This window comes from Dromiciops gliroides, chromosome 6, assembly GCF_019393635.1.
Source record: "Dromiciops gliroides isolate mDroGli1 chromosome 6, mDroGli1.pri, whole genome shotgun sequence".
In the NCBI taxonomy this organism is placed as follows: Eukaryota; Metazoa; Chordata; class Mammalia; order Microbiotheria; family Microbiotheriidae; genus Dromiciops; species Dromiciops gliroides.
The window spans coordinates 52,064,658-52,136,746 of record NC_057866.1 but is presented as its reverse complement, the minus strand read 5'-3'; the positions used below and the strand labels follow the sequence as shown (position 1 = coordinate 52,136,746).

At 40.0% G+C, this 72,089-nt stretch overlaps 1 pseudogene; it reads right to left on the bottom strand.

Annotated features, from left to right (window-relative positions):
* Nucleotides 1-14,662: 14,662 nt before the first annotated feature.
* Nucleotides 14,663-69,575, bottom strand: LOC122731982 (annotated as a pseudogene).
* Between the last annotated feature and the right edge of the window lie 2,514 nt (nucleotides 69,576-72,089).

The following is a 72,089-nucleotide window of genomic DNA, read 5'->3' as shown; positions in this document are numbered from 1 at the left end:
TTTCAATTAGACTCAACAAACTTTTTTTTTTTTTTGGTGGAACAATGAGGTTTAGTGACTTGCCCAGGGTCACACAGCTGGTGTCAAGCATCTGAGGCTGGATTTGAACTTAGGTCCTCCTGAATCAGGGCTGGTGATTTATCCACTGTGCCACCTAGCTGTCCCCTCAATGAACATTTTTAAGCACCCTACTATGTGCCAGGCACTGGGGTAGATTTCGGGGTGTGAAAAACAAAACAAAACAAAACCCAGCCCTGGCCTGGTTTGGGCTTTTAACAAGAGAGGTTCAGGTTATCAAAGAAAGGGTAACAAAAATAATAGTGATAATAATACTTAATAACCCCTTGCATTTATACAGTACCTTTTCCAAGAACTAGAAACTCCACCCAGATGCTGCTATATAATTCTTCTGAGCAGCCTTGGGAGGTCTCTGAGAAATGGGGAGATTACAGGAAATTTTTGGAGTCAGGGAAACTGAAGCTCAGCAGGAGCAGACAACATCTCTCATGAACATATGCTGATATAGTGATGCACTCAGCCTCTCTAGCCCCGTGCCCTCTACTTTGCCTGCCAAAGGAGCCAGCTTCTTGCTTGTGTCCTACTCAAGTAGGTAGCCTGTGCTTCTAAAAGATATCCCTTGCCAGTTTCATGCAAGCTCACTCAAATGTATGATATATGCTTCGGAATAGGATTGGATTGAAGTAAACATGTCTCAATTAGGCAAAGGGTAAAGAGGACAGAGGCAGGATCCAGGCCATAAATTTTTTTGGAAGTGTGAGCTTCACTTAAACAGGAGTAAGAAGTAAAGAGAAAAGCACACCTGGGAAGGGTAAGTACAGGTGAGATATCAAAGGGGGAACTCTATATTGACCTGAAGTGCTTTTATGTAATGTGTATCAGATTAATCTATTCTAATGGCTATTAATTAAACTGTCTGTAGATGATCCCGAGGAAAATGCACTTGTCTAAACGTTGCAGAACATGACATGTGCATGTTAAGATCTTCAGCATTTAAAAAGACATATTTTGCTGCATCCCAAATAGCCGTTTCAAAAGGAAAAGAAAAAGCACCATCTGGGGTTCTAGACTGTCATTTAATGGTCATTTGCATTATTCATGGCCTCTCCTGGGGATCTTCAAAAGAGAGGCACATGTTTTGGGGTTCCGTTTTTGCTCCTCTTAACCCTTCTCTAGGAAGTCTATGGATGTGGGGCTGGAAGGGACCTCAGAACATATTCTTCAACCCCTCATTTTCTAGGTAAAGAAACTAAGGTTGAAAAGAAGGTAAATGACTATCCAAGGTCACACTGTCATTCTGAAGTACTCCTTCCACTGTGCCATGCTGCCTCTCTCATGTTCTTCCTGGGCAATGTTCCCCTTCTTCCTGGAGGGCAGAGACTGGAAGAGGAGTAGGTTTTCCTAGGACCCTAGAATTTCAGAGTTAATAATAAAAACTAGCATTTTTTATGATTGCTTTAAGGTTTGCAAAGCAGTTTTACATTATTAATTCAGTTGATCCTTAAAAAACAACCCTAGGAGGTAAATATAATTATTAGTCTAATTTTACAGATAAGGAAACTGACTTGTTCAGGGTCATCTCAGCTATTAAGGATCTGAGGCATGATTTGAACTCAGGTCTTCCTGACTCCAGGCCCAGCATTCTTTCCACTCCTATTCATTCTAGCTGATTTTGAGCTGGAAAAAAGACCTCAAAAGCCCTTGAGTCTAACCCAATTATTTTATAGACTGGGTAACTGAAGGGGTGAGGGAGGTTATGTAACTTCCAGAATCCACAGATAGTGAGTGTGTGAGGCCACATTTGAATTCAGGTCTTCTTAACTAAGCCTAGCGCTCAATCCACTTTATCTCCTAAGTACATTCTGCTCTTTATTTTAGAAATTCTCAAGGGGACATCCCAGCCCACCGAAGTGACCATGCATATTCTGATTGTTTTAATCTATTGCATGATTGGGGTTGGAGCTTCTTCTAGCTCTTGTATTAATATGGTCCACTTCTGAGATACTGCCCTTGGCTTTCTCTAGGGTATAGATTTGGACAGGGGAAAACTTCAGAAAAGCCTGTTGTTCTTTGAACCTCCCTAAAAAGGTCATACTCAGCCCACTAACCAGTTGTTGTTTTTCTTTATTCTCTTACCTATTCTAAGAGTAGCTGAGGGAAGAGACCGAATGAGTTAGTAGGACTAATATGAATGGTCAATGGGAAGAATTCTAATATCTAATGGTCCCTGACATTTTGAAATTAGATCTCTACTTGATTGTGTCCAAAATAACAAGATATTTAACTTAGAGTGAAATTTGCGGATTTCCTCTAGATTTTAATGATTCTTTACCTTTCTGTCCTATTCCCTAGATAGGTGCACTAGCAGTAATGGGAATAATCATAATGATCAGGTATGAAGCAAATCAAACCCGTTATCCTCTAGCACTGATTTTATATATATATAGATATATATATATATATATATATATATATGTATATTGTTAAGGGCTAAAATTCTAGCTAGTCTGTCTAAAATATCTAATGAGTGGTCGCCAATAAATTATAAGCTTTAGCAAGAGTTAGGTTTTTAAGCATTTATTAAGGAGAATAAGAATTTGGTAAGAGAGAGAGAAAGGCCTAGATTCCTATCTATTAAAGGGAGAGCACATTTCTAGCTCCCTTCTCCGCCAGTGTCCTCAGAAAAAGAGTGAGACCGAGCGCCAGTCTCTTCCTTCCTCCTCCCACTAGCCCGCGTCAGGAAGTGACGCCAAAGAAAAGACTCCTGGTCTTGCCCTCAAAGACCTTCGCTTCATGGGCAGAACTCTTCTACAGTTAGTATCCAGCAGGTGGCGTTATTCCAATCGTTACAATATATATATATACACACACATACAAATTACATACATACATACACACACATACACATATATATACGATGCAAGAGAAAGCATATGGGGATGTTATTTAATGAAAATGATTTAGAAATCTCAAATCCCATCTACTCAATGGAAAAATGTACATCTATCTGGAAGTAGATGTCCTAATGATCATTGTAAGGAAAGAACAATTATCAATCTCTAAATTATTCTTCCTTTTCATCTTCTACAACAACAAATGCTTATTAGATTCCTACTATATGCTGAGCACTTTGTTAGACTCTAGTGAGATCCAAAGTTTAGATGAGATATGGTCTCTTCCTCAAAGTGACCTTCATCTTGTAGGAAGATGATAACAAAGATAGCTCTAATACACAATATTGCATGGCAAATGATAACAGAATTTGAACAGAAAGTGCTATGAGAGATCAGAGGGCTAAAGTCATTGCCAACTGTGTTGGCAGGCAAGTGTGGGATGCATTGCTAAGGCAGCCTTCATGGAAGGAGTGGCTTTTAATTTGTGCTTTTAAAAAGAATAAGAAAATAAGAATTTCAATAAATAGAGAGGATGGAGGACAATGTGAGTAAAATCTATGGATTAATTGTTAGTCTAAAGGAGAGCTTGAGATATTTTATTTTCTTTGCTTTGCTTTACTTTTAGCTCTTTATGAAAATGAAAAAAAAAACCCCACCCATATTTTGTATTTTCCCGAGCTTTGAATTCACACTGAAGAACCAGGCTTAACAAATATATTTTCATGCACTAAGAACTCTATTCAAGGCAAAAGCCTTCACTTAAATCTGCAATTAGCTTAGAGTTTAGAAGCTTAAACACCTGGCATAAATGCCTAGGATAATACTTATAGCCAGTGCATAACATAGTTATTGATTTGCTTATTAGTTTGCTAACTATTCTTCTTTTACTTCGGGACATTAGCCCTGCTACTTGATCTATTAGTTGTGAAGTCTATATGCTCTCCCAACAAACACATGCGCTTTTAAACCCTGAACCAATTAGAACACCATGGAGCCCAGATCCAACTATAAATGACAAAGAAAAAAGCACTGTGCTCAGGGAAAGTGTTATGTAAATGGTGAGAATGCACGAGAAGCTGCTGTGTCATCACAACTGATTTACACTAGAAATTCGACTGTTGACCTGAAAGACGAGGAGAACTCCCTTGTTTGCCTCACCTAGGTGCTGGTGTTGATAGACCTGCATGCTAGAGTTGCACCACTCTTAATCTATGCTCTTTTAAACCTTTCTTAATTGCTACACTCCAGCGCAGACCTGCAAGTTTCTACATCAAACCACTTATCCTACACCCACAGTGGGTTTTTTAAAAAATGCACAGGGTACCTCCCAGCTTAAAAAAAAAAAGTCTGAGTTACTCTTCATCTTGAACAAAGCTCTGTTAGATTTGTTGGCAGGAAAAACAGAGTGGAATTTGCCATTAAATTGTAGTCAAGTAATCATCAAACGTAAACGAACAAATCAAACACTTTTTTTGGTTGGGAGGCAGGGCAATGAGGGTTAAGTGACTTGCCCAGAGTCAACACAGCTAGTAAGTGTCAAGTGCTGAGCTGGATTTGAACTTAGTCCTCTTTAATCCAGGGCTGGTGCTTTATCACTATGCCACCTAGCTTTCCCCTATCAAACACTTTTTAATGTTAGTTTCCAATAGAAGTCTACATTGCCTATGAAAGTGCCAAATTACATAGGCTACTATGGTGTAAGGGTAGCATTCAAACTGTATTGAATTTCATTTCAGTCTCCATAGATCTGGAACAGTCAGGTCATGTGATTTTTGATTTAGAGCTGGGAGGAACTTTAGAGGCCATCTATTCTAAGCCCTGAGTTTGACAGATAAGGAAAGTGAGGTCCAAAATGGTGACTGGACTGGACCAAGATCCCACAGGTCATAAAGGGCAATTTGACATTCAAACTCAGATCTCCCCAACTCCAAGTACAGTTTTCATTTCTCCCTATGTTAAAATTCTGCTCAGGCATCCTTTTATGAATAAATTCTATGCCTGCATACACTCCTTGTCTGTTGTTGTTGTTCTTCTTCCTCTTCTTTTTCTTCCTCCTCTTCTTCTCCTTCTTCTTCCTCTCTTCTTCTTCTTCTTTGTCAGGAGGGAATGGACAAAAGTTTATAGGATGAGGTCTGTATAGCTGGGAGAGACCACAGAAATTCTCTTGTCCAATAATGCCATTTTACAGGAGGGGAACTGAGGTTCAGAGCAGATGAAGTGATTTAAACAAAATCACACAAATTATAAGTGGCAGATCCAGGAAGCTATTGATTAGTGCCAGAAATCAGAATACAATTCCTCTCTCTCTCCCTCACCCTCAAAAGTTTGGTTGTTCCATTATAACAATAAATGCAATGAGTGTGACAGCCAGTGGAGCTGGTCCTTTGGACCACCCATTTCTGTGCCATACTTTAAGAGTCACAGCTGATAATGCTTCTCATAAAAACACTCAACCAGAATGTTACAGGGCCCCCAAGTGAATTGTTGGCGTCCTATGGACCAGGTTCTTGTGCCAAAGTTCTGTAAAGTCTTCAAATAAAAAAAAGAAAGAAAGAAAAAGAAAAGAAAAGAAAGCGACTGTGTGAACCAATAGAAGGCATAGTTGTGCAATGGGAATGGCTGCTGGGCTTGTTCCAACACCTGTCAGTCAAGAGGGAACATTCCCACCTTGTTTGTTCATGGCCCGGATCCAGCTGTAAGAGGCCCAGTCTTCTGATCACCCCACCTGTGGGGAAGGCCCTGACCCCTGCTGCGGACTCAGGATGAACTCTCCTTCCCCAAGAAGGAGACTCCTGGGGCTGTGGGTGGGGGTGCGAGGAGAGGCCGCCCCAATCCTTGTGCCTCCTCTGTCAACAAGCAAGAATCCCTGTGTCATTTGTTGTTCCTGTCTCCAAGGCTGCTACGTGAAGAGACTGAAATTCAGGAGGGATGAAAGGGGGGAGAGGGGCGGGTGCAGGCAAGAATCTGTCCAAACTCCAGAGCTTGCTGGGAAACCTTTCCAACGCTGAGGGATTTTGGAAATGGAATGTTGTTTCTCACCCCTGAGAGCTCTGTAGGGCTCACGAGAAAGCTCAGCAAGGAAGCCTTTCCTGGCCTTAAGCCCTACCTGGACAGGTGTGATACAGTGGGAGTGGTGAGGAGTCTGGAGTCACCAGGCAGAATTCGATGAGCTCTGATATTTACTACTCATGTGACCTCGGACATGTCATTTGCCTGGGATTGGCCTCCATTTTCTTAGTCATAAAAGAAGAGGGCTGGGGGAGATGATGTCAACTGTCCCTTCCAGTTCTAGATGGATGGTCCTATGATTGATTGGGAAAACTGGCTCTTCTTGGTCTTCTGACCCTCAAGTTCCATTTGGGAGTCTGGGATGCTCACACTGCTTGTTTCAAATAATGATTTTCCTGGAGATGTTTCTGAAATGGGACACTCCAAGAAGACAATAGAGGTGATGTAATCCCCCCAATCCCAAGCATGCTGGGTACAGGGACTAGAGGCAAAACCTTCCCCAATGCAAGCAGGAAGCACAAGATGGCCTTGAGAAGAGCCTTGTCTTGTGCAAGGCACTTGAAAAGCCCATAAAAGCTGAGTTGACACTGTTCTAAAATCCTAATTCCACTAATCAGCATGGATTTGGGTCTCTCAACATAGCTTCATTCAGAGCTGAAACACTGGATGAAGGGTACAAAACAAAATTCTAACCAATGGAGTAGAGCCCAAGACCCCTTTGGTCCTTTGCATACCAGTTTTCATTAGCATTTCAAGTCTGGAACACAAAAGAAAAAACTTCAAATCCACCCCTCCACACCTTGGGAAACCTCCAATTCCTACTGGGGGAGACCAGGAAATCTCTTGGCTGCCAAGGATTTCCTGGGGACCAGATTTGTACAGTGTTCCAAGGATGCTGATTTCCCAGGAGCTGATCTCCCTCTGCTCTTTAGTTTCACAGGTCTTTCTGGCTGTGAACCTACAATGAGAAAATAATTAGCTGGGAAATTGTGGGTTCCAGTGCAGAGTAGAGAGTATGGACAACACTCCCAGAGTCTTGGGTTCTAAAACCCCAACCACTTGCAAGCTGTATAGTTTTGGGCAAATCAAGTAAATAACTTCCTAGATCTCAGTAAAATGGGATAGGGAGGACCTTGGGCTACATGGCCTTTGAGATTTCTTCCAACTCTAAAACTATGACCCCATGAACCTACTTCAAATTTCTGAATCTGTTTCCTCATTAACAAGACAAGGAAACTACTACTTGGATCTTCTATGTTATCTTCTATCTTAAAAAGTCCTTTGTAATCCGTAAACGAGTTCTAAAATGTTTGCCCTTGTAACCTGCCTCTCCGGGAATGTTGGGAGCCATTGGAAAACTGAAGCCTTTAAAAATGGAAACCATTATTAACTGCTTATAGAAGTGATGATTGAGGAGCCAAAAGATTTATAGATTCAGAGCCTAAGGTGTTTGGCACATAGTAGGTGCTTAATCAGTTCTTGACTTAGTGATTGAAATGAGATCATATGTACAAAGTGCCAAATAACTGGGAGCTATTAAGAACAGGACATTAATGAATGTTTCAATATCCTTTTTCCCAGAATAACATTTCAGGGAGCAGTTTTGCTTTCAGGACTACTAGGTCACCAATTCAATGGAAAGTCTCCAGAAGGGACCTAGGGCTTGGGATTCTGAGTTCCATAGAATTCTTAGATTCATAGAGTTTCCTTTGGGTTTCTTATTGTGGGTTTTTGTTTGTTTGTTTTTGCAGGGCAATGAGGATAAGTGACTTGCCAGGATCACACAGCTAGTGTCAAGTGTCTGAGGCCAGATTTGAACTCAGGTTCTTCTGAATCCAGGGCCAGTGCTTTATCCACTGTGTCACCTAGCTGCCTCCTGGATTTGTTTTTTAAGACTCAGGAGTAAGACAGAACTAGGTTCAAATCAGCCTCTGACCATGGATTAAGCAAGTCACCAAACCTCTCAGGGCCCTAGGCAACTCTTTAAGACTAGAATTGCATAGCAGGGCAGATCAGCATTGGCAGAGAGAAGTTTCTTCATTTGGGAATTCCCTGTAATAATGAAATACTAATGCTAGACCTCCCCAAAGTGATTTCTTTCTTTTTTTTTTTAAACTAGGAAATAAAATCCACTTTAAACTAGGAAATGCAAATCCATTTTCACATCTGAGAAATCATTCAAATTGCTTTCTATTCTAAATAATGTCTGGGGCCAGGCCTGTTAGGAAATGCAGCTGACTGTAGAGCTGTCAGCTACATTTCACCGAGTTAAATTACTTCCAAACTGATCTCTGCCATTTGATACACTGAAGAAAGCCTTAAGTTGATTTCATCGTGTGATTTTGTTGGAGAGAGACAGCGAGACATTGAGTCAGGCCTGCGTTCCTACAATTGAGAAGAAGCTCTAGGTTAGGAAATTGCTAGGGAATGGGGGTGGAGGGAGAGGCTGGTATGCAGAAAGGAAATACAGTTAGAAGAAGGGTACTTCATTAGTAGCCACCTACCATCAATAACCTCTGGTCTAGGTGTGGAAAACTTTGCAAGGATATAGTTTGCATATCACTTGTATGAGATGGCAGATAGATAATGAAATGGAAAGCCAGTCTCTAAGACAGAAAAGTCTGACCTTGGGCAATCACTCAACCTCCACCATCCTTGGTTTTTTTATACTGTTAAGTGAAGGATTTGGGGGCAGCTAGGTGGTACAGTGGATAGAGTGCTGTCAGGAGGATCTGAGTTCAAATCTGAATCAGACACTTCCTAGATGTGTGACCTTGGAATGTAACTTAATCCTGATTGTTTCCAAAAAAATGGAGGAGGAGGTGGAGGAGGAGGAGGAGGAGGAAGAGGAGGAGGAGGAGAAGGAGGAGAAGAAGGAGGAGGAGGAGAAGAAGAAGAAGAAGAAGAAGAAGAAGAAGGAAGAAGGAAGAAGAAGAAAGGAAGGAAGGAGGAAGGAAGGGAGGGAGGGAGGAAGAAGAAGAAGAAAGAAGAAGAAGAAGAAGGAGAAGAAGAAGAAGAAGAAGAAGAAGAAGAGAAGAAGAAGAGAAGAAGAAGAAGAAGAAGAAGAAGAAGAAGACGGGATTGGAGGCAAACTATTAAACCTCTGGTATTTGAGGAAACTCCTAAGAGTTCACTGGGATTTCCTTACTTTGTGGCCTGGTATTCTCTACAATCAGTCAACAAATATTTATTACAAGCTAATATGGGAATTTTTCCATGACTACTTATGTTAACTTATTTTGAATTTCTTGGGTTCTTGTGGTGGGGTGTGGGAATGGAGGGAGGAAGAGAAGTTGGAACACAAAGTTTTAAAAAATTGATGTTAAAATTTGTTTTTTCCATATATTTTGGAAATAAATTCTATTCAAAGCAGAAAAAAGCTTACTAGTGTGCTAAGAGTTCGATATACAAAAACCATCTGTGATGAAATAATGGGATTTAGCAGATACTCAAAGACCACCTGGAGATTAATCTATACTGATTGAATCAAGTGAGATTGATTGACTGCTGATTAAGCCTACTTCAAGTTAATTGGATTATAAATCACACCTGGCTATCCCTTAAGAAGGTATTGTTCTCAGAAACTAGGACTGTGAACTCAACTTGAGAACACCTTCAAGCCACTGGATTTGGATGACACCAACCATCACCTGAAGCAGTGTGTAAGGACCACCTCTGTTCCAGATCTATAAAAAGCTTCCGCAAACAGCTTGCTAGAGAGTCCTGATTAAAGCAGGCTTGTGGAGGAAGACTTCAGGAAGAACCCAACCAGGCTGGAACTCTAGGCTAGGTAGGACTTCTTTTTTCTTAACTCCTTGTGGAATACCTCTATGCTTTAATAAATGTTTAATGCTTAAAGACTGGTGCTAAACGCTGATGATTTAAGGCGACCACAATTTAGATTTTAAACATCACACATCCCTGCCCTTAAAGAGCTAACGTTTGAATGGAGAGACAAAATATAAATAAATAACTGAGCACATTCAAGAGGTAGAGTGTCTAGAAGTCTGGTTTGAAGCCAGGAAGACCTGGGTTCCAGTTCTGCTTCTCAAGAATACTGACTGTATGACAGGTCAGGCCTGTCTTTTTGCTCTTTTGGTATTATCCCTAGGGCTTAGCACAATTCCAGGGGTTTTCTTGGGAGATACTGAAGTGGTTTGCTTTTTCCTTTATTAGTGTATGCATTTTGTAAGGCAATCAGAGGTTAAGTCAACTTGCCCAGGGTCACACAGTTAGGAAGTGTCTAAGGCTGGATTTGAACTCAGTCTTGACTCTAGGCACATAATAGGTGCTTAATAAATGGTTTATTGATGATTTATAATACTCAAGATAAGAGATGAATTACTGATCTGCATCATGGTAGGAGGGAATTTCCATACCAGAAGTCCCCTCACTGATGAAATTACAAGACAAAACAGTCTGTCCCTCACTCATTTCTCCCCTACCCAGGAAAAATGCTTAGAACTGCCCACAACTGGACATTTCCTTTTTATTTGAAGTAGCCATTTCTTGACTCCTCTCTCTTCCCTCTCCTCTTTTCATAGTCCCTAATTGCCATCCCTCACACCAGAGAGAGGGGCTCAATGAATGATGGGACATGGAAGAGTGGGCCTGCAGGAAAGCCTGGGAGATTTAGAAACTTCAAGGCTTGTTGTTTTTCCCTTCTTGGGACTAGACAGGGTAACTGACAAGGTGTTACCAGGTGAGAGGAAAGTAGAAAAGGTGATTAGCCTAATTAGGTCAATCATCACACAATGGAGTGGCTGAGGTTCAAGTTGCTGCTCTGTCTTTGTCTGAGCCCTGGGGCTTCTACACATGGAGTTAGAGGGAATGTCTAAGAGAAGTGTGAAAGTGGGAGTATCCCAGCCATGCTTTTTCCATTAATGCCATGGCTCTTGGGGAACACCAGGGGCTCTGGATTCTATTAACTGGGGATCCAAAGGGCAGTGGATAGTTTGACAGTGGGTGTGAGCAGGCATGTTACCAATAAGAATCATTAAAGGCAAACCCAATGGGAAATGGAATGGCAGTGGGGAATAGGAGAAAGAATGGCAAATCTGGAGTCAGAGGATCTGGTCACTCCCCTTCCTCTCCACCCCCTCCCCCAGCCAAAGGGGTTAGAATAGGTGATACACTGATTTCCCTTTCAATTCTGAATTCTTGACATTATGAAGAAAAAAGAAAGACAAACAACAGATTGACAATCTTAATAGCTACTTTGGTAGGCCTATGATATTAAAGGGTCCACTGGAAGGCTGCTCTTGTGGGTTGGTTGGATTTTTTTTTTTGTCAGGGCTGTAAGGGGCTAAAATTCTAGCTAGTCTGTCTAAAATATCTAATGAGTGGTCGCCAATATATTATAAGCTTTAGCAAGAGTTAAACTTCTAAGCATTTATTAAGGAGAATAAGAATTTGGTGAAAAGAGAAAGAGGCCTAGATTCATCTATCTATCAAAGGGAGCTTGCATTTTAGCTGCACTCACCATGAGAGTCCTGATGAAAGAGAGAGAACCGCCCCTTCTTCATCCCACAAGCCTCCTGTGAAACTGGGAACATGCCATCCACACGGACACACATCTCCAAGCTAATTGGCTGGTAGCCTTGATTGACAGTACCTACGAGCAAACATCACTTCCTGATGCCAAGGAAAGCTGCATGGCTTGCCCTCAGATGCCTTCTCCTCATGACAGAGCTTTCCTACAGTAACTCTCCAGCAAGTGGCATCATTCCAATCATTGCAGGGCAATGAGCGTTAAGTGACTTGCCCAGTATCACACAGCTAGTAAGTATTAAGTGTCTGAGGTCAGATTTGAACTCAGGTCCTCCTGAATCCAGGGCTGGTGCTTTATCCACTAGCCATCTAGCTGCCACTGGTTGGTTGGATTTTTAATGGAGGATTCATGGAAGGGCATGCACCTGAATCCCATTGGATAAGGGATGAGTTGGGATGGGAACATTGATGAAATCAGGAATCAAGCACCTTGCTTGAATGTACAACTCATAAGTTTATCATGGATCGTCCTACCAAAGACCCTTTTTTTCCTAAGTGACATAGGCTCTATTCTCTTTCCTTCTTCCATCAGTCAATTTTGTAGGATCTACTATCTTTTCAGGGCAAGGAGCTCCTGGTGAGGACAGTCCCTCAGCCAGTGTAGCTCAGCACCTTTCCTGCAACTTAGGTCTTAGAGAATTGCCCATGGTTATTGGGAGATGAAGAGACATAGGCACACAGGATCACGTTTGTCATAGGCTAGACTTGAACCCAAATCTTCCTGAGAATGAGTCCAGCTCTCTATCCACCACAGGTTTATTAATCAATCTTCCCACCCCCCCACTCCATTCTTAAATCTAACTCATAATTTAGATAAGGGCAAGGATGTTAATTCACATCAATGACCACTTATGAAATAGCTACTAACACTCATACATGAAACAATAACTAGTTTACCAAAACATTGGTTCTGAAGTCAAAAGATTTGGGTTCAAATAATACTGCTTACTGCCTGATTGGGCCAATCACTAACCTCCTTGGGCCTCAGTGTCCTTGACTGTAAAATGAGGGTGTGGGGCTACATAGCCTCTGAAGTCCCTTCCAGCTCAACATTCAGGAACAAATATAAAATCAGGAGACCTTGATTTAAGTCCCGACAGCTCCCTATATATGACTATAATAGGTACTGCACAGTGAGGGCTGGAGGTGCTTCTCTCATCTTTCCCCCCACCAGAAGGGTTAAGGATTAGGGGGTAGACTTACTCTAGTCCCCTTCTGCACCAGCAAATCAAAGACAGGAAGCAACCACCCTCCAAAACAGGAGATCCTGGCATACTGCCCTAGGTTCTGCCTCAGCCTACTGTGATGCCAGTGAGGGAGCTGGCATATTTCAGAGAACAGGGACCACAGTTCAAAAGATTGCTGGTATGCCTGGTAGACGTGTTACCTCTTTCAAGCCAAGAGAAACTTGATAAACGAGTTTTTTCTCGCCCTCTGAAAGGAAAATGCCAACATAAGGGGAATAGCTGGGGATTGTGGTATTTGCAACTGTTTTGAAGGAGCTGTTTAAATGACCAGACTGATATTTGTGCGTGTGCCCTTGTCAGAGTAAACATGAACAGGGTAGCCAGGGTTGGGGGAGAAAGGGACAATGGATCAGAGTGCTATCTATCCTGTGACTATTCGTTGATGGCTTGTAGGGTGGGCAGAGATGTTGCCACTGGCCATGGCTCCTCTCTCTGCTAGGCAGGTGTCCTTCACCATAAGGCACTAAACAAAGGCTACAAGCAATCTGTCCAGTGGCTGAATTCCCCTTCTTCCCTGCTAGGGAAACACAGTATAGGAGAGCAGGGCTCAGGGGCTCTGGAAGATTGCACTGAGCATTTCATTTTTAATGGGAGAGAACTATTTCTAAATCATTTCACTGGCCTTATTTGAAGGGGTAGAAAGAGGCTTTCTGTTTGGAGGACAATCAGCAAGCTTTGCTGGCACAGTTCCATATTGACACAGGCCAGGGATTCCATTTCATCAGCCAGAGGAACTTTCCCCATATTGTTTCTAAGCCTTCTCTGGGGAATCAAGAATTCTAGCTCCTGTTTCCTTGTAACTGTCAGTGATTCTGGGCAATCCAGCCCGATCTTCTCTTCAGTAAAGTGAATGGCACCAAATTCAAGCCACTCAAATAAAACAAAATCAATAAATCAATCAAGTGCATTTATTAAGCAGAGCCTCCGTGCTAGACAATATTAGATGCTGGGGAATAAAAAGACAGGTGAAATAATCTCTGCCCTTAAGAAACTGACATTCTGTTAGGACAATTACACATATAATTATATGCTGGCTGTGTATGTGTGTATATCCATATATATGCATATGTATGTGGATATAGATACATGATAGGCGTATATATATGATGTCTATCATATAGAAGATAAATACAAGGAGGTTAGGGAGTAATGGCACTAGCAATCGGGGGAATAAGGAAATGCTGCATGTAAAAGGTGACATTTGAGCTATTTCTTAAAGGAGGTAAAGGATTGTTATGAGGCAGTGAGGAGGTGTACTTCAGGTGTGGGGTATGGCAAGTGCAAAGAGACTTAAAGAGAGTTTTATGTATAAGAAACAGAGGACAGCTTGGCTAGGTTGTAGCATGTGGGAAGGGGAGTAATATATGAGACTGGAAAGATATTAACAAATATCATTGATAAACATTAAGTGCTTATTATTTGTAGATGACCCACTGTGCTAAGCACTAGGGATACACAGAAAGAAAATAACTTTTTTTCTTTACTCTCAAAGAAGTTTACATTCTTTTTACATTCAAAGAATGTACATTCTATCCAGGAAATACAATTTTTTTTTCCTGATTCCAATACAGTTTATTTTATTTTACGTGAGGCAATTGGGGTTAAGTGACTTGCCTAGGGTCACACAGCTAGTAAGTGTAAAGTGTCTGAGGGTGGATTTGAACATTCTATCCAGGAAATGCAATTTTTTTCCGATTCCAATACAGTTTATTTTATTTTAGGTGAGGCAATTGGGGTTAAGTGACTTGCCTAGGGTCACACAGCTAGTAAGTGTAAAGTGTCTGAGGGCGGATTTGAACTCAGGTTCTCCTGAATCCAGGGCTGGTGCTTTATCCACTGTGCCACCTAGCTTCCCCCCCTCCCCCCCCCCAATACAGTTTATTTTAACATGATTCAGATCTCCCAGCACAGGGCCAAAGATCACATTCCTCCCACTCTGAAGGAAGAAGGGATCCAGCCCCAGGCATCAGGGTGGGGATGAGGGAGGAAGAGAAAGTGGCTCAGATCTTCCCAGGGAAGGTATCTTCTGCAATGCGATCATCCCAAGAATTCACCCAGGACACGGGACAGAGCACAGACACACTTGTACCACTCGCAGACAGATGCATCACCGCCTCTCTCGTTCATGGCCTTCTCACAACTGTGAAAATCCAAGTAGTTCTGCCAGCAGTTGCGAGTCTGGTTCTGGTTGGGGAAGCAGCTGTCAAAGAATGTCGTGCAGTAGTTTCGGATCTTGGACTTGATGTCTTCAGATATGGTGGCTCCTGGACTGTGGTTGCTTCCGACGCTGTCCTGTCGCTTTCTCCGCAGCTCCTCCGGCCATCGCAGACTCAATGTGCCAGGGAATACAATTAACCACCAGTGAGCTATGTGAAAAGTGACTTCTGAAAAGATAGCAAGTCAATATCCCTGCCTTCTAGTAATACATAGCGCTTCTACATCAGAATATCCTTCCCAGAAACAATCAGTGAAGATCCTGTGTTATATTTTGGCAAAGAACATATTTCAAGTGTTCGCTAGGTGTGGAGAAGCCCTGCACAACTCACTTACTGTGACATGAAGCCTGTTTGGATTGTATGCGGCCTTGGTCATGCCCTGTGTAGCCTATATGAAGTTGTACAGCTAGATTTTGAATAGGTGGTGGTCCAGGAAGAGCTCACGTAGACTCTGGAGACCCTTATCCCAACTCCCTCCTTCACTGACAAGTTGGATCCCCATACAAAGCTGCGGAATCTCTCCTCAGGGTTCTAGGGGCTTATTCTGAGGAGTTTTCAGGGAATTTTTCTAATACTATAGCTCCCAAGCCCCGACTAGTGTGCTTCTCCTCATCATAATCAGCTGATATTTAGTCAGCCGGGCATAGTTAGCTTTTAGTAAGGGGGCATTTACTCAGGTGTAGTAGGAAAAGGTGTTACAAAACATCCAGCTCAAGTCAGTGGCACACTGTCCCATCAGAGTCTAAGGCAAAGAGGCTCCATCTTAGCAAACACATGGGGCAAAGTGATAGCTCAGCTCTTTGGAGTCCCTTTGCTGGAAAACGAAAGGTATAGCAACATAAAAGAGCAAACAATAAAAGAACTATACTGGGTAGGCCCACATATAGAATATTAAGGGTATATTTCATGCATTGTAAAACATTAGACTTATTAGTGGAAGCCTCATTTTTTCCATAGAATCTTAGAGGGAGCTTTAAGATGCTCTTGTTCAGGGACAGTGAATAGAGCACTGGCCCTGGATTCAGAAGGACCTGAGTTCAAATGTAGCCCCAGACACTTGACACTAGCTGTGTGACCCTGGGCAAGTCACTTAGCCCTCATTTCCCTGAAAAAAAAATGAATGAAAGATGCTCTTGTTCAATCTAATCTAATCCAACAAGAATATGTCAAGGTCCCACTATGCACGAAGCTCTGTGCTGGATGCTGAGGATAAAGAGACCAAGCAAAAGACCATTCCCTCAGTTCATATTACACTCTAACCCCTTCATTTTACAGAAATGGAAACTCAGGCCCAGGGCCAGGGGCATATACTTGCCAGAGGACACATTGTTGTTGTTTGTCCTTTTTATCTTATTTTATTTTTTGCTGGGCAATGAGGATTAAGTGACTTGCCCAGGGTCACACAGCTAGTTAAGTGTCAAGTGTCTGAGGCTGGATTTGAACTCAGGTCCTCCTGAATCCAAGGCTAGTGCTTTATCCACTGTACCACCTAGCTGCCCCCTTGTCCTTTGTTTTTGAAGAGGACCAATGATACCATGGAGTGATGTTTTGACTTGAACTTGAATTGGATTTAAATGAAGCAGTGTTGCACAAAGACACGGACAGTTTTGAGGCCTGTCCATAACTCTCAACCTGGTTTAGCCTGTCTGCCCAGACAGTTCTGCTGGGGTGTGGCCGCTGCACATGCTACAGCTTTTTGGAACCACAGGTGAGAATTGGGTGACCAGCTGGACACCAAAGGTGGATGAGCAGACCTGAAAAGGTCTCAGCAAGCCCTCATATCATAGATGCTAGCCCTCCAAGGCACATGAGGTATTAGGAGGAAGATTGAGACAAGAATCTGGGTCTTCTCCCACCCACCTCAGTGGGCTTTTTTCCTTTGTACCAAGTTACTTCCTTCACATTTCAAAGACTTGTGTATAAGGTTGCTTCACCATGTTCTTCCTTCCCTGTTTTTCCTACAAAATCTTTAATGTGAATCAAACAGATTTTCTCTACCTCACAGTGGTAGAAACCTGCGGAACCACTTTTTCTGAATGTTTGGATACTTTAACACCACATCTAAGGGTGGAGACCCCTGCCCCAGCCCAGGGCTCTGTACTACACTGCACTGAAGCTCTGTGACTTTAATTTATGTGATTCACAACCACAAAGTTTCATTGAAGAGAGATCTGTGTTCCTAAGAAGCTGTGTGTTCCTAACATCCATAACAGGGCCCACACACTCCACAGGAAATGATGAAAGAACAACATGAGACTAACACAACATCCTCAGATGGTATCATACGCTAATTAGGTTTAAGTTAACTAGAGGGAGGAGGTGGGGAGTGAAGAGCAGATTCACTTAAAGCTAGGAAAGCTTTTCATCAGAAAATCTTTATGAGATACAACCTGAGCCTGCCTAAGCAACTCTGTCTATCTGATCCAAGTTCAAGAGCAGACTGAGGGCCCATCAATCCATGGATCAAGAAGATGAGAGCTTGGGCATCCTCTATCACATCATTAAAGGAGTTGGCTCTGCATGTGGGTTTCATACTTTGAACTCTAGAAAGTCCAGCCCCCTGGGATTTCAGAAAACCCAGACCCGGTGAACCCAAACACAAAAGCAAGCTGCCTAGGCAACATATATATAGCTCCCTGTTTGATCTTCTATAGAAGTCTGGAAACCAAAATGTACTTTCTAATGTTGACATAGCTGAGACTGGAAATATTTCAGCAAATGTGACGAAATGCGAAAGCCCTAAGGTAATTTGCTTCCATTGGCTTTCTGGAAACTTCTCCACTAAAAGTCAAAGGATAAAATTCTAGCCTTTTATCATAGTTCTAGAGCTAAAAGGGACCTTAGAAACCATTTAACACAAGGCCCTCCTTTTACAGTTAAGGAAACTGAGATTTAATTATTATTATTTTTTTTTTGGCAAGTCAATTAGGGTTAAGTGACTTGCCCAGGGTCATACAGCTAGTAAATGTCAAGTGTCTGAGGTCAAATTTGAACTCAGGTCCTCCTGATCCCAGAGCCAGTAGGAAACTGAAATTTAACCAAGATTACACAAGTAGTAGTGTCAAAATCAGGATTTGAACCCAGGTTCTCTGACTCCAGAGCCAGTACTTTTTCCACTGAATCACACTGCCTCCATATTTCCCCTTCTCTTTTATCTATTCATATCTAACCCACCTTTTTGAGATCCTGGGAGATCCTGTCACTTGGGAGTCCTTGATAACTAGGCCCCAGGATCTTTCCCTCCCCCACTGCCCTGTTATATGGGATACAATCAGTACCTTGATCAATGTTGTCCTCTAAAACTCTTGCTACAGAATTTCCCACTTTATCTTAAATTTTTCTATTTCACCAATTGTTTCCCAAATCCTGGGTCTGCCATTTGCCACCTATATGACCACGAACAAGTCACTTCACTTGTGGAGCCTCCGTTTCTTCATCAATAAGATGATGGAGTCGAACAAAATTGTTGTTAAGGTCTTTTTGAACTTTAAATAGAATATCCTGCTGTGTCATTTGATACATATAATAACCTTTTGAGAAAGACACTATGGTTACTGTTATTATCCCCATTTTACAGATGAAACTGAGGCTCAGAAAGATTAAATAACTGGCCCATGGTCACAGAACTGGGAATAACCAGAGGTAAGATTGGAATTCAGGTCTCAGTTTTGAGTAAACATCTAGGGCTATTTCTACTACATCACACCAGCCTCCCTGTAATTAATATTATATGAAGTGATATATTTATTATATGACATCATATCATATAACACGACTTAATAGATCAGAGCATAACAACATAATATATCATAATATCATATACTATAATATATGATGTGGATAATATGTATATGTGTGTTGATGTACATATATACATGAAAATGTATATATGTATATGTGTATATATACATACACATGCATACATATACATATGTCATGTTCTAGGAGTATGGAGCCCAATACTTCCAGTTTATTCTTCTATTAAGATTTTCTTCCATTTCCAAAGCCAGAGTCTCTTTTCAGAAAGGGAATTGAACATTGTTCTTGTGGTACCACAGGAGTCAAAAACCCATTAGGAAGATGTGTTCTCATTAAGGCAGGGTCAGCTCCCCTGTCCTGGTCCAGGCCTGGACATCATTCATGATGACACCTCCATTCACCGAGAGACTATGTTAGTACAAGCTTCCTCTCCTCTTAGAGTTTCCAGTGCACATAAAGAAATACCCATTCAAAGGCACAGATATAGAGATGCTTACAGAAACCAATATCTTACACCATTTACCAAAATAAGATCAAAATGGATACATGACATATATAAGGAGAAGGTTCACAAGAAAATTTGAAGAACATGGAATATATTATTTAGGCTTATAGATGGGTGAAGAATTTATGAATGAATTTCCAATGAAGAAATCAAAACAATTTTTAGTCCTATAAAAATGTTTTAAATCATTATTGATTAGAGAAATGCAAATTTAAACAACCATAAGATATTTTACAACAATCAGACTGGCTAAAATGATAGAAGGGGAGAGCAACAAATATTGGAGGGGATGTGGAAAAATTGGGACATTAATTCTTCACTGGTGGAACTGTGAACTGATCCAACAGTTTTGGAGAGCAATCTAGAATTAAATCCAAAGTGTTATTCAACTGCTTATACCCTTTGAACCAACAATACCACTACCAGGTCTATTTCCAAAAATGATTAGGGAAAAAGAAAAAGAACCTATATGTTCTAAAATATTTACAGCAGCTCTCTTTATAATGGTAAAGAACTGGAAATTGTGGGAATACTTTTCAACTGGGGAATGGCTGAACAAGTTGTGGCATATGATTGTGATTGAATACTATTGTACTATAAGAAATGATGAGCTCGATCTTAGACAAACATGGTTAGACTTGCACAAAATAATCAAGGGTGAAATGAACAGAACCAAGAGAACAGTGTATACAGTAATAGCAGTATTGTTTTAAGAACAACGTTGAGTGACTAAGTCATTTTGACTATTATAAATACTCTAACTAGAAAGGACATATGAAAGAGGATACTATCAACATCTAGAGAAAAAACTGATAAATATAAGTACGTATATAATTATTATATACATGTACATATATACACACGTATACATATTTGTGTCTAATGGTAACTATCTTGGGTAGGAAGGAAGGAAAAAGGAAAAAAGAAAAAGGAACTCAACATAATCTTATTACATATTTAAAAGGTATAGCAAGCTCTGCATAATAGATTTGCAGTTTCATGTGCAATCTTTTTTTTATTATACTATGTTATGGAAATGTTTGTTTTGTTTCATAAATTAAAAATAAAACAAATTAAAACATTTTTAAAAGGGAAAAGTGACAGAAACTGAGAACATGAACCAGACAGAAAGATACCTTCTCATGAAGTTATATTGACCTTGGATAGATGCCACCTTTTGACCATGCTCCTGGTGACTCCTTGTCGCTTGTCCATTGTATAGGACAGTGCAGGACAGGGCTCCTTTTGCACAAGAGTTCTGTATTGTACTGACCCAACCCAGTCAGTCACTCAACAGGCATTCATTAAGTGTTTACTATGTTCTAGGCACTGTGATAAGGGCTGTGGATACAAAGAAAGGCAAAATTCAGAAGGCACCTGCTTCCCTCTTCTCTGGGTAAAGTACTGCCTCTTTAGTCTTTGAGCAATTCCCTTGTTGAAAAGGGTAGACAATAAACTTTAGGGGTAAACAGAATTAAGTCATCTGGTCTATCTAGTATGTCACAATTTGGTTGCAAAAGGGGCAGAAAAAACTTATTTTATGAAAAACATAAAAATTCAAGTGTGAAGAAAGTTTTCATATAATAATAATGGTTAACATATCTAGAACTTTATGATTTTTAAGGAACTTTGAAAATATTATCTCATTTGATCCTCATGACAACACTGTTTTGTTATGTAGGTGCTGTTATGAGCCCATTTTATAGATGAGGACACTGAGGTAGACAGATGTTGATTTGCACAGAGTCACACAGCTAGTAAGTGTCTGAGGTTATATTTAAACTCAGGTCTTCCTTATTCAGGTTCAGTGCTTTATCTACTACAGTGGACTAGCTTCCTGAAATAAAATGTTACCTCTCTGAAAACAGCTGCACAAAATACTTAAAGCTTGGGACAGTACACCCTCAACCCTGGAAGAAGAGCCCTACTTTAATTTTTATTTATTTATTTATTTAAGTTTTCAACCTTTGTTTAGATAAGATTTCCAATTTCAAATTTTTTCTCCCTCCCTCCCCTCCCTGCCCCCTTCCCCTAGACAGCAGGTAATCTGATATATAACATTAAACATATTTCTGCATTAGTCATATTATACAAGAAGAATCAGAACAAGAAGGAAAAACCTCAAAAAAGAAAAAGAACAGCACCAAAACCAAAAGGGATAGTATGGTCCAATCAGCGTCCATATTCCACAATTTCTTTTTTTTTTTAATCTGGATTTGGAGAGCCTTTTCCATCATGAGTCCTTTGGAACTTTCTTGTACTATTGGTTGATGAGAAGAATCTAGTCTATCACAGTTGATCAACACACAATATTGATGATACTGTGCACAATGTTCTCCTGGTTCTGCTCATCTCATTCATCATCAGCCCATGCAAGAGCCTCCAGGTTTCTCTGAATTCCTCCTGCTCATTGTTTCTTACATCCCAATAGTATTCCATCACAGTCATATACCACAACTTGTCCAGCCATTCCCCAATTGATGGGCATCCCCTCAACTTCCAATTCCTTGCCACCATAAAAAGAGCAGCTATAAATATTTTTGTACATGTGGGTCCTTTTCCCTTTTCCATGATCTCTTTGGGAAAAAAGACCCAAAAGTGGTATTTCTGGGTCAAAGGGTATGCACAGCTTTATAGCCCTTTAGGCATAATTCCAAATTGCAGAGCCCTACTTTAACAAAGAGTTAAAAGTCAAGAAATAGCCTGTGAAAATGAGCATAAAACAGAAAAAAATTGTGACCATAGAAAGTTACCACGGTGACAAGGGAGATCAAAGTACACCCTTAGAAGATGATAACAAAGTCAAAGCTCCTACATCCAAAGTCTCCAAGAAAAAATGTGAATTGGTGTCAGACCATTGAAGGGCTCAAAAAGGACTTTGAAAATAAAGTAAGAGAAGCGGAAAAATTGGGAAGAGAAATGAGAATGATGCAAGAAAATCATGAAAAAATAGTCAACAACTTGGTAAAGGAAACACACAAAAAATACTGAAGAAAATAACACCTTAAAAACAGACTGGGTGGGGCAGCTAGGTGGTGCAGTGGATAAAGCACTGGCCTTGGATTCAGGAGGACCTGAGTTCAAATCCAGCCTCAGACACTTGACACTTAACTAGCTGTGTGACCCTGGGCAAGTCATGCAGATGACCTCCAAATCTATATCATTACCTCCTACCTTTTCCTGGAGCTCTACTCCCATATTTCTAAATGCCTACTGCACATCTTCATCTGGATGCTTTAAGAACTTTTAATTCAGTATGCCCCAAACTGAACTCAGCACCTTCCCACTAACTTCTCTGTTTCTCTTGGTGGCATCATCATCTTCCAGTCATGCAAACTTACACCCTCAGAGTAATCTCTCATTCCACCAATATGTTCAGGGAAGATATATTCTGAAGTGAAGGTGATGTCAAAACAAAAAGCATTTAAAAATCAAACTTTTTTTAAAAAATTGCAGATGACATAAAGTTTGAATTAATACCCAACATTTTGACTGGTAGAGGCAGCATCTTAAAAGATTTCAAGAAATTAGGATGTTGGTCTAAATCTAATAAGGATAAATGTGAAATACTACCCTTTTAAAAAAAAATCCCTTCATAGAAACTAGATGGGAGAAAGTATACTTAGAGAATAGTTTGTAAGAAAAATATCCAGAATGGACCACAAACTCAAAATGAATTAGTAGTGTGATATGACAGCACCAAATTTTGAATTAACCTCATATTTCAATAACAGAAGAATAATGTTTAAAACAAGGGAGGTGATGGTACCACCTGCTTTGATCACATCTGGAGCATTCATTTCTGGGAGACACATATTAGGAAGGGCATGGATAAATTGTAGTGTGTCACTAAGATGATTGGAGGCCTGAACACCATGCAACACACAAAAAGAACTAGGGATGTTTAGTTCGAAGATGAAACTTGGGGAGGACAAGGAGATCTCTCTTCGAATATTTAAAAGTCTGGCAAGTGGAAGATTTGACTTGCTTTGCTTGGTCTCAGAAGGGAGAACTAACTGGCACCACAGTGCTATTTTTCCAGATTCTCCAGCCCCTTTCAAGGTTTGTAGAGAGAAATCTGAAAACAATGATTTCTGAGATGCAGCCCTCATCTGTTTCAGAAAGAATTTCTCATCACAGACTGCCTACTACTGGAAGATTGATGTCAGCTAATGGGTTGATCCCGAGTGCAGTCATAATATTCTAGATGCCCAGGTGGGAGTAGAATCCAATTGCCTTCCCAAAGACTGGCATTTGGGAGGGACATACAGTAACATCCAAAGGTAAAGTCTGAAGGTAAATCCTGTAATATGACCACATTTTCCCTAAAATCGGAGAGGTTCTCCAACATCTGAACTAGAGCCCTACTGCAGAGCTCTCCAATATAATTTCCTGTTAGAAGTTATTATGGTACTCTGGACAGGATGGTAACAAAACTTCATGAAAAAAAATCCATAATAACTACAAGAACTCAAATGAACTTTTAAGTCATTGTGATAACATTAAATTCTGACTATGCCAAACAAAGCATTCCTACTAAGACAAATACCTTCTGGATGATTTGGTCATATCATGTATGTTATGTTAAGTACTTGGTTTTCAAAGCCCCCTTCCAATACATAGAAATGTCCAGCTTTAAGCAGTCTGCCAGGGAACCCCACTCTTCCCCTGCCTCATACACCATGCTATGTGCTGTCCTTGCATTCCTATGATAGCCACAGAAATGTGCCTCAGCTGAAGACAATTATGGGCTACTCCCTTTAAAGGCTTATGGTCTCTCTCCTGCTTTTATCCCAAGTACTGACATGTTGGGAAAATACAAGAGGCATATATCAACTTGATAAAGGAGAAACTTTCTAAGACTTAGAGCTATGCAAAATTCCAATGTGCTGCCTTGAAAGGTTGTGAGTTCCCCATCTCTGAAAATCTTTAGAGACTGAGTGACCACTTGTGGGTGATTACTGCTCAGGTATGGAATGGACAAGGTGATCTTTGACTTTCTGCGATTCCACATTCTCTGGCCCTCTTCTAGAATAGATGGAGCTTGGTTACTCAGTGAGAATTCCTGTCTGCCTGACCATACTCTGGCCCTAAGACTACTTGCTCCCATTAACTAAACAGTTCATCTTACTCCCCAGGTGGGGCTGGCACTTGCTCAGGACAGAACTTTTTGAAGGTGAAACTCACTCAAGCTCACTTGAGATGGGGGGTGGTTAGTCACTGCCCAAAAGAATTTAATTTCAGCCTCCCCAAATCCAGTCATTTTAAACTCACTCCTATATCACTGAGATTATATCTGTACTGGTGTCTTTAAAGCCACTGCCCTGAAGCTCTTAAAGATAAAAATCACAATAAAATTTATGACTTTATTTATTCATCTTTTGACATTCTCAACTTTGGAATGAAAAAATGAATTGCATTATCTTTTAAGGCTTCACACATTTTTCTACTCTCCTTTTATCCCTCTTCTGCTCTCCTTTTGCCCTGACACTAAACATCCCTTGAACAATGGAGAGAGGTGCGGCACCAAATTTTTAACAGTGAGAGTAGGAAAAAAAAGGTGGCTGAGGGGAAGATCATATAGTCTATTTGTCATTTTGTGGCTATATATAACAAAGATCAGTTGTAAGAAATATAAAACTTCTAAACACCAGTCAAGCATTTCTGAAGCCACTAGGGGGTCTACAGGTCTAGTGAATGGGTAGTCTTTGAATACAGGTTATCTCAAGGATAGGTTTCATTGTTAAGAATACAAATACAAGATGGTAGGGGTGTGGTAAGACAGCAGTTTCTCTGACAAAGATCTGGGAGTTTTAGAGGAGGACAAACTCAATATGAGCCAACTGTATGATAAGCCAGCCAAGGAAGCTAATTCAATCTTTGACTGGATTAAGAGGGGCCTAGAGTACAGGACAGAGTTCCTGGTCAGACCACGTATAGGCTATTATGTCTAGTTTTGGGTATCACACATTTTAGAAAGGACTTTGATAAGCTGGAAAACATCCAAAGGAAAGTAGTCACAAGAGCAAATATGCCATATAAAAATTAGCTCAATTCATTTTATTCTATTATTCATTTAATTTTGGGGAGTTATCCATTACAATCATGTTAAACATATTTCCACATTAGTCATGTTATAAGGGAAGAATCAGAACAAAAGAAAAAAAAACACAAGAAAGAAGAAACAACAACAAAAAAGCAACAACAAAAGTAAAAATAGTATGCTTTTCCAAAAAAACATACTACAGAGAAAGAAGAGAGCTCCTGAAAGAAGCATGGTGACTGAAAGGATTGTAGTGATCTTTGTTGTTGTTTTTTGTTTTGTTTTTGTTTTGTTTCTTTGTTTGTATTTTAGTGAGGCAATTGGGGTTAAGTGACTTGCCCAGAGTCACACAGCTAGTAAGTGTTAAGTGTCTGAGGCTGGATTTGAACTCAGGTACTCCTGACTCCAGGGCCAGTGCTCTATCCACTGAGCCACCTAGCTGCCCCCAAAATAGTATGCTTTTCAATCTGCATTTAGACTGCCTTGGGATGGAGTGGTTTCCACTTCATTTGAGTGCCTTCAACAAAAACTTGATATCTATTTATCAGATATGTTGTCAAGGGATTTCTCATTCAAGTATGGGTTTGATTAGATGGTCACCAAGGTCCCTTTCAATTCTGATTTTTGCATTCTATATGTGCTTGAATACTTTTACAAAGATTCATGGTTTCATCAATGTGGGCATGCCTCTTCAAAGCTACAGATTATAACCCATTCATCCCACCACCTCCTTTTCATCCAGGTCCTTTCATAAATGCTCTAAAGAATATCTGCCCGACATACCATCCAACCTTCCTCTGGGCTTTTCATAATTTATGGATACCAGGGCAACACTACAACTGTCTACCAGGTATCCTTTATTCTTTTATTGCATGACTGACCAACCCACCTCACTGTCTAATAAAAAATGTCACTGATGATATCTTAGCTCACTTCTCCAACTCCTCTGTTTGGCATTTGGAGGTGACTTTAACCTATGCATTCAGACTTATAATGGTTACTCCCTTTCATGAACACTATGGTCCAGGCCAGGGGTCAGCAAATTATGGCCCAAGGGATGAACCCCCTGCACCCCACAATACCTGCTTTTGTATGACTGGTGAGCTAAGAATTGTTTTTACATTTCAAAATACAATAACACTTTATTTCAATATGTAACAAAACATTCTTAGCTCTTGCAGCAGCAGGCTGGATCTAGCCCTCCCCAACTCTTGGTCTAGTTAGACTGTCCTTTTTAATGTCCCCCATGCACAACATTTTATCCTCCACAGTCATGCCTTTTATTAGCCTTCTCCCATGCACTCCCATCTTACCTCCATCTCTTAGAAACCCCAGTTTAATTCAAGATTCTGTTTAAGCATCACCTCTTACATGAGATCTTACTTATTTTCCTCCTCCACCTCTTCCTACCCCCACTCCCCAATTACTTTGTATCTACTTTCCATGCACACACACATATATCTATACACACACATATATATATGTGTATATATGTACATATATATACAATTTGTCTTACCATAATATAAGCTCCTTGAGGATAGTGACTGCTCCTTAAAAGACACATACACACACAAATATATATATATATATATACCTAGCATAGTGCCTGATATTGTGAGAGTTGGAATACTGCCCCCTGCTGGGAGGAACATTTTGCGAGCTCTGGCCTGAGGACAAGCCAGGTGGCCTTGGAGTCAGGAAGTGATGTTTGCTCGTGGGTACTGTCGATCAAAGCTACCAGCCAATTAGCTTGGAGCTGTGTGTGTGTGTGTGTGTGTGTGTGTGTGTACATGGCCCTGTTTCCATTTTGGGGGGAGGCTTTTGGGACAAAGAAGGGGTGAGGGCTCTTTTTCACCTGGGTTCTCATTCTGAATGGAGCTGAGATGCTGGCTCCCTGAGATAGATAGATGAAGGAAGGTTGGCCTCTTTCTCTCTCCTCACCAAATTCTTATGCTCCTTAATAAATACTTAAAAGTCTAAACTCTTGCTAAAGCTTATAATTTATGGCAACCACTCAATAGATTTTTAGACAGTTTAGCTAGAATTTTAGCCACTGTACAGGTAGCAACTTTACAATATATAGTTGCCTACTTAAAAGCACCATACATCTCTCCATTACTCAAAATTTTGTCTGTTTTGACAGTGTAGCATTCCATAGTTTCCAGTCATAGATCCTTAGTAGTAGAATGCATATGTAAGCAACAATAACAGTAGGGGGGAAAACCCCCTACCAGCAAACAAATATGTGCTTTAGCAACATCAGTCACCTAGGGATCTTTAAAAGTGCCATGGAATTTCTGAAATTTTCTCCAACTGCCTCTTCTTCTATTATGCAGTTTTTTACTCCACTCAATGTCCCTTTCTAATATCTATCCAAGACACAAATATCGGCAGACATAAACAGTGGGCTATCCATTTAATTGACATGTGGACAATTTGCATTCTTCATCCACTTGGTTTCTCCTCTGACAATTTTTGGGCTAATCTCTTATCAGGTATTGATCTCAAATATACTTAAAAAAAATTCAAATACTCTTTAAAACCTCCTCCCCCTCCTCACTGTGGTCATAGGATCGGGGATTGTGCATCATATATCTCTGCTAGAGTCCTCAGAGGCTATCTAGTTCAGCCACTTCATTTTACAGATGAGGAAATGAGGCCTGGCAAGGTGTAGTGACTTTCCCATGACTACACTGATGGGAAGTGTCATAAGAGGGATTTCCTAAAGTCCTCTAACCACAGATCCAATGTCCTTGCCACTACACTATGCTGCTACTCATGAAACATCCCTAACCTGCTTCAATAAGCTGATTTTGAAAAATGGGAAATGGATAAATAGGAAGACACTGATTATTTACATTTCTTAGGGGAGTTTAACGAGAACAATGGCTGCTATGAGGAGACCAAGAAAGCCCAGAAACCATCCCAACCCACAAGCTTGAGCTCTGCCAATTGGAGAGGTGTGGCAGCCAAGGGCAACATCAATTTAGGACACATGCTCATTTGCAAAACAACAGGAAGGAGGAGGATAGAAAGAAGATTATAAACAGTATCACATCATGAAACAGTAAAAAACAGTGGCAAGGTAATGAGCCTACCGAGTATGTGGCCTGATTAGGTATAGTTTAGACCCAATGAAGTTCTTAGTCTGTCCTGATTTCATTCTGCCATGACCTACCAGTCCATTAGTGTACCCCATTCCCTATGCTTGGAATCTCTAGAATCTCTGTCTTTTAAAACCCTCATCTCTCACTATTGAAATTCCTCTTTGGAGGAAATTCTGCTTGCCTATACCTTTCAGAAGCCTGTGCATGGGCTGTGTAGTGAGGTGCCATCAGCCGGTATGCACTGAGAATTGGGAGGTATCTTTGTTGGATGTGTAATTTGAAGGGCTGTCCTTTTGAACATGTAGTTTAAAGGGATGTTGGAGTCTTGCAAGACCATTTGATGCAGATGGTAGATATGAGGAAAACAATGGTAACCCTATCTAGAACATGGCAGGGTTAGCACATCCATTAAAAGGAACTGCAGCGCTAAGAGGGATCAGCATATCTTAGACAATTTCTGAAAAAACAGTGAGATGGAAATGCAAGTAATTAAGCAGAGTTTGATATCCTGCTAGCCTCTAACACCTTTTTACCTGTCCATGAATGATCCTAGGTCTGTTTACTCCAACCCAATGGGATTGGTGAGCAATCCAGGCCAGGCAATAAGACGGTAAGGCAAAGATTTGGACCCACATCCTCTGACTTCTGGAGCTAGTGTTCTTTCCACTGCATCATAGTGTAGCTTCAAATCTACCATCCTTCCATTGACATTTTTCATATCATCCTATTCCTTTCTAGCACCTGGCTAGATCATTCCTATAACTTAATAATGCAAAGTAGACACCAATCTAACTCTGTTCCACTTGAGTCGATCCATTTAAAGGTGAACAATGATAGCAGAAATTGAAAGCTTTCCCCGGCACTTGGATTATTTAATGTCATCCTAGGGACTCCAGGGAAGGGAGCACTTCAAAGGAATTAATCAGTTTCTATTTCAGGGAGCCTCTAAACAACCTTTAGAGATTCTTTCTCCTCCTGATTGATGGGGCAGTCATGTTCTCCTCATCAGCACCATTAAGTTTGGTGGTTAAGGAACATGATAGAAGAAACTGAGTTGAACAGTGTATCGTCTGCTCACTATTGTGTGGACCTTAGGTATGTCACAGCTACCTAGGGCTTAGCTTCTTCATCTGTAAGATAAGCCTATTGGATTACATGGTCTCCAAGCTCCTTTCCATCTCTCACTCTCTGATCAAAATTTGATTTTTCCCCCCTTAGTATCCCATCTAGATACTAAGAAATGTTTTTCCTTTTGAGGTACAATAGGATCTACCTATTCAACAAAGACAAAATGGAGTAGGGCTATTCTCCCAGCTCATGATCACATTCCCACCCAGCATACAAAGAGACATGTTATATATATTCTTTCCACACATTGTTCAATACTAACCCTGGGCCAATGATATGAAAAGAGGGAGTGAGGGAGAGATTATGCAATAGGGTTGGGGGAAATCTCTAAAGGATTTTAAAAAGGAATGACCACTAATATTTTAAACATATTTATCTACCAGCCTATTCCTTTTCCCCAATAAAGTCATGCCCCAAGAAAAAATAAGGACCACACTCAGTTAAGAAAAGAAAGCCCAAAGGGTCAGGAAACTCAGAGCTTAGCTTCAAACTTAATTAAGGGACAGAAGAGAGGGGTTACCTCATTTAATCAGGTAGGGAAAGGGCCAAGCAAAGGTTCCTGGTACAATTCTTTAAGTCTCTCCTTCCCATGGAGTCTTTGGGGGAAAAATGATCTCCATAGGAATAAGCTGACAAAACAGGGAATTTCTAATCTATTTCCTCTTCTCTTGAATCCTCCCAAATAAAGCCCTTCCCAGCAGCTGATCCATTGATGATACCTCTGGAAACTTATAATCTGCTAAATCACTGCTTAGCAATGATTAGGATGCTTTGGCTAGCTTAATTCCTGTGGGGCTTTGGGATTTATCTGTAACATAATGTAATGAAATGAATCCTGGGTTTGGAGACAGGGGACCTGGGCTCGAGTCCCAGTTATTTTACTATTGCTGCTGATCTGGGCAAATCACTCTTTGGACCCTCAGTTTCCTTACCTGTAGAACAAGAGAGTTGAACTAGATCAATAATTCTTTTTTTTAAATTATCTTTTATTTATTTATTTATTTATTATTGTTTTGTGAGGCACTTGGGGTTTAAGTGACTTGCCTAGGGTCACACAGCTAGTAAGTGTCTGAGGCCAGATTTGAACTCAGGTCCTCCTGACTCCAGGGCTGGTGCTCTATCCACTGCGCCACCTAGCTGCCCCTAGATCAATAATCTTAACCTGGGTCCCATGCGCTTTTATAAAAAAATTTTAATGCTTGTATTTTGATATAATTGCTTCTTTTATAATCCTATGCATTTAAAATATTATTCTGAAAAGGGGTCCATTGGGCTTGATATGACTGACTACGGTGTCATGACATCAAAACATTTAGATAACCCCTGGAGTAGATGGTCTCGAAGTTCCCCTCCAACTTTACACCCCCGGGAACTATTTGTAGCTATGCATAAGATTGGGCGAACTAGGACAGCCTCAGGCAAGGAGATAAGTGCGACCCCCTCACCTCCAAATGAAACTTCATGGGATAGAACTCATGACTAGAATATGGCTCTGGAAGGGTAGACGTTATTGAAAATGAATAGGGTGGGGGAAGGGAGGGAGAGAATTTGGAACTCAAATTTTTTAAAATGAATTTACAAATTGCTTCTACATGTAAGTGGAAGAAAAAAAAACATTTAAAAACAAAATGAGCAGGATAGGAATTACATTGCACTTTGGAAAGGTATTCTTTCTATGAGGAAACCCAGGAATAAGCAGAGAGAGGGAAGCATGGTTGAAAGCATTTGAAGGAATATTAACAGAGCCAGTGATACTATAATCTGAGCATATATTTGGATAGGGAGATATAGATGGGGACTTTGGGAAACCTGATCATAAAACTAAGACAAATTATAAATTATATATATAATATATCATATTAGTTTTTAATTATATAGCATTATGTTACAATGTTATAATGTATAATATGCCAGTATATTTACTTATATCCATGTTATATAAACATAATTATATCAAATAAGATTCATAATTTGTGTATACAACATTAACTATAATATGGTGTATTGTATAGATAATATGTTATATGTGATCATATTATAGAATTATTCATAATCCATTTTAGTTTTTGATCAGTTTGAATATGCATGCATTTATGCATGCATACATGGTATGTATGTATATGTATGTAGGTAAGTATGATGTCTTTACCAGCCATCTAGTAGATTCTCCCTTTATATCAACAGCAGAGCAGCTAATAATATTTTGACCTTGCCTTATTGATAATTTCATCCTTTAAAATATTAGGAAAGCAATGAGGGAATTGCTTCTTTTTAATCTGATTCTGACTCACAAAGAATAACTAATTGCTGGAGTGGAATTGATATATACCTTAGCAGGAAGTAACCATGTCCATCTTTGAATTTATGATCAAGAAAGAGAAGAATGCTGGGTATAACCTGATAGGCACCCTAGATTTGGAGAGTGGATTTTAAAGAGAAAGGCAAGGTAGAGTCTCATGACCTAAAATTCTATAGGGTAAGTATAAGGAAGGATTGGAAGTTCTGAAGAATGAAATTCAGAAGATACAAAGAAAAAAATTCCAATAAAAAACAAAAGAGGGGTTTTTTTATATATATACATGGGGAGCTAACTAATTTACTTAGATTTCTAGTATATGGGCTGCCAAAGCAAGCACTCTACTTAGACTTCTAAAAGATATGGAGAGAATATAGAAGGACAATAGTGGATACTTAATGCAAAAAACATGTTATCACCCTATAAAAATAGGACTAGGAGAGCTAAGTCTCAGAATTAGCTGAAGCTTGCAAGAGTGTGGCTTTTTTGTTTTGTTTTGTTTTTCTGGTTGGGCAATGAGGGTTAAGTGACTTGCCAGGGTCATACAGCTTGTGTCAAGTGTATGAGGCTGGATTTGAACTCAGGTCCTCCTGAGCTGGTTCTCTATCCACTTCGCCACCTAGCTGCCCTGAGAGTGTGGCTTTTAAAATGCAATCTTAGTTAAAAAAAAAAAAAAAGGAGATTCAAAAAAGGACAGGGCTGCTGCTCAGGGTGAATGGGATGATGATAATGGATTACACTAAAGGGAAAGCAGAACTACTCAACTCTTATTTTTCATCTCTTTTCTCTATGGAAGTATACTCTTTAAATCAAAGCATCTTAAAATGTGGGTCGTGACCCCATGTGTAACTTAATGTGGGGGTTGTGAAAAATTTGCAGTAAATGTTTGATTTGTAAACCTATTTTATTACATATTTACTGGGGGGTCATGTAAAATATATTGGGCAAAAAGGAGTCACTGGAGGAAAAAGTTTCTGAAGCTTTCTGTAAATAAAAATGGACAGAACCAAAGGGAAGTTGAACTCAAATAGTGATAAGTAAGGAAAACATTCAGCTATTTTGATTGGTTCAAATCACCGGACCCAGACAAACTACATTCCAAGATACTTAGAAGAACTGGGATTGCCTATCTACTGCCACTGATCTATGAAAAAAATAATGGAGAATAGGAAGTGTGTCACAAGGCTAGAGGAGTGCAAATGTTCTGATTTTCAAGAAAGGGAAGGAATCTGCAAACTAAGGCCAATGAACTTGACTTTAATTCCTGGGAAAATTCTAGGAGGCATTATCAAAGGGATAGTTGATGAGCATGTGGAAAAGGAAAACAGCCTTCACAAAACATTAGTACAGTCCATCAAGGACAGGTCATTCCAGATTAACCTCATTTCTTTTCTGACAGAGTTACTGGATTGTTTGATTGGGTGGTGCTTTAGATATAATTTATCTAGATCTTAGCAAAGCATTTGACAGGGCATCTTTTAGACAATAAAGAGATGTGGGCTAGATAAGAGTATAGTTAGGAAGGAGGATTCAGAACTGATTGAATAGCTCATCCTAAAAAGTAGTCATCGGTTGTTATATATCAGCTTGGAAAGAGATCTCAAAGATCTGTGCTATATACAACTTTTTATCAGTGACTTGGATAAAGGCATAGATAGTATGCTTATCAAATTAGTGAATGATGCAAAGCTAGAGGGAATAGCTAACATCTCTGATGACAGAGTAAGGACTCAAAAAAGATCTGAATAGGCTAGAATTTAAGGCCAAATCTAATAGGATGAAATTTAATAGGGATAAATGTCAAATCTTTTTTGTTTGTTTGTTTTTAGTTTTGTTTTTGTGTGGGGCAGTGAGGATTAAGTTCTTGCCCAGGGTCACACAGCTAGTAAGTGTCAAGTGTCTGAGGCTGGATCTAAACTCAGGTCCTCCTGAATCCAGGGCCAGTGCTCTATCCACTGCACCACCTAGCTGCCTCAATGTCAAGTCTTATAGTCAGATTAAAAAAATCAATTTCATAAACAAAAGACAGGGGATGCATGTCTATATAACAATTCATCTAAAAACAGACCTTGGAGACTTAGTGGACAGCAAGATCAATTTGTGTCACCATTGTAATATGGATTCCAAAAAAATATAATATAGTCTGAGGCTAAATTAAGAAAATACAGTATTCAGAGTTAAGGAGATACCAGTCCCATCATATTCTTCCTTAGTCAAACCATATCTGGAGTATTGTGTTCTTCTCTGGGTGTCACATTTTATAAGGGACATTGAAAATTGGAGAATGCCCAGATAAAAGACAACTAGGATGGTGAAAAGTTTTGAGATTTTGTCATATAATTGACTGGAGAACATGGGGCTCTTCCGTTTGTTAAGAGAATTCCTGGGGCAGCTAGGTGGCGCAGTGGATAGAGCACTGGCCCTGGAGTCAGGAGGACCTGAGTTCAAATATGGCCTCAGACACTTTACACTTACTAGCTGTGTGAGCCTAGGCAAGTCACTTAACCCCAATTGCCTCACCAAAAAAAGAAAAGAAAAAAAAAAAAGAATACCAAAGAGATCCAGACACACAAAAAGGGAAATACCTTTGGGTTAAAAGAGAATTCCTGTTCAGGTATGAGTTGACCATGTAATGTCCTCTGAATTTCTTTTCAATTGTGAGGTTCTGTGAGTCCATTCTTCTACAAATTATAAAGCATATAACCCAGAGTTGAATAGCCCTTAAATAATTCCAACAAACTATAAACAGTGCTTATATACTTCCAAATTACTGAATCATAGATTTATGGCTAGAAGGAAACTTCAGAGGGCTTTGAAGCAGCATGGCACAGAAGAATGAGCAAAGGATTTAGAGATCAGAAGCCCTTAGTTCAAATATTGGCACTTATAATGTTTATTTAACTTTCAGAAAGTCTCTTAGCCTCTCTGGGCCTAATTTCTCATCTGTAAAAAGTAGGGCAGGTGAGCTAATGGTTTTTTATAAAGTCCTTCTGCTCTAAAGCTATCATTCTATGCAAATCATGTTTTTAGAGAGCTTTTTATGTATGCAGACAATTATTTGACAATGCATAAATTGATCAAACGAGTTATATTTGTTGTATGTGACTTTAGAGTCTAATGATATAATTATTTTTTATTTTATGTGTTATGTGGTTCCATCACTGTTGACCTTTGCCAGTTTCAAATTGAAATCCATCCATGCCTCCTCATTCTGTGAAATTCTTACCAATGGTCTTCCAAAAAAAGCCTCTACAGAGGATCTGCCCAGGGTGCTGAAGGTCTTCCACTACCATAGGTCTTTCTTACATTTTGTTAATACCAAGGGAAGCCTCTGTCTATCCAGCTGTTATCCTTTACTTTCTCCACAGGACTAACCTGTTATCTTCTTTGGATCACAATTTTCTCAGTGGGTATCCCTTGTGCCATTTCTTTTGAGTGGATTACCATTGGATTTGTGGAACCTTCTATATACTATGTACTTATATATCTACTTTTTATATGCTATGTTTTCCTTTCATACTCCTCTTTTTTATATTACAACTAATCTACAAAACTATTATTAGATTATTTATTTTTACAGGTTCTTTATTTAATTTAATGATCAGCTTTTTGAAAATGTCTTTTTCATTTTATATGTATGGTCATATTTTGAAAACTTATGGACCTGTGATATCATCAGTATAGGAAGCTCTCAGTAAGGAAAACCCTTCTACCAATAGAGATTAGTGACTAGCAGTCTTTGAGAATTGTCTTGGGGCATTGAAAACTCAAGTGACCTTACTAGTATCACAAGGACGGCTTGTGTCAGAGGCAGGATTTGAATCCGTAACTGATTGATCTGGAACCCAGCTCTCATCCAGCTCTTTAGCCACTCCTCATGTTGCTCTTTTATAGTGTGAGTCTGTTAATTTATGGTTTTTGCAAGGCAATGAGAGTTAAGTGACTTTCCAGGGTCACCAACAGCTAGTAAGTGTCAAGTGTCTGAGGTTGGATCTGAACTGAGTTCCTCCTGAATCCAGGGCTGGTGCTTTATCCACTGTGCCACTACTTCCCATGTAATTTACAATTAGTATCAAGTTTACATTTTCTGATGTTCTGAATTGGATTTCTTTGACAATGTTATAAGTCTTTCTGTTTTTAAGATAAAATAGAGCAATATTCCTGGCTGTTTTTTTTTTTGCAGGGCAATGAGGGTTAAGTGAACTTGCCCAGGCTCACACAGCTAGTTAAGTGTCAAGTGTCTGAGGTCAGATTTGAACTCAGGTCCTCCTGAATCTCCAGGGCCAGTGCTTTATCCACTGCGCCACCTAGCTGCCCCCTTCTGGCTTACTTTTTAATAGAACTGCATCTTAAAACACGAAATTAAAAAAGTCAAAACTAATTGTCAATTGAAATAATAGAATCACTCACCTCACATCTCTTTTACCCCTGGCAGATAGATTTATATAACACCAACCTGTTACAGCTCAGTATTGTCCCTTATATGGGAAAATTGACTATAAGCATGGAAATTTAAAGGGTAGCTAAGTGGTGCAGTGGATAGAGCACCCAGGTCTGGAATCAGGAAGAACTGAGTTCAAATCTAGCTTCAGATATGTAGTAACTGTGTGACCCCAGGCAAGTCACTTAATCCTATTTTCCTCAGTTTCCTCATCTGTAAAATGAGCTGGGGAAGGAACTGGCAAACCACTCCAGTATTGTTGCCAAGAAACCCCAAGTGGGGTCAGGAAAAATCATATATGACTAAAATGGCTAGATAACAACATCATGGAGATTTAAGGAAACTTCTTTCATCAGCTCTGTGTCTAAGACTAATTCAGTTATGTTGGTCCTACTCTAACCTTGGTATCTCATAATCTTCCAGTGACTGAGGCTCTGCCACTGTGTCTCCAGCATCTGCTTCCTTCCTGACCCAGGAAATTTAATCCCGTGGAGGTAAAGTGACTTTCTCATGATCACACAGAGAGCCAGGGTTCTAGCCCACATCCAATGGCTTAGAATCCAACAATATTCCACTGTACCATATTGCTTCTCCAGTGGTGAGGGTCACTAAATGAAGAGTTCTCACAGATTCTAGAACTGATTACCTCCATATGGACAGCCACTGACCTCTGTTGGTTCCACCATGAAGATAATTTATCAATATGTATAACATATATACTAATATTCATTATAAACTATGAAAAATGGAAAGTTTCTGTGAGGTACTTGGTATGATCTTTTCACTTGGAGTCAGGCAAATCTGAGTTTGCATTCCAATTTAGACATGTGACTCTGTGCCTCAGTTTCCTTACTTCTAAATTGTGTAAGTTGGACTAAATGCCCTCTTGGTTCCCATCCCATCTAAATTTATGATCCTATGATCCTTTCACTGCATACCTTGACACTTGGTGACTTTAGTGTGAAAATGAGCACTGGGGAGGACAGCAAAAACCAGGTTGGGAGGATGTATTTTGAGAGCATGAATAAAGAAGCAGAAGCATGTAGCTTCCAAGAAACTGCATGCCTGAATATCATCAACACTTCCTTTAAGGATGGAATTGGAAAGTACTTGATGTGTTGAGCACCTACTGAAGCAAGGGAGCAGAGTGTCCAGGATGAAGACAGGGACAATCCTATAGTGCCCTGACCTAGTTCAGACCACTTCTGGAGTCTTGTGTTCAATTCTGACCGTAACATTTTAGGAAGACATTGATAAACTGGAGAGAGTGCAGAAGAAGGGAACCAAGATGATGAAAGGCCTTGAGTTCATGCAATATGGAAATCATTGAAGGAAATTGGGAATTTAGCCTGAAAAAGAGCAAGCTTGGAGTAAGGGGGAGTCTTAATCTTGATAGTTGTCATCACATATTTAAAAGGCCGATATCTGGCCAAAGACATTAGACTTCTACTTGTCTCTAGGAGACAGAACCAGAGCAATGGGTAGAAGTTAAAAAAGGCAAATTTAAACTTCACATGAGGAAAAAAGTGTCCTAACACCTGTGTCCAAAAGGTGAATGGTATGCCTTAATAAGTAATTAGTTCTTTCTCCCTGGAGTGCTTAAAACAAAGGCTGTGTGACTACTTATTGGCTATCCTGCATTAGGGATTCATGTTCTGTTATTGACTGGGTTAGTTATTGCATTCATATCCCCTCTAATTCTAAGATGCTGATTCTGTGACTTAGATTGGTGTCTAAGAATTGCTCAATGGTTTACAACATAATTAGGCCGAGGCTGCCTCTTGCTTTTGCTTTCAGTGGAACCAGTCAAAAGGTAAAGAACTAATCTGACAAAGTCATGGAAAGGGGAAGGGTTTCAGTACTGCCTTCAGGCACTCAGTAAACATAAATTAGAGAATTTAGAGAGGGGAAAATCTATCCTCAAATGACTCCTTTGAAATTCTGGACACCCAAGCAAAAAATTCTGAAAGGACAACCTTACTCAATCAACAAGTATTTATTCAATATATATTTGTGCCAGTCCCTTGTTAAGGCTTGTATGATACTAGACAAGGCTAAGGCACTGTCTCCAGTCTCTAGGAATTAATTCTTATAAATGTCTTGTAAATTAAAAAATTATTTAGTTGTATGCATCCATGCAAATTAAAACATTTAATTTAAAAAGAAAAAAGAAAGAAAAGGAAGGATGCAAGAGATGATCATATGGAGAACTAATGGATCATATGGAGAACAATGCATAGTTACTGATTGGGTCTTTCCTTTTCCAGGCTTTTCTCTCTTCCTGATGCTACTTTTCTTTTTTTTTAATGTAATAAACATTTTTATTTATAGTTTTGGGTTCCGATTTTTATCCCTCCTTCTCTCCCTCCTCAACTCCCTTCCTAAGATGGTAAGCAATCAAATATGGGTTATACATGCATGATTATGTAAAGCATTACAATATTTGTCATTTTGTATAAGAAAACTTGATTAAAAGAAAAAACATGAAAGAAAGCAAAAAATAGCATGCTTCAGTCTGTTCCATCAACATCAGTTTTTTCTTTGGAGGTGGATTGTATGTTTCATCAATAGTCCTTTGGGATTGTCTTGGATCATTGTATTATAGAGAATAAGTCAAGTCATTCACAGTTCTTCATCAAATAATAATGCTATCTCTGTGCACAATATTTTCTTGGTTCTGCTCACTTCACTGTATATCAGTTCATACAAGTATTTCCAGGCCTTTCTGAAGGCATCCTGCTTGTCATTTCTTATAGCACAATAATATTCCATCACTATCATATACCACAGTTTTTCAAGCCATTCCCCAATTGATGGGCATTCCTTTGATTTCCAATTCTTAGTCACCACAAAAAGAGGTGGTGTAAATATTTTTGTACCAATAGGTCTTTTTCTGTTTTGGGGGATGTCTTTGGGACATAAACCTAGCATTGGTATTGCTGGATCAAAGGGTATGCACAGTTCTATAGCCCTTTGGGCATAGTTCCAAATTTCTCTCCAGAATGGTTGGCTGATGTTACTTTTCGAACCTAGGCACTGAGACTTATTACTATGGCTTTGCTGTAAGTAGGAGAGTTGTGTAACGTATTGGAATGACACCACCTGCTGGAGACCTTACTGTAGAAGAGTTCTGCCCATGAAGCAAGGTCTTTGAGGGCAAGACCAGGAGTCAGGAAGGGACGCGGGGCTAGTGGGAGGAGGAAGAAGAGACTGGCGCTCACTCTCGATCTCTTTCTTGGGACTCTGGTGGCAGAGCGGAACTAGAAATGTGCTCTCCCTATAATAGATAGGAATCTAGGCCTTTCTCTCTCTTTACCAAGTTCTTATTCTCCTTAATAAATGCTTTAAAAGTCTACTCTTGCTAAAGATTATAAATTTATTGGCGACCACTCATTAGATATTTTAGACAGACTAGCTAGAATTTTAGCCCTTAAAAGATGGCTGACCACGAAGAGGAAAGCTGAACCTCACTTCAGATCTTCTGGTTGGGTAAGAAATTTCCCCTACCCTTTAAACTGCTAAGTACTGGCGTACTGGCTGTGTTTTCCCTTTAAATTTTTTCGAATGGACCTTTTAAACTCCCTAATTACCCTATTTTTGATTTTAGTCTGTTTAACCAGACAAATGGGAGATAAGATCATGTTAATGCTTTGTTTTTGTGGATTTTCTATTTTTCTTTTTATTTTTGTTAAAAGAGCCAGCAACTTACTCACACAAGGAAATATCTCTCCCTCTCCCAACCATGCTTTTTCAGAGAAACCTGAAGAGATTCCTGCAGCTTTTCCCAGTTCTAACACTAATTGTTGCTCTAATTTTGCATGCCTGGAGGCAATGACCCACCCTCTAGAAGCTTTTAATCCCCTAGCACCTGGAGGCAAAGTGGGGGAAGAGGAATCCAGGCCTGAGTTCAAAATCAAGTCTGATTCAAATTGCTCTGGTCCCTCCCCTCCTCTCCAGACCCCACCCTCTACTCCTCCCATGGCCAAGCCCATTGCTTCCCCTGCCTGGGAAGTCCAGAGATCTGATGCGCATGCTCAACTTTCTCTAACTACATTTGCAGCTTCAGGCTCAGCCCTTTCCCAGCCTGGCTGTGCTTCTGAGGCAACCTTAGAAAACCCTTTAAATTCCAGATATGCTCGATTTGTTCATAATTTTGCTAACCTGCTTTTGTCTTTAATTAGTAATCTTATAAAGCATTTGTATGGTGAAAAGCCCGACAGACAATATAGAGGGGTTAAAGAAGAAAAACTTAAGCTGAATAAGAATGACAATCAACATAGTTCAAGACTCTGCTTCTTTTGCCATGGAAGGGTATATATTTTACAGAAATGTAGAAGTAAGCAGCAAGGTATTGATATGAGTATTGGGGATTTTAGATACCGGAATCAAAAGTGTTCTGAATTCACTCAGAGTAATAGTATCAGTTCAGAGGTTACATAGGATTTCTATGCTATTATATATACATTTTGAAATTAATGGTATGGGTTTATTTTCATAGAGATTTTCATGCTTTGAGATTGTGTCTTATACTTAGTTTCTAAAACAAGGAGAATAGTTGTAAAAGCTTTTTATAGTCATTGTGATCAAGTTTATATTTTATAATACTCTTATTGATATTAAGTCATATTCATTTAGATTCCTTAGTTTGAATTTCACTGTATTTTATTGTTCCATGTGTATTTTCTTCATATTCATTTGTCTACTAATGTTGAAACATTGCAAGATGGTTTGATTTTATTATACAATGTTAATTCTAGGAGTATTGTGCTCCATATTCTGAGTTGTTTGTTTTTGTTATTTTTTCTCAACTGATTATTTGATCAAAATCCTTTAAGCATTTCCCTGGCAAATTGTTTGCCATGGCAAGTGTAAATTGATTCTAGAAGTATTTATTTTGATAAGCATATTCCAAAAAAAAAAAAAAGAGGGGAACATTTGTAAAAGTTTTCTTTGAGATTGTGTTGTGCTTTAACTTGTATTTAAATATGTCAGATTTTTCAAAAAGTATATTGTATTACTAAGTTAAAAAAGGGTTATTATTTGAAATTGTTGCATAATTATATATTATATTCTGAGTCAAGATGTATGCACATTTTTTGCAATCATTTATTATCCTCAATTTTAAATCCATATGAGACTTGGATTATGGGACTTATCATTTTAAGACATTAATTGCCTTTATTCTGAGTTATCATATGCCAGTTGGCCAAGATGCCATCCAATCACAAGAGGAATACATGCAAGGAGCAGATCACTGAACTGTCACATGAGGGGGAGACATGCATGAAGTCAAAGGTATGGCCGACGGAACGGCTTTTGACAAATGTTAGAGGTTGGATTCTCTTGGTTTAATATTTTATTCTCTTGTTCCCCCCAATATTGTACAGATGGCTGAAGTATTCATCCACCCATCTCACTTCTACTCCTGGCTTCTATGCTCCCTCCTATATGCCTGATGCCATGGACATCTCAATCCCATGCATCTGTTTAAGTCTGACTCAGTTTCCTCCAGATAGTTCGGTGCATGGCCGTTTTAATATATTCCATCCACCTTTTTGAAACCTGGCATACTGCATGGGCAGTATATATTGCTAAGTGTGGGAATGCTCATAATCCCACTCCTATTTCTCTTTCTTTTATGGTATCCCCCAGATTTATCTCTGGGTCATGAAAATACTGTGTTGAATTTGAGCCTTGACACAGGTTACCAATTATATTAGATTTTTAAATTTCTCATAATGGCATGAGGATAATTAGGCAGATGATGCAAAAGTGATAAAACAAAAGATAAAATTATTTTTATTAATTAATATTGCAGCAATTGTCTCTCAATTACCCTCCTAAGGGGGACTATAGTAATATTATAATTTTAAAAGATGTTTCAATTTTTGTTTTATTATATGTTTCATGTGTAACAACTAAGATTATGAATTCCCTTAGACATGTTTTTGAGAACTTTCATTGTTGATTTGATTATTGACAAAGCTATTTTAAAGTTGTGTTAAGCTCAATTTTGTAGGAAATTTCCTGGCTGATTACCAGTATCCACACATCAACCCCTGAAAAGACTCCATTCCACGACTACACCTAGAGGACATCTGAGAAAAGACTTTCAGAGACTTTAAATGACAGTTTTGATTTGTTGTTTTTGTTGTTTTTTTTCTCTTCTGTTATAATATACACCATCTGTACATGTATTTCTCTGCAGAGGCCCTCCCTTTGCAAGACTAATGTCAAAGCTCGGTTCATGAGGACAAAAAAAATCGCCCTCTGGACAAAACTTTCCTCTCTTCCTTTCTATATTGTTGTTCACATATTATTAGTTAGCAATAGTTATTATATTGTTTTTACTGTTCCATCAAGGAAACATTTTGTTTCTTGAGGAACAACAGGGGGACTGTAACGATTGGAATGACACCACCTGCTGGAGACTTACTGTAGAAGAAGGTTCTGCCATGAAGCAAGGTCTTTGAGGGCAAGACCAGGAGTCAGGAGTGGACGCGGGGCTAGTGGGAGGAGGAAGGAAGAGACTGGCGCTCACTCTCGCGCTCTTTCCTTGGGACTCTGGTGGAGAGCGGAGCTAGAAATGTGCTCTCCCTTAATAGATAGGAATCTAGGCCTTTCTCTCTCTTTACCAAGTTCTTATTCTCCTTAATAAATGCTTTAAAAGTCTAACTCTTGCTAAAGCTTATAATTTATTGGCGACCACTCATTAGATATTTTAGACAGACTAGCTAGAATTTTAGCCCTTAACAGTTGGGAAGAGAGGAGAAAGATGATGTAGTTTGTTTTCAAACATGTGGTCTTAGGTAGGACATTCTAATGGAGATATTAAGCAGGAAGCTGAAAATATGTTACTAACACTTGGAGATAGGATTTTAAATAGAACTGAGACTTAGGGCTAGCCACAGCCCTGGAATAGTATAACTGAAAGGGAACATAGAGACTGTCAAGTCAAATCTCTTCAGCTGAGGAAATTGAGTTGCAAGAGACCAAAGTCACATAGCCAGCCATCTCCAAAGCCATGATAACTTAAATTCCTGAGAATAGGAGTCTCTCAAACTGTTAGGGAGAAAGTATAGAGGAAAGACAATCAGCTCTTTGTCAGACCCTTGGGAAATGCTTGTATTTAGCTGGTGGGGGAGGGACAGGTAAAGAGTTAGGCATAGTGGAGGGAGGTGTGGAAACAATATGGGCAGAGAGCAGCCAAGGAAGGACAACATTTCTTGGACTGAGAGGGTGTCATCTATAGTGGCAAATGCTGTGCCCAGTGGATATGGGAAATAAGGATTGAAAAGAGACCAGAGGATTTGGTGATGGGGGTGACTAGTTCTGCAAGTGATTTTCCTAAAGTATAGTTCTGGCCATGTTACTCCTACTCAATAAAGTCATTTAAAGTCATTTTATTGGGCTTCATTTTGTCTTGAGGATCAAATATAAACTCTGCTTAGTAAAGCCCCTCATAACCTGGCCCCAACCTACCTTTCTAAACTTAGCATACATCACTTTCCTTCTGTACTCTACATCCAGTCACATCAACCTTGTGCTTACATACAACAACACCCTGGCTTCCTTTGCTAATATTTTGCATAGCCAGTCCCCATGCCTGGAATGAACTCTTACCCGTCACCCATTTCCTCAGAATTAATTTCCTAACCTGTTCTTGGTCTCTCCAGCTGCTAATGTCTTCTTCTGCAATTTATTTTGTATATATCATGTGTATATTTAGCTATATGCTTGATAGCTCCCCCCCCCCCCAAAGGATGTAAGCCCTTTGAAGGCTAGGACTATTTCAGTGGAAAGAGCCCTGGGCCTAGGGTCAGGAAGACCTGAGTTTCCCCAGACACATACTAGCTGTGTAACCCTGGACAAATCTCTTAACCTCTGTTTGCCTAAGTTTCCTCAACTGTAAAATAAAGATAACAGCACCCATGTCCTAGGTGTGTTGCAAGGATTAAATGAGATAATATTTGTAAAAAGTGCTTAGGGTAGTACTTGACATATAGTAGGTGCTTTATAAATGCATATTCCTATAATAATAGCTACATTTACATAACACTTACTATTTGCTTGCACTGTGCTAAGCACTTTGTAAATATTATCACAGTTGATCTTCACAGCAACCCTGGGAAGTAGGTGGTATTATATTCCCATTTTACAGATGAGGAAATTGGGACATCACAGAGCTTCAATGACTTGGCCTGGGTCACCTAGGTGGTAAGTGTCTAAGTTAGATCTTTTTGACTCCGTGCCAGTGCTCTATCTACACCAACCAGCTCCCTCTGGGAGTTTATACTATAGTTAAAGAGGTGATATAGATGATGAGAACTGTTTATAGAGGGATACAAGATGACTGACACTAAGATTTTTAGTGCTGATGTCAATTTTTTTCATGCAGGGAAAGGGTGACATGCAGCTTGACAGACATCTAGAGTGACTGATGAATATCCATGAGTTAGCCCCTGACTCCAAAGAAGTCCCACCTTAGTTTGAAACTTCATCATATCTAACTAAGATCATAGCAATGAGTTCCAGTTTTTTTTTCTTTGTCTTAAGTCTTTCCCTATTCTAGTCTATGCTGATGACAAAGTAATTTTCTTTAAGTGAAGATCTGACCATGCTATTTCCCTACTCAATGAACCCTAGTAGTTTCCTATTTTCTTGAGGATAAACATCAACTCCTTTGTTTAGCTTTTAAAGCCCTTCAAACAGAGCCCCAACAACTTTCCAGCCTCTCTGGACAGCGTTCCCCTTGAGACAAACTGTCCTCTCCATTCCCCATGTACAACAACATTCCCCTTTGCACTGGGCATCCCACATGCTGCAATATACTCCTTCTCATCTTCTCATCTTCCCCTCCTAGAGTTTCCTCTCTTCCTTTAAGATGCAGCTCAAGAAACATCTTTTGCATGAACTTTGTTGGGTGAAAGATGAAATTACCTAGGAAACACTCATGGCTCCTCTCCATCTCAATCTGTCTCCTGGACTAGGAGGGTCAGTTACCTGAGGGCAAAGACACACTGTTCTTCGGAGAGAGGGAGGGGATAGGACCCAACCTAAAGAAAGATTAGTCTTTTAGGCTATATAGGAAGGATTGTTTTGGCTAGTGGGAGTGGGCCAAAAGTAATTGAACATAGTAAAGGCCAAGAGACTTTCTTGTAATTGTATGTTAATTTGTTGGTCATCCTAGAAATTTATTTTAAATTATTCTTTTCTAACCTGTGCACTGAGAACTGATTTTCATTCAAGTTCAAAGCAGATATGGTAATATATTTATATATAATATATATACACATACACATACATATATCCAAACCTGTTGCTTTTTTTTTTTTTTGCGGGGCAATGGGGGTTAAGTGACTTGCCCAGGTCACACAGCTAGTAAGTGTCAAGTGTCTGAGGCCAGATTTGAACTCAGGTCCTCCTGAATCCAGGGCCGGTGCTTAATCCACTGCGCCACCTAGCCGCCACAACCTGTTGCTTTTTAAAAAAAATCACTTTTATTTATGAATACCTTTTGTTTTGATTTTTTTTTGTGGGGCAATGAAGGTTAAGTGACTTGTCCAGGGTCACACAGCTAGTAAGTGTCAAGGAACTGAGGTCAGATTTGAACTCAGGTCCTCCTGAATCCAGAGCCAGTGCTTTATCCACTGTGTCACCTAGCTGCCCCGATAGCTTTTTGTTTTATATCACCCGTTTCCCCAACCCAGAATCCCTCCTTTCTCTCCTCCCAGAGTCATTCCAAAAAACCCAGAATATTCCAACCTACTTACATCTGCCCAGTTTTTTCCCTGAAAGACTCAGTCATTGGTATTCATCCCTAAGTTCGCCAGTTTTCTCTCGTTGTCTCTCCTTGTTGTCTCCAGCCTGCCCCAGATACTGAGATATAAAAGGCATCTGGCCTAGACTTTCTTTGGACTCATTGTGCATCTTTGCAAGGTGCCCTCTTCAATGAGTGTTTCTTTATAGGCAGCTCAGGGGTACTCTGAGGCTATATGCACTGGGTAATGAACACTAAGTCCAGAGGGCCAGACTCTGAATCCCAACTCTCTTTTTACTGTCTGTGTGACCTCGAGCAAATAATTCCTTGCCTTAGTTCCCTCATCTGTAAAACAAATGGGATTAGGCTAGACCAGTGGCGTCAAACTCAAAAGATATGGTGGTTAATCATACATATATAACCCATATCTGATTGCTTGCTGCCTCAGGAGTGGGGAGGGAAGGGAGGGAAGGAGGGATAAAAATAGGAACCCAAAATTATAAATAAAAATGTTTATTACATTTTAAAAAATAAAATAAAAAAGTTACATATACAACTTTTTGAGAAAAATAAAAGAAATGGTGGCCACTAAATCACAGATAAGGATCTCTGTGGTCGCATATTGATTTAGAAAAACATATGTTGACATTATTTATATTCTATTGTGTTTTTATTTTGTTAAATGTTTCCAATTAATTTTTTTTTTTAGAGAAGGCAATTGGGGTTAAGTGACTTGCTCAGGGTCACATAGCTAGTAAGTGTTAAGTGTCTGAGGGTGGATTTGAACTCAGGTACTCCTAACTCCAGAGCTGGTGCTCTATCCACTGCACCACCTAGCTGCCTCCCAATTAAATTTTAATCTGGTTCAACTGCACTCAGGAGTGTAGCCAGTGTAATATGGCTGGGGAGGGTATACACACCTCTGGCTAGATGACCTGTAAGCTTCTTTACTGCTTTCACACTATGATTCTAGACCTCATGACCCCTGTCTCACCTCTTCTTTCCCCTTACCACAAAGGCTTAAAATGTGTGAGGTTTTTTGTTGTTTTTTAGTCTGGGCTATTTATCTCTTATGGTTTGTAGAGATTAAATTTATATGTGATCGCCCTATAATTGTCCTAAGTTTTAGGGAACGTAGCTGGGGGTTTATATTTGTTACTTAGAAATTAGAGGTTACTGCACCAGTTTTGAGGCATTAAGCATTTATCGAAGCATATTAAATATTAGTAAAGAGAGCATTGGCTCAGAAAGTTAAGAACGAGAGATAGTGGGGAATCACAGTAGGTTGCATCTACTCCCTCCAAGTTCCAAGGCCAAGAGCGCCCATGACTGTGTAAGCTTCCTGCGGGCTGGAGGAGAGCCTTCCCTTACACTTTGTTCAAAGCTAATTGCTAGCATCATTCAAATCTATTGATTACTGGATTTGAGGTGATTCTGCTCAGTGTGTGCTGCTGTCAGAGTATGAGCCTCTGAGGGGAAAAAGCCTTCAGGTAGTGTGGGTTTAAAATGAAGTAACTTTCTATTGTCTGTATTCACAATCCAAAGTCCAACTGACTGACTCTGGGCCAGTCTTAAACATTCAGGGAAGGCTCTCTGGGTTAGGCTCTCGAGTGGGGGCCTCTGGGAGTCCCCAAAACCCATTATTTTCTCAGCAGGCTAAATGTTCTTTCTATGCTGCCTCCTTTTTCCCCCTCTCCATTCTGGGTCTCTAGCCCTGCCCTCAATAAAGAGCAGGATTTCACTGAAAATACCATGTAAAAGAAGGATGCTTTGTTTCCCCTGAGGATATTGAGAAGTAACCTTTTGAGGAGATTTGTCCTTGTGAATGTCCAAATGTGCACTCTAGCATTAAGTGGATCATTCTGAAATGCTCAAAAGAGCCCTTTCTGTAAGGTTTCCAGGCAGGATCAGTTTCTTAGAAATACCCACCCTGCTATTCCGGCATATACCAGACCTCAGTATGGCATGAGGGTAGTGAATTCTTTCACTTGGGACAAAAGCAACTTGGAGTAGTGGGTGGCAGAGAATAATATGACTATAGGAATGGTAGTATCATGAGGCCAGGGAAAAGTCTTTCCCACAGGGAATCTAACCATTGTTCCTTGGTTACTGGAGAGGAAGGTGTATCCAAGAAAGAGGCACTAAAGCAATGAGACCTGGGGAGGGGGGTGGGAGGTGGAAGGATCAAACTATAGAGGACTTTCTTGAGTTATGAAACAGAGACAGGGATCTGTCTTATGTGACCCAGGGAGAAAATGTCTCATGGCCTTCCTCTAAGTATTGGTGCCTTTGGGAAAAATTCTGATCACCCACCTAGTTATGTAAGCGCCTCACTCAGGGATGTACTAACCACTGAGAGGATGGGAGAACAAAAGCAAAACTTCCTGTCCTGATACTGACTTCCTGTGCCCGTTCCAGGACTCTTTTATAGCTCTGACATTCTGATATACTATATTTCCTTATAGTATCAAAGGAATGTTTCTTTATAAAGTCATGGTGAACATCACAGCCTATAAAGAGCATACCCATTTCTCAGGTGTCTTCTAGGGTCTTTCCATTGGCAAGTACTTGGGTTCTAGTGAGTGATGCTCTTTTTTTTAAAGCCACCCAGCCTTTAATTAATGAAATCCATTTTCCACTTCGGATGCCATCAGTTACAAACATTGCCATAGACATATTCATGTGGTTACAGATCTGCCTTCACTAGCATGCTGCCTTTCCCTAGGGGGGCTCAAGCTGTACTAGAGTCACAGAATTACAGGAACATAGCTATATAGCTAAAAGGGACCTGAAAGGTCAAATGGAAGTTCCAACCCCTCCCTTTTATAAATGAAGAAATAGGGGCAGCTAGGTGGTGCAGTGGATAGAGCACCGGCCCTGGATTCAGTAGGACCTGAGTTCAAATCCTGCCTCAGACACTTAACACTTACTAGCTGTGTGACCCTGGGCAAGGCACTTAACCCCAATTGCCTCACCAAAAATAAACAAATAAACAAACAAACAAATAAATAAATGAAGAAATGAAGAAATAGACCCAGAGACTGTGGATGATTTGAGTGACTTACTCAAGGACAGAAAGGGAGAATTCAGGATTTGAACTGGGATCTTCAGACTCCAAATACAGTACTCTTTCCAACTCCCTAACACCACCAAATTCGATTTCAGCAGACAGGATAGTGATTTCAGCTCTCTGGCCTGAGGCCTCTAGATGGTCAGTCTGTTCTCAGTCATGAAACTACTAACTCTCTAATTAATTCTATAAAATCTGAAGCAGGGTTGTCATGATGATCATCCCTTGAGAGAGATGAGCTAATGGAGCAAGAAGGGAGTTTTCCGATGGAACTTGAATGAAAACCAAGGCCGGTTTCCATGTAAGCTGTACTGTCCAGCACTTCCTATCTACCTTTTAATGTTTTCAGTAGTTTCCAAAGTGGGTAGAAAAGCAGTAAAGCTCCACCTTGGGGTCTCAGCAGGAAGGGAATGGTAGCCACCACCCTTAACCCTTGGGTTGCAGTCAGAGGCTACCAAGTTTAGGGAGCATTCTTACAACTCCAGGGCTAGGAGCCAAGAGAAACCTGAAGGTGCTGCCAAGCCCTGCCAAGAATATATGACTGCTTTGGATAACTCAAAGTAACCCAATGTGGACATGCTCTGTTCACTGAAGTGCTTTTATTACTTGTAAAAGTTTCTACCTCACCAAGTCAGATGCTATAATGCCCTTCTTTATGGCCCTGGGTGTAGTAATGATCTTCCTGCAGATAACATAAATGATGGCATAGACTCTGCCCAGATGAAGCTTTGTTGCCCAGTTTGTTCTCATCCCTCCTACTTAACATTCATGGTGTCTTCATCTCTAGATTTGAATGGAAGCTCAGAGACCAACCAGGTCAACTCCTACCTGCTTAAAAGGAACTGAATTAAAAATTAAGTTAAATTAAATTAAAATTTTGAATAATGAGAAGTGTACCATTTAAATAATAAAACCAGACATGATGAGTGTCATAGGAGTTCATGGGAGGGAGAAATCACTATGGGTGATTGGAGTGGTTGCGGAAGGAAGCCCTAGAGGAGATGGATCTTGAGTTTAACCTTGAAAATAGGACTGGAATAAATGGAAAAAAGGGAGGAGGGTATTCAGAGCTGGGGGGAACAGCAAGAATTAGGATGTAGAGTTAGCTATTTATCCCCAATTCTTTCTTCATTCACTCACACCAGTAGATTATATAAACATCTCAGAAATTCCAAATGAGAGAAGGCTCAGTACTTATGCTCGGGGAGGTCTATGGAGGAAGGAATTCGGAAACAGCAGAATGGAAATTGACTAGATCGATAAACACTTCATAGCAGTTGGCTACAGTGGGCAAACAAAAGGTCCTTTAGAGGGTTTTTTGGTTTTGATTTGTTTGTTTGTTTTGGTCATTCATAGCTCTGGAGGTAACAGTAGGAGATTTTGAGAGTCCAAAACCTTCAGTGGCTCCCTAATATATGAACTCCTCAGGTCTAAAGCCTTTCATTAATGTCCCTCTCAGCTCTAAGTCTATGATGTTAGTTTTTAGTGCTTCCTCCTTCCTTAAATTACCTTGCACCTATTTGTGTAAAAGTTGTATTTCCACAAGATTAGAGTGTAAGATCCTGGAGGACAGGAATTGTTTATCATTTTCAGGATTCCCAGTACCTTGCACATTTTTTTTTTTTTTGCCCAGACCTGTGATTTCCTTGGCATAAGGAACTCCTGGTTTTCCCTGTATCAGTGCAGGTGGTCAACTGTTTTATAACATATGGTAAGTGGCTTAGCCAGGGTGATACAACCACGAGTGTCAAAGGTAGGACATTATTCCAGGTCTTTCTAACTCTGAGGATGACTTAGAGACTTAGAGAGTCACTGTGCAGATTGCCTCTTGTGCTCTGCAAATAGTAGGTACTTAATTAATGCTGCTGACTGAATCAATGAATGGGAGGAAGAGCTGAATAAACCCACCTAGCATACACTTTTATAAAACTATTACCTCCTAAGACCCAGACATCAAGAAGTTATCAGCCTATTTCCTTGTTTCTGGGGAGCTGCCTGGAAATCATTTCCCAGAGAGGAATGTAAACTAGGCAGTTAGGTGAGGGCAGATGATAGAATGTCTGACTTAGAGTTGGGAAGACCTGAGTTTGAATTGTGCCTCAAATACTTACTGGCTGTGGGACCTTGGGCAAGTGACAGCCTCTCTGTACCTTAGTTTTCTCAACTGAGAAAGGAAGTTAATAACACCTACCTCCCTGGGCTGTAGTGAGGCTCATATTAGATGATATGTGTAAAGGACTACAGATCTCTAAACCTTATATAAATGTTAGTTATTATCATTAATATCTTAAATATATCTAATTTAGAAAACTGCAATCTTTAGTAGCTTATTATACCAACTTATAATCAGGCATTCCCCCCAAACCCCATCCCCATTTCTAATGTTGAGAGGTAGAATGATAAAACCTATGTTAATACTTTCAGGATCTGTAATTTTACCTGTGTCAGTAAATCCCTCCACCAACACTGATTACAACCTTTCTATGCCTTAGTAGATATTCTTCATGAGCAGCTATGCCACACTCCCCCCCAAAATTGATCATCAGAGAGGCTGAGGTCAATCCTTTGATGATGGTCTTCCTTCCCTCAGAGAAACCGGTCCTCAAACAACAGTCACACAATCTATTTTGAGACCCGCAGTCAAAGCATTTCCAGCTAAGTAGGACCTGCTGGGGCTTGCATTGTGTATTTGTACACTATGAGCCTTGGGTCAGCTCCATACCAGGTAGAGGCTTGGGAGGACAACTTTAATAGAGGATCTTAGTAATCTAATGTCATGAGACTTGCAGATGGAGGGGGTCTTGGTCATCTGGCCCAGTGACCTCTTTTTACAAATGAGGAACCTGAGGTCTGAAGAGGTTTTAGTGATTTGCTCAACATCACATAGGTACAAAGTAGCAGGGCTAGGACTTGAAACCAGGACTTCTCTCTCCAAATCCAGCACTTTTACCACTACATTGTTCAGTCATTTTTCAATCACGTCTAATTCTTTGTAACCCCATTTGGGGTTTTCTTGGCAGAGATCCTGGACTGGTTTGCCATTTCCTTCTCCAGCTCATTTTCCAGATGAGGAAACTGAGGCAGAGAGTTAAGTAACTTGCCCAGGGTCACACAGTTAAGTGTCTGAGGCCAGATTTGAATTCAGGAAGACTCATCTTCCTGACTTCAAGCCCAGAACTCCATTCACTGTGTCACCTAGCTGCCCATTTCCAGGACATTAAGCTGTTATAAATTAAGATTTGAAATGCATCCATGATAAAGAACTTGACAGTGCAGCATGTGCAATTATCCTCCTAAACCAGTGATGTCCTAAAAAGACAATCAGGTAGCCAACAAGCATTTATTAAGTATTGACCATGTGCCAGACATTATGCTAAGCACTGAGGATACAAGGAAAGGTAAACAGGATGCCTGCCCTCAAGGAGCTCACCATCTAATAAGAAACAATGTGCAAAGAACTATATAATGTACATAGAGGATTTACACAATGTAAATGGGAGCTGATCTCAGAGAGAAGACATCAACATTGGAGAGAACTGGGAAAGGCCTTCTGCAGAAGGGGTTATGTCTAGTGAGCACCATGTCAAAATGATCTCAAACTGACTTGGGGAAGTTAAAAATAAAACGCTTCATTTTGTGGTGCCTGCTGCAAGCAGAGGATGCTGCTCTTGTTCTTGCCCACTTGCTTCCAGTCACATAATTGAGGACTAGGAGGGACTTTGGAGGTCATCTTGATCAACCCCCTCATTTTACAGTTGGGGAAACTGAGGATGAGAGAAAACAAATGGCTTGCCCAAAGTCTCAGAGTAGGAAAGTGACAGACCTGGCTTCAAACCTAAGTTTCTCTGAGTCCAGAGCTAGGATAATTTTCAGTATATTACAATGCTTCCCCAGTAAGAGGACATCTTTATACTTACATGAAAAAGATACCAAAGCACTTTTTTGTTTACAAAGAAAGGGTGTAAGACACATTAAGGAACCCTGGGGGTGGGGGCAGGGAGGGATGACAGCACATAGAGAGATACGTAAATGTGTGGCTGTTCAGATAGAGCTCATCACTTTAAATTCAAATTTTCCCCCAGATCAACAAGCATGTATTAATGCTGCACACCAAGTACTGTCTTAAGCATTTGGGATACAAAGACAAAACTGTTCCTGCTCTCAGTGAGCACATATACAGATAAATAAACACAAAGCATAGACAAAATGATGCCAAAGACTCCTAAAGGGGGAGTATATTGAAAACAGCCCAAGGGGGACTCAGTGCCTTTCTGGTAAATGGTTTGAGACCATTGAGAAACAATTCTGTTTGTTTTTGTTTTTGTTTTTTTTTGCAGGGCAATGAGGGTTAAGTGACTTGCCCAGGGTCACACAGCTACTAAGTGTCAAGTGTCTGAGGTCAGATTTGAACTCAGGTCCTCCTGAATCCAGGACCCGTGCTTTATCCACTGCGCCACCTAGCTGCCCTGAGAAACAATTCTGGAACTCAAGTTACAGGCAATTGTGCTCATTTGAATTTTTGCTGGTCAAGCCAAAATTTCTCTGGTAGGATTTCCCCATCCCAGAATTAACTGATGTGCTCTCTGACTTCTTTCCCTCTGGCATCCATGTTTATTTGCTCTGTTTTGGAGAGGGAATGAGTCACAGGCATTTGCCGTAAGCTGAAGCCCTAGAGAGACAAGCCCAGCCCAGACATGTCTCTGCCCATGGCTTCATTGTGCTGACTTGTAGTTCCTCCCCCTTGGCCCTAAACCCCTTGCTGTACTTTGTGGATGCCCTCCTGCTCTCCTGGGGAGCAGTCCCTGCTAGAGCCATTTAAGGCTGGACTGGAGATGGGAGAGAAAAGGGGACCAGAATGAGGTCTCAGGTTAGACCAGATGATCTCCAAGATTGTTTCCATTATGACAACCCAGGACCCTGTCACACTATGACCCATGACTAGGGTCCCCAATCTGCCTTGGAGTTTAGGAAGATATAAAAGGGGTTAAGGAAAGAAACACAGTGAGCAATCGTCAGTAAGGAAGGATGGACTAGCCCAAGTGTTACATAGTAATCCCAAATATAGCCATGTTGAAGAGAAAAGCAGGCTTACTTGTTTGCTCATCTAGACTTCAGAGTTCCTGGGGGAGCAAGCTGCTCTCTTCCTTTTGTCATGTTTATTTCCCTTCCCTCCATCCCTCCAGCATACTCCTATTCACTGCACTTTATGTGGGTTCTTCCCTCCAACTCCCCAGCCCTGTCTAAAGTCTTCTTCTTACCTCCTTTGTAAAGGAGGCTCCTTTGTCCCTTCTCTGGTCTGTCTCTTTCTGTCCTCCCTGAAGGGGTCTTCCCTCCAAATCTGAGTCCTAAGCCCTATCTCATTGGCTGTTCAATCTCTGCTCCTTACATGAATTATCCTTTCCCATGGTTTTAGCTGTCACCTTTTGGCTTATAACTCCTGCATCTACCTCTCCAAGTCCAATCCATGATTCAATTGCATGGCCTCAGATCAACATATCTGAAATTAAATGCATTATTTTCTAAGAAGACCCCTATTCTTTCCATCCACACCTATTTTCCCCTCCTCCACAAAACCCTTCCTAATTTCCCAATTTCTATTAATGGTACTTCTATTCTTCCAAGCTTGAAATGTTAGAATTATCTTTGATTCAATGTCTCTTGCTGTATTTGGTCAGGATGAATAGAGAGCTGTCTAATCAACAACACATTTATAATCAACAAACATTTATAAAGTGTCTACTGTGGTAAAATAATAGAATTTGGTAGACTGATTGGGATGGGCCACTCCTGTCCTGTCCTGAGTGACATATGCTGCTGATGTCAGGAGGAGAAACCACTCTCCAATCGAGTTCAAAGGACTTCCCCTTTTGGGGGAGGGAGAGTAAACACTTGATGAGGGGAGCGCACTTTCTTTATGGGCCTGTGAGCTGTGGGAGTGGGCAGAAAGAGGTTCTTTCTTGGCAGTTTGTCCTTCGAGCCCTGGCTGCAAAGCTGTTTCCCATTGAAGCTGCAGACCCCAGGTGGTGAGTTAACATCTGAGCCCTGCTCTTTTGAATTATCTGAACTGGAAGCAAGTTTGGGGATAGACTTAGGTTAGAGTTAGGGGGATTATCCATTTTTCTTTTTCCCTATTCCCTTGTCTTTGATTTTATTAATTTCACCTTTGATGTTTATTTTATTCCTATTAATAAAACCTGATTCATTTGTGGAAAAGAGGCTATTAGGCTCCTTTCTTATTGGCTTGGGAGAAATATCTAAAAAGGCAGTTTGAAAAAAAAAAAAAGGGGGCAGCTAGATGGCACAGTGGTTAAAGTGCTGGCCCTGGATTCAGGAGTACCTGAGTTCAAATCCAGCCTCAGACACTTAACACTTACTAGCTGTGTGACCCTGGGCAAGTCACTTAACCCCCATTGCCCCGCAAAAAAAAAATAAATAAATAAAAAGGCAGTTCGGAGGGGAGTTTTGGACCTAGAGGTCCCTCATTATTTCTGGGACCCCAATATTACAGCAAGCCACTCAATTAACTCTCCCTATATTAAATTTGGCCCCACACTACTATGTGGCAGATACTTCTAAGTGCCAGGGATACAAAAAGAGGCAAAAGACATTCCCTGCCCTCAAGAAACTTATTTTTTGTTTGTTTATTATTGTTGGTTTTTTTTAGGGGGGTAGGGCAATGAGGGTTAAGTGACTTGCCCAGGGTCACACAGCTAGTAAGTGTCAAGGGACTGAGGTCAGATTTGAACTCAGGTCCTCCTGAATCCAGGCCCAGTACTTTATCCACTGCACCACCTAGCTGCCCCCCCCCCCCCGCCCCAGGAACTTAAAATCTAATGGAGGAGATAACATGCAAACAAGTACATGCCAAACAAGTTACATGCAGGATAAATAGGAAATTATTAACAGAGGGAAGACACTGGAATCAAGAGGAGTTGGAGAAGGTTCTCAGTGTTCAAGACAACTTCAGGGTATGGGGTCTGGAACACAGAAATAATGGTTGGTATGACTAGTGGACAAAATGGAGCAGCTGAAGAGAGCTGGTTTAATTTTAGATGTATTGACTTTGAGGAGATTGGGGGTCATCAATTAGTGATTTAGCATTGGAAGGGAACTCAGAGATCATCAAGAACAGCCCCCTAATTTTACAGGTGAGGAAACCAAGGCACAAAAGGTTAAGTGAGTTGTCCAGGGTCACACATCTAATGAGTGTCTGAGACCAAGTTTGAACTCAGGTCTTTTTGATGCTAGTTCCAGTGCTCTGTCCATTGTACCAAGCTACCATGAAATATACAGGCATCAGCCTCAATTGTTCAGGAACTTTGCTTTGAGTGACCAATGAAGAAAAGACTATTTCCTGGAAACTAACCTGATATCCTTCTGATGCCCTTTTCACAATTAAGATTCAAATACAATTCAAGAAAGATAAGTGGAGACCTTTGGTTTCAGGCCATTATACCACATGGCTTAACTTTGCAGGGGAGAGAAATTACTGTCTCTGTGGCTCTCATTCATCAAGGGGGTGCTGAAGGCCAGTATCCAAAACCTGGGATCAGTAATATTTCTTTCTTGTCTGATGAGTTCAGCAGGGAGGGACTTGCAGGGGGATATAGCAACTGACTACTTGGGTGGCCCAGGGTAAGATACCTAAGCCTCTGAAACTTCCAGATATGAGTGGAGTTCTGCCTCCCTCACTGCAGTATAAGGCTCTTGTGCCCTGAGTGGTGGGTGGCTTTGAGGACAATGTCACAGAGGGCTGATGAGTTTGACATTTGTTCTCGTGCCTTGCTTGGCTTCATTAGACTCTCTTCCATGGAAAGTAATATGGCACAATGGAAAGGGTCCTACATTTTGAGCCAGAGGATCAGAATTCTCGCCCCTACCCCAGCTCTGCCATTTACTTAGCCTCTCTAAGCCTCAGTTTCCTCATTTGCAAAATATAGGCACTGGATTATGAGAGAATAGATTGCTATCTAGAAGGAACATTTGAGGCCATGTCGTCCAAGCATTTAATTTTCTATAATTCTCTAAATCCAAAGTTATCATTCTGACACATAGTAAGTACTTAATAAATGTTATTTTTTCATTGATTTATTCATCCTAAGGGCTGGGCCTCCTGGAAACATCTCAATAATTGTAAGCCCAAAAGACAAATAGGAACAAAAGAGAGATAGAATATATAATAAATTCAAGAGGAATGAGTTTCTATGAGTTTATTTATATACTCCCAGTTCGGGGCCAGTTGCCATGATTTAGAAAAATCATGCCTGCTCCCTAAACCTTAAATTCAGAGTGAATGCTAACTGAGAAATGTTTTGCTTGGCCTTCTGGGATCAAAAGCAGTGATGGAAGGAAGGGCCAAAGATAATAGTTGTTGTCACTATTGCCATCTGTAAAGTGGACATAAATGTGCTTCTAGTGGAAACTTTAATTAAAGGCTTACTAGGACCTAAAGATCACCTGATGAAAGGCTGGGTATATGTGCAACTGAAGATAGTTATTGTGGTCTTCATTTTGGCCCAGCCCACTTCTTTCAATCATTCATAGCCTCAGTCTTCAATTCAAAAAGTTGGGGCATGGAGGAAGGGCAGGGTGATGAAGTTGTTAAATAGAATCCAATCTCTTGTGGCATAAAATCACCCTTTGGTTTGCTTGCCTATTTCCTTTGGGGAGCAACCAAACCTGTCTCTGTGTAAGAGGGAACAAACTATGTGTTAAACCAAGCATAGGAAAAATAGTACCAAAAAAAAAAAGAAAAAAGAAATCGGTACACATTGGTACACAGCTGGACAAACTATGGTATATCAACATAATATAATATTACTATACCCTAAGAAATGATGGATATGAAAAATTTAGGGAAACATGGGAAGACTTGTATGAATTGATGCAGAGTGAAGTAAGAAGAATGAAGAGAACAATATAAACAGTGACTACAATATTGTAACTAAAAACACAAAAGGCAATTTTATTTAGAAAAAAAAGCAATGACCAACATTGAACCCAGAGGTCAAATAAGTATGGATGTTGAATGTGGCAGATACAAACAGACAAGGTTGCAATCTTGGTGAGTCTTATTTTGGTTATTTTTTTAGCATAGTAGCTCTTATGTAGGTGCTTAATAAATGCTTGTTGATTGATTACAAGAAATGGTGGAGGAGGCGTGAGAAGGAACAATATTCAGGGAAATTAATGTGATAAAAACCATAACAACAATAACAAAGTCTAAAAGAAACATAAAGCATTTTTAGTTTAAATAGGAAACTAGTGGGGCAGCTAGGTGGCGCAGTGAATAGAGTACTGGCCCTGGATTCAGGAGGACCTGAGTTCAAATCCGACCTCAGACACTTAACACTTACTAGCTGTGTGACCCTGGGCAAGTCACTTAACCCCAATTGCCTCACTTAAAAAAAAAATAGGAAACTAGAAATGTGTGGATCATTGTCTTAATGGAGCCATCTTCTGCTGTGTCGCATTGCTGCCCTTTCTTTCATTAATTGCATAGTCTAGCTCCTGCCCTGGACCCCCTTGCAGATAATTGGCAAAGGTTTAGAATATTTTCTTTCATTGGGCCAAGGCCCATACTGTGTACTTTGACTACCTTATCACACCTTGACTTCAATCTACCATATTTAAGCCTTGGTCTCTAAGTACTGTAGTTCTCAATCTGGCCAATCACCAATTAGTGCAATGGTAAGAGTAACACTCAACAGCTCTTTTCACCTGTTGCTCTAGGAAGAATAATCAAAGTAATACTAACATTTCTGGAAAGAACAAGTCAATCAATTGCCCATGATCCCAATCATCATCATCCCACCCCATTTTCTAGACCAAAACACTCCTCCCTGGCCACCATTCCCCTATGTGTTTTGTCTTTCCCCACTAGAATGTAAGCTCCTTAAAGACAGGTATTGGTTTGCTTTTTGTTTTGTATCTCAAACACTTATTAGCTCATCACCTAATACATAGTAAGTGGTTAAGAAATGCTTTTACTTTCTTCAAACATTTAAAGAGATACAGTATCAGAAAAGTATGCTAATTAGAAATCTTAGTGTGGGAAGTTAAATATTACCCTACAGACATCACTGACCCTTGGTAGAATGTGACCTTCAATAGGATACCTTTACATTGTCATGTTTCTGAAGAAGAACAAGAACAAGAAGAACACAAGGAAGAGGAAGAAAAAGAAGAAGTTGTACTAGATGACTTCTGAGAATCTTCTAGCTTTAAACCTATGATCCTGTGATTCCACAGTCTAGGATTTCAAAAGCAAAACTGGCTCAGGAGAAATGGAGGTGTTTATATGAATAAAATGTTGATTAATAACTAAAATTTATAAAGAGCTTTATAAGTATTCTTTCACTTTATCCTCACGATGACCCTGTAATGAATGCACCAAAACAGTGGTATGCTGAGACCAGTTTGCTTCTAGAGTGGAGAGTTAAATGTTCAGTGTAAGCATTTACACCTTGGAAATGGACAAACCAAAAAGGGTTAGATTTATTGCTTTGTTGATTGTCTGGACTTAAGAAAGCAATGGAGAACGTGTTAATAATGCAGATTAAACTAAAAGTATTTCCAGCATACACTCCTGCCCCCGCAAGAGGCAGTTGTTAAACATTTACCAGCCTGCCCCTTGCACCAAAGGCACTATTACCCCCTGACAAACAAACCAAGCCCCAAAGAGGTTAAATTCCTTGTCCAAAGTCACACACCAGTAAATCAGCCAATTAGCCAGTCAATAAGCATTTAAAATGTTTGCTGTGAGCCAGGCACTAGGTTATGTGCTGAGGTCACAAAGAAAGGCAAAAAACCCAAACAAACAAACAAAAAACAACAACAGCAACGAAAAAAACCTAAGCAAATAAAAAACAACACCACAGTCCCTGCCCTCAAGGAGCTCACATTCTAATGGTGTTTGGGGCAGAATTTGAACCTAACTCTTTTACTCTGAGGCCAGCATTCTATACACTAATCATATTATTTCTGAAAAATGGAAGGAGAAGAGGAGAATGTGACCTTAGAGACTGATGTGGCAAATTCAAATTTTTAAAAAGCCCCTGATATGAAGTCAGGTAATGAGAATTAATTTTAAAATAAAGGAATAAAAAAGAGAGGCATAGATAGCTCTGTAAATGTCAGGAAGGATGTAGCCCAGTAGGAACTGAGAGAGGCTTGTGGTTAAAGTTAAAGACAATAAGTGGACTTAAAACATAATAAAATAAAATAAAGTGCTGGTTTGAGGTGTGGATAGGAAGATGATCATGAATGACAGGAGTAGGCAGCACTGGGCTTTTTTATTTTGATTCTATATAAAAGCGAATGAGCTTAAAACTGGGGGAAATTGAAACAAAATATCTGATAGCAATGAAACGAGGCGAGAAGATGGCAAAATGGCATATATATATATATATATATATATATATATATATATATATATATATATATATATATATATATATATATATATATATATATATATATATATATATATATATATATATATATATATATATTTGTACAAAACCTAGCTGCCTTCTGTGATGTCAAGTAATGAAGTCCAAACAAATGAAATTCCAAGGCCCTGAAATAATTGATGAATTGGATGGTCAAGTACTTCTCTGTATGCTTTAAAAATGTGAAATACAAGAGTCCTACAGACAGGCAAACGATGTAAGAAGGTAGGAAAGAGGGTAAGAGTCTTCAGAACCACAGACTAGTGAGTTTGATGTAAATTCCTGCTAAAAATTCTAGAAAAAGGGGGCAGCTAGGTGGCGCAGTGGATAGAGCACCAGCCCTGGATTCAGGAGGACCTGAGTTCAAATCCGGCCTCAGACACTTGACACTTACTAGCTGTGTGATCCTGGGCAAGTCACTTAGCCCCCATTGCCCTGCAAAAAAAAAAAAAAATTCTAGAAAAAAAAGATTAAAGGATGGTTTCTAAGTACTTAGAACATTTAACTATTACCCACCTGTATAGGTTCATTACAATACTTTATGCCAAACAATTTATAAGATTTCTTTTTTTAAAAAAACATGATTATTAGATCAGGAAAATACTGTGGTTGTGGTGGTTCTGGATTTCAACCAGGCATTTGACAGAGGAATAAACGGGGAGGGAAAGGGAATTAGCATTTCTATAGTGACTACTATGTGCCAGGCACTGTACTAAATGCTTTACAAATATTGGCTAATTTGTTCCTCACAACAACTTGAAGGAAATGATAGAACAACCTGAACTGAAGGATAATACTATTAGGAGGACTCCAAGCTGGTTGAACAAACAGACCAAAAGAATGTTTGGTAATGGATCAATGTCATCTTGGAAAGAGGTCTTTAGTGGAGTGCTCCAGGGATCTTGCAAAGGTCTGTTCATGATTTTTATTAGTGACTTGTATAAAGGCATAGATGATATATTCATCAGGTTTGTGGATGACACAAAGATGGACCGGATAGGACTGACGAACAGAGTCATGATCCATAAAGATCTTGACAGGCTAAAAGGATAAGCTGAATCCAATAAGATGAAATTTGAGAGAGATGTGAAGTCCCACACTTGGGTTTGTGGTAAATAATGGAATTTGACAGACTGATCGGGATGAGCTACACCTGTCCTGTCCTGAGTGACTTATGCTGCTGATGTCAGCAGGAGAAACCTCTCTCCACAGGCAGTTTGAAGAACTTCCCCTTCTGGGGGAGGGAGAGAGAACGCTTGCTGAGGGGAGCTCAGTCTTTCCAGAGTCACTCTATTTCCAGTGGTGCGAGCTACAGGAGCAGATAGAAAGATGTTTTTTTCCTGGCAGTTTGTCCTGTGGGCCCAGACTGCAAAGCTGTTTCCCATTGAAGCTATGGACACCAGGTGGTGAGTTAACATAGGAGCCCTGCTCTTTTTGAATTAGCTGAACTAGAAGTGAGTTTGTGGATTGTATAGACTTAGGTTAGAGTTAGGGGGATTATCCATTTTTCTTTTTCCCTGTTCCCTTGTCTTTGATTTTATTAATTTCATCTTTGCTGTTTATTTTATTCCCATTAATAAAAGCTGATTCGTTTGTGGAAAAAAGGCTGTTAGACTCCTTTCTTATTGGCCTGCGAGAAATATCTAAAAAGGCAGTTCAGAGGGGAGGGAGCTTTGGCCTAGAGGTCCCCATTATTTCTGGAACCCCAATATTATGGCAAGCCACGCAATTAACTCTCCCTATATAAAATTTGGCCCCAAGAGGTTCAAAGATTCAATTGTACAAGGGAAATTGAGGAAGATGAGGCCAGATAGCTATGTAATATGTATACTCTCACTACACTCCCTCAGGACCAGGCCTGCTACATCACCCCTCAGTATTCTAGGGGGGATACTCCCCTTCAGAGGGCTAGGATACCTTGAAGGATTTGGAGTGTTTCGCTTCTTGGTTTTTTTCCTTTAGGGAACTAATTGGGGTTGTGACTTGTCATGTAGCTACTAAGAATCTGAGACCAGATTTGAACTCAGGTCTTCCTAACTCCAGGGCCAATGCTCTATCCACTGCACCACCTAGTTGCCCCTGTTTCTCTTCTGTACTGCATAGATTCCAGTCCCCACTAGATGTCCTCCATTTGTTACAGGCCAGTGATTAGAACTCTAGTTCCATTTAACTGCTTAACACTGAACTGCCTGTGAAAGGAATATTTAAAGGTATAGCAAAGGTATAGCAAAAACAAAATACAAACATCCTCCACCCCTACATCTTGGGGCATAATTTCCCCTGAACTACCTTGGTCTTTGGGATGGGGTGGGAAATTAAGCTCATAACACAGCTCAATTAATTCATTAATTCATTAATCTCACGTTCATGGATAGATGTAGCCTGATTGCTGGATGAGTTCTTTCACTGGGCTAGGGTACTGAAGGTTGCTCCCAAATGTTGGCCCATGCCCCTTATGATAGTAATACTATACAGGTTGTAAAACATGGCTTGAATGCCAACTCCTGGATTCCTGTGACTTACTCTCCTGCTCTTTGATAATCCCCTCACGAAGAATGAAAATTAATTAACAAAATGGCCAAAGAAACCTCATTTCTTGTAACCATATGGACTCAGAGGGGAAAGACCCTTCCCTTTATTACATGGTCTCTCAGAACTGGATACTATTAGAGAAAGAATCACCAGGCTCCACCAGATGGGAACGAAGCAAAGAAACATCTGAAGTTGACTCAGGCCCTTTTGAAGATGCAGACAGTTCTGGCTCCCCAGACAATTAAAAAAGACTCTTCCCAACCATGTGGTTAGCCAGCTGGAGCCAGTTAGAAAATGTCTACACATGTTCCACAATATTTCTTAGGTTCTTTCTTTATACATTGGTGGGATTCTCCTAGAAAAAAAACTCCTAAGCAACCTTCATGACGTTATATTAACTGAGGAAGTTTTGGGGTCTGTGCATGAGACAGACATCTGTTACAGTCATTCTGATGAAAAGGACTTGGGGTCATTTTAGTTTAACAAGCATCAGTGGTGTGATACGGAAGCTAAAAAACTTAGCTCTGCCTTAAAAGTCACAGAGACCATAATGAGGAAGGACAGATTGTATTTATAGTCTTATTTACATTCATGTGCACTACATTCTATATGATCTCATAGTCCTAACAGCCCCATTTTTTGGTGGGGCAATGAGGGTTAAATGACTTGCCCAGGGTCACACAGCTAGTATGTGTCATGTGTGTGAGGCTGGATTTGAACTCAGGTCCTCCTGAATCCAGGGCCAGTGCTTTATCCACTATACCACCTAGCTGCCCCCTGGACTACATTCTAATAAGGTCACTGCCAACCTGGGGCACATTGAGAAGAGGGCGGTAAAGAAACTACATATCATACTCTACCCAGGTTATACAAGTACAATCCCTATTTCAATGTCTCTCTCACAAAGACTACAGAGATGTTACTATATCTTTAAAAGGCCAATGATATATTGTGGGAAAAGGGCAGTTTGTGCTCATAATTTGCATGTGTGAGTCAATGAAATGAGGCACTCCTCCTTGTGGACTCAGAGAGTGTGCTTTGACTGGAGAGAGACTATTCAATGTTATAGCAGGAGAGTGACTTAAAAACTTCAAAAAAAAGAAAAACAGGAGATGGAGAGATCTTTTCTGATAAATATTTTCACCTTTTTCTTATGAGGAAGATTTTTCCAATCTATTATTTATTCATTTTAATTTTTAAAAATTTTGATTTCTAAATTTTCTCCCTCTCTCCAAACCCTCACCTACCCATTGAAAAGGTAAACAATATAAAAATTATACATGTGAAATCATGTAAAAGATATTTCCATAGTAGCCACATCACAAAAAAGCAAGAAAAATAGTGAAAAATGTATACTTTAATTTGCACTCAGAGTTTATAAGTTCTCTCTCTAGAAACGAAGAGCATTTTTCTCTGGAAGTAAAGAACATTTTTCATCATGAGTTCTTTAAAATAGTCTTGAATCATTTTATTGATCAGAGTAACTGAGTCTTTCAGACTTGATCATCATTACAATATTGTTACTGTGTATAATGAGCTCCTGGTTCTGTTGACTTCATTTGGCATCAATTCATGTAGGTCTTTCCAGATTTTTCTGAAACCACCCCCCTCATCATTTCTCATAACATGATAGTATTTCATCAAGATTATATACCACAAAAGCATGTATAAACAAAAGTTGAGAACTATCTTTACATGTAACGGAAAAAATAAAATATCTCAAAAAAAAATGTAATTGGGAAATGTTTAATAAAATAAATACAAATATAATATAACATAGATAATGTTAAAAAAAAAAAGATTATATACCACAACTTTGTTTGGCAATTCCCCAATTGATAGGTATCCCCTCAATTTCTAAGTCTTTGCCACCACAGAAAGAGCTGGTATAAATATTTTTGTATGCTTGGGTCCTTTTCCTTTGATCTCTTTGACAAGAGTCAAAGTAGTGTTATTGCTCAGACAAAAGATATGCACAGTTTTATAGCCCTTTGGGGATAGTTCCAACTTTTTCTCCAGAATGTTTGGACTAGTTCACAACTCCACCAACAGGATATCCCTGTTTCTTACCCCCACCCCCCTGCCCTACCCTCCATATCCTCTCCAGCATTTGCCATTTTTCTTTTCTGTCTGGTTAGCTAATCTGATTGATAGTAGATGGTATCTTGGAGTTGTTTTATTTTTTTAGAGTCTTTTGTGTATTTATTCTTTTATAGCAGAATGTCCAACACAGATCATTATAACCGCCAAATAGTCAGTTGTGCACTATAAATATATATATATATATGTGTGTGTGTGTGTGTGTGTGTGTGTGTATATATATGTATATATATATGTGTGTGTATATATATATATATATATATATAGTGGTTAAGTACAAATAGGAGACATGATTTTTAAAAAAATACTTAAACACAAATTTATGGTCCTACAAAAAGAGCATTTAAACTAGATAGTCTAAGTTGATCTGCCTCCTTGGACCCACAATAACTGTTATTTTCCCCAAAACCAATAGAATCAATATACTGGATCATCATCAGTTCCACTATGTGAATAATGGATCACAATAAATGAGTCCTTTTTTCTAAGAGCTTTCCTTGGCTCTTCTACAAACATGGTCTGGCCTGGATAAAAAGACAACAGGAATTTCTTGAAGGTCAATGGTCCAAAATGCTAAGTATGGTTAAGTATTCTAGATGATCTATATTCACTGGTCCCATTTTTAGTTAGTATGTTCTTAGATTACTTTCTTCAATTCATCATACAGGACAAGCACAAAAGCTCCACCCATGCCTCTAAGAACATTGGACCAGGCACCCTTGAAGAAAGCTTTTCCACCCTCATCTTTAGCAACCCTCTCTCAGTAGTCAATTGTTCCAGTGTACATTATATCAGCTCCTATGTGCCCAGACTACATCATCATTTGCTGCCTTACTGTATCAAAGGAATAGGTTGGAGTTGTTTTAATGTGCAGTTCTCTAATCAATAGTAATTTACAGCATTTTATATGACTATAGCTTTGATTTCTTCTTTTGAAAAGTACTTGTTCATATCTTTTGACCATTTATCAGTTGGAGAATGGCTCTTATTTTTATAAATTTAACTCTGTTCTCTATATATTTGAGAAGTGAGGTCCTTATAAGAGAAACTTGCTATAAAATTTTTGATTTTACTTCATTGTCTATAGTACCTTTTAACAAAGTGTACATTCCCTGATTATCTTTTTTAAAAAACTAGGTCTATTTTTGCTTTTGCTTTATCTGAGATTATGATTGCTATCCCTGCTTTTTTTATTTCAGCTGATGCATAATAGATTCTGTTCCAGCCCTTTATTTTAATTCCGTGTGTCTCTGTTTCAAGTGTGTTTCCTTTAAACAACAAAGTGTTGAATTTAGGTTTCTAATTCATTCTGCTATCCTCTTCCATTTTATGAGTGAGTTCATCCCATTCACATTCATAGTTATGAGTACTAACTGTGTTTATCTCTCCATCCAATTTACTTCTGTTTATCTTTTTCTTTCTTTTTGTCTTGACCCTCTTCAAAAGTCTGTTTTGCTTTTGACCACTGCCTCCCTTAATCTGTCCTCCCTTTTATCACCTCCTTCACTACCACTATCCTGTATGTATTATTTCCCTTCATTAGATTGTTTGATCCTTGAGAGCAGGGATAGTCATTGCATTTATCTTTTATCCTTAGCATTTAGCACAGTGCTTGATTAAGCACTTAATAAATGTCTCCTTCATTCATAATGTTCCTCCCCTTTTCAAAATAAATTGGAGTCCTTTTCCTCTGCCATCCTCCTTCTCTCTGTAGCTTCACTCTGCTAGATGATGGCTACCTAGTCAATTCCATGAATACCTCCTAAAATGTTCACTGTGAACTAGGGGATTAATGGATGACCTAATTCAGGGAACATCTTTGTTTCATATTCATTGGAATATATTGGAATATTTGGAACATATTCATAGGAACTTGGTTTTATGAATCCCTCCTAATATGTTTAATGGTACCAAAGGGATTCATGGGTTCCCTCATCCAGAGAACATATTTGTATTTCATAGGAGCTTTTAGGAGATACCATGCCTTAATCAAAAGAGATGATTCTTAGTAGTCTGCATGCCTATATGCATGGAAATTAGGGACCAAGGATGTCTTTTATCACTCCTTACATCAGGACCAAGCAGTTGTCAACTTCATGAGCCCCCTCATTAACTATGGCAAGAATATCCCTTCTTTACCAAATGCTTTCCAATTTCTGGTGACTGCCTGGGGTTATAGTGAAATAGGGTCAAGCTAAATGCAACCATAGAAATAATGTAATCGAACACCATTATCTTGCAGATGAGAGAATGTTGGGAGGGGTTTACAGAGTGGGGGAAAGTGATTTGGCTCAGAATACATAGGTAGTAAATGAATAGCAGAGCCAGGATTTGAAAGCCATTCCAATAATCTGTTTTCCATGAATAGAGACATGCAATAGACACTACTTCCCTGCTAGCCTTGGAGGACAATCAGGGTGCTCTTTCCCAATCCCTGACCCAGGTTAGTCCCATTTTCTCTGGCATGCAAGCACTGGGGAACTGGCTCAACATTCTGCTTCTAAGGAATCTTCCAGAGAATCTTTTCTTCCACAGCCTTGGAGATCAGACTCCTGCTAAACAGAAAATGTTTTGTTCTTCTCCAGATCATTCCTTCCCTACAAAGGAATTCCTGGAAAGTACCGGTTTGCCCATGGGCAGCATAAAAGAGGCTGAGGCGGTGGCTGTTGCTGGGCCCCTCCCAGTCCTTGCCAACTTTTTTATCACCCCTTGTGAGCTCTCCCGCCAACTTTCTCATCCCATCATGAGACTTAGTTTCTTATCCTTTGGGGATTTAAAAACTTTTGAATGTGAGCTAGAAGGAGGGTGGTAACCCAAAGCCTGTGCAGGCAGGCTGGTTTTCTAGTTTTCAATCCTCAGACACCCAGGAATGGGGCCTTTCAGACTTTCTTGCCTTTGCATCTTAATCTATGATCCTGTCAACCTAGACTGCCCTACAGTTCCCCAACTCAACCACCTCTTTCTAGTATCTGTACTTTTGTTCATGCTCAGAAAGACCATGTACATACAATACCTATGGAATCAGAAAGATCTGGGTTCAAATTTTACCTTGGACACTTATTAGCTGTGTAAATATGGGCAAGTAATTTACTTCTCTAAGCCTCATCTCCTACCTCTATAAAAGAGGAATGTTAACTGTAATGCCTACTTTATAGGGTTGAGTTTCAAATGAGAAAATCTATGAAAAGTACTTCATGAACCTTGAGGTGATAGACATAAGGTGTCCCAAAAGTCTTGGTGCAATTTAAAGCTATTAAAACTTACATGTTTTTAATATCTTTAAGCTTTAATAGATTTAAATTGCACCAAGACTTTTGGGACACCTTATGTGTATATATGTACCTAGGGTATAGGGTTTCTTCAGGGAAGACTAGTACCTCTGGTGTGGGGGATGCTGTCCACCAAATTCACCCAATTCTTTTTTGGGGGTGGGGTGGGGCAATGAGGGTTAAGTGACTTGCCCAGGGTCATACAGCTAGTGTGAAGTGTCCTAGGACAGATTTGAACTCAGGTCCTCCTGAATCCAGGGCCAGTGCTTTATCCACTGTGCCACCTAGCTGCCCCCTCAACCCTTTTTTTTAATATTGCAAATTTTAATTTTCAAAATATTTCACATTAACTAAAAGAGCAGACACAAGTTAGTATATCCTTGGTCACTTGAATTTATTTATTTCTGTAAGAGTTTTTCTCTTCAGAAGCTGCTGCCCAGAAAGCAAACTGCTTGAAGTCAGAATACATTGTGATTTACCTGATTCATCCAACTCTTACCTGTGCCTCCAAGAAGCTGTAGCATGCTACAGTGCTCAGTACATGCTCAGTGCTAACACCCCACTAAACAGTTTTGTCAGATGGGCTAAACCAGATTGAGGTCCTCAAAACTGAGTTGGGAGAGTATCTACCCCAAGCATGTGAAGACCTCTCCCAGTGGAATGGGTGGATGAGAAAATTTTGTTCTAATGGCCATCAAAGCAGATGAAGAAGGAACTATGGAGTACCTAGAGATTTGTTAGACATTAAAGATTAAAGGTTATCTATTGTATCCTGAGACATTGGCAGTTGTCTTCACTTTGTCTTGCCACTGGACTCCAATGACTCTGGAATAGTAAGTGAAGCCAATGACTTTGCACAACTTTGCCTCACTTAAATCAAATTTATGTGTGAATCGGGGCAGAGCCAAGATGGCAGCAGAAAGACATTAAAAGCACAGAGCTCCTGATACAATCACCCCAAAAATAGCAATAAAACAACCCTTGGAACAGAAAAACACACAAAAATACATGCTGAGAGTTTTCTCCAGCTATAGATAGATTTCAGGGGGCTGTGCTGGGCCACGAATAAAGCCTAGCCCTGCAATCAGGTCAACACACCAGATACCCGCTGGAGGAATTTGCCTCAGTGCCTCTGAATCTGCTGCAGCACCGTCATCTTCTGGAACGGAGTGCATGGTCGAGGGTGTGGAGGGAGGTAAGTGCAGGGGTACCAATGGACTGGGGGGAAGGATTCGATTGTCCCACCCCAGTGGGGAACCAGGAAGAAATCCTGAGTGGCAGGAGACCCAGGTGGGGGAGGGGAGCAGGGGAGCAGGCTCATCGAAGCTAAAAACCATGCCACAGAAAGCTTTGTTCATTGGTTGTTAAATAAGTAGGCTTGAGGTTATCTCTGGACCAGAGAACAGGCCAGGTGAGATTAAAACCTGCCCCCTTCCTCAAACCAAAATACCTGGGACCCTCTGAAGCTGGGAACAGGAGTGGAGCTGAGAAGCAGTCCCACCCCCACCCCCCACCCCGCAGTGGAGAGTTTAAAATCAAATAAAAGCAAGACCAGGCAGGATGAGAAGAAGTCCACTCATCCCCCAGGCCATGCTGTACCTGGAACAGTGTGTCCTGGAAGCAGCACCACACTTTAAGAAGGAGTTAAAAGCCAAGAAATAGTAAGCCAGGATGAGTAGGCAGAGAAAGCAGAAGACCATCGAAAACTTCTTTTGGGGGTAAGGTAGACCACAATACAACCTCAGAAGAAGAAGACAATAACAGGGTCAAAGCGCCAACATCCAAAGCTTCCAAGAAAAATATGAACTGGTCTCAGGCCATGGAAGCTCTCAAAAGGGACTTTGAAGAGAAAGTAGGAGAAATAGAAAGAAGAGGTAGAGAAAAGGAGGAAAGAATGGAAAGGGAAATGAGAGCGATGCAGGAGAGTCATGAGAAAAAAGTCAACAGTTTGAAAAGCCAAATGGAAAAGGAGATTAAAAAACTGTCTGATGAAAATAACTGCCTGAGAATTAGGATTGAACAAATGGAAGATAAGTGACCTTACGAGAAACCAAGACACAGTAAAGCAAATCCAATTGAATGAGAAAATAGAGGGCAGTGTGAAATATCTCCTTGGAAAAACAGCTGACCTGGAAAATAAATCTAGGAGAGATAATTTGAAAATCATTGGACTACCTTAAAACCATGACTAAAACAAAAGCTTAGACACCATCCTCCAAGAGATTGTGAGGGAAAATTGCTCTGATATTCTTAGAAGCAGAAGGTAAAGTAGAAATTGAAAGAATCCACCAATCACCTCCTGAAAGAGATACCAAAAGGAAAACCTCCAGGAATATTATAGCCAAATTCCAGAACTCCCAGGTAAAGGAGAAAATACTGCAAGCAGCTAGAAAAAAGGAATTCAAATACTGTGGAGCTCCAATAAGGATAAAGCAAAATCTAGCAGCTTCTACATTACAGGACCAAAGGGCATGGAATATTATATTCCAGAGGGCAAAGGAACTGGGACTACAGCCAAAAATCACATACCCAGCAAAACTGATTATAATCTTTCAGAGGCAAAAATGGGATTTCAATGAGAAAGAGGTCTTTCAAGCATTTGTGATGAAAAGACCTGAACTGAATAGAAAATTTGACTTTCAAATACAAGACCCTGGAGAAGCATAAAAAGATAAACAGGAAAAGATATTTCAAAATCATAATAACTATCAGTAAGAAACTCAGAGAAGACACAGGTCTGAACTGAATATGAAGGGATGATATCTGTAAAGCATTTATGTTTTGTACTTTGTGGGGCAGACAGGGTGGGGTGTCTTATGTCTGGGGATGGATTTGGGCTTGGGACCTCCTGGGTCCAGGGCTGGTGCTTTGTCCACTGTGCCACCTAACTAATCCATGATGAAATCATTAAAATAGGGTTGAGGTGGGGCAGCTAGGTGGCACAGTGGATAAAGCACCGGCCCTGGATTCAGGAGGACATGAGTTCAAATCCAGCCTCAGACACTTGACACTTACTAACTGTGTGACCCTGAGAAAATAACTTAACCCTCACTTCCCCACAAAAAAATAGGGTTGAGGTGTAGGAGGAATAAACTGGGGGAGGGAGAAGGGGAGAGATGGTCTGGGGAGACATAGTTCACATGAAGGAAACAAGAAAAAAGCTTATGGAGGAGAGTAGAAGAGGGAGAAGGAGTTGGGGAGTGAGTGAACCTTAATATCAACAGAATTGGCTCAAAGAAGGACTAACATACATACTCAAGTAGGTATAGTAATGTATTTTTGCCCTGAGGGAGGGGAGGGAGAAAAGGGGGCAGGGGAAGAAGGGAAGGAGGAAAGGGCAGATTGGGGGAGTGAGCAGTAAAAAGCAAAACACTTTCAAGGAAGATGAACATGTTCTGCATTACTACACCAGTATGACATATTGAATTGCTTGATCTCATAGGGAGGGTTGAGGAGGGAGGAAGAAAAATTTAGAACACAAAATTAGCTCAGAGACCCTGATCACATTGGAGTGGGCTCATGGAGGGAATAGATTTCATACCCAATTGGGAGGAGTAATCTATTTAACCCTGCAGGAAAGTAGGAGGGGAAGAAAATAAGGAAGGAAGGGTGAAAAAAGGGAGTGCAGAGCGAGGGAGAGGATAGTCAGAAGTAAAACACTTTTGAGGAGGAATAGGTAAAAAGAAGGT